The 72,089-nt window shown below is 33.6% G+C and overlaps 1 protein-coding gene across 2 annotated transcripts; it reads right to left on the bottom strand.

Moving 5' to 3' along the window:
- Positions 1-14,933: 14,933 nt before the first annotated feature.
- Positions 14,934-48,621, bottom strand: DSC2 (desmocollin 2). 2 transcript variants are annotated; one of them, XM_012541362.3, is made up of 17 exons: positions 48,120-48,621; positions 42,272-42,356; positions 37,580-37,779; positions 37,187-37,306; positions 34,475-34,630; positions 33,475-33,619; positions 32,241-32,407; positions 28,087-28,221; positions 27,135-27,320; positions 24,912-25,171; positions 24,629-24,771; positions 23,282-23,509; positions 21,043-21,279; positions 20,346-20,470; positions 17,131-17,427; positions 16,504-16,549; positions 16,282-16,420 (listed from the first exon to the last, which is right to left on the bottom strand). In XM_012541362.3, the coding sequence occupies exons 1-16, from the start codon at positions 48,186-48,188 to the stop codon at positions 16,514-16,516; spliced, it is 2,589 nt and encodes an 862-aa protein (XP_012396816.1). In that variant the 5' UTR covers positions 48,189-48,621; the 3' UTR covers positions 16,282-16,420; positions 16,504-16,513. The 2 variants fall into 2 exon arrangements, with proteins under 2 accessions (XP_012396815.1, XP_012396816.1); XM_012541361.3 differs by lacking the exon at positions 16,504-16,549 and having other exon boundaries at positions 14,934-16,420.
- Between the last annotated feature and the right edge of the window lie 23,468 nt (positions 48,622-72,089).

Here is a 72,089-nt window from a genome sequence, read left to right as displayed (position 1 = left end):
GAGGATGATTTTTAATTTTTTCTAATCTCCCGTTTAGATCTATCTTATGTTTACGTAAAATTATTTTATTTTGACAATATTTTTCATTAAGAGTTAAAATTCAAGTTATTCTAATAACTAATTAGTCTTTCCAGTCAGGTAACTCAATTTCTTATTATTCAATGAGCATTTGTTTATTAAATGCTTTGGTATACCCAAAGAGATACTAAAAAAGGGAAAGGGACCTGTATGTGCCAAAATGTTTGTGGCAGCCCTGTTTGTAGTGGCCAGAAGCTGGAAAATGAATGGATGCCCATCAATTGGAGAATGGTTGAATAAATTGTGGTATATGAATGTTATGGAATGTTATTGTTCTGTAAGAAATGACCAACAGGACGAATACAGAGAGGATTGGCGAGACTTGCATGAACTGATGGTGAGCGAAATGAGCAGAACCAGGAAATCATTCTATACCTCAACAGCGATACTGTATGAGGATGTATTCTGATGGAAGTGGATTTCTTCAACAAAGACAAGATCCAACGAGTTTCAATTGATCAAGGATGGACAGAAGCAGCTACACCCAAAGAAAGAACACTAGGAAATGAATGTAAACTGCTTGCATTTTTGTTCTTCTTCCCAGGTTATTTATACCTTCTAAATCCAATTCTCCTTGAGCAACAAGAAAACTGTTCGGTTCTGTACACATATATTATATCCAAGATCCACTGCAATCTATTTAACATGTATAGGACTGCTTGCCATCTTTGGGGAGAGGGCAGAGGGAGGGAGGGGAAAAATCGGAACAGAAGTGAGTGCAAGGGATAATGTTGTAAAAAACTACCCTGGCATAGGTTCTGTCAATAAAAAGTTATTTAAAAAATAATAATAAAATAAATGCTTTGGTATATGCAAAGAATTATGCTAGTTATTTAGGATATAGAGAAAAATGGAAATAGCCTCTGCCCTCAATAAGCTTGCATTCTATTAAGGAACACATCATGTGTGTGTGTGTGAGTATGTATATATATATATATATATATATATATGTGTGTGTGTGTGTGTGTGTGTGTGTATGTGTGTATACACACACATATATATGTTTATTAGACCCTTTGAATTCCCCCAACTCATGTTCCTAATCTGACATCTTTAGAGAATTACTACCTCAGATATACTAATGTTCTTCTCTTTAGGTCTGTACTCCTAAAACCATAATTCAAAAGTCTCCACCATAATTTTTTACCCTTAAGAATAATCCAGGGCAGCTAGGTGATGCAGTGGTTAGAACACCAGCCCTGAAGTCAGGAAGACCTGAGTTCTAATCTGGTCTCAGACACTTAACACTTCCTAGTTGTATGACCCTGGCAAGTCACTTAACCGCAATTACCTCAGCAAAATAAATAAATAAACAAATAAATAAATGAACAGATAAACAGATAAATAAATGAATGAATGAATGAATAAAATGGGCCAAGAATAATGCAGTAGATATAATTCACTGAGGAATTAACTAGTATCTTAGAAAGAATATTAATAATTAATATATTCTCCATAAATCTCTCCTACAAATATACACATTAGTAAAAATAATAGACACAAATAATTAGGGGTCACACACATAAGGAAAATAACTGACTAAGGTTGCTTACATCCTTCAGATTTTCAGTGCTCATCATGTCTTCTTGTGATGTTCTTGTGCCAGTTCTCATGGGACATAGCATCTCTGCTAGTTAACTTGCTCCACTGGGCCCTTTGGACTTGGATGTCCTCTTGATTGTCTCCAGTTTTAGTCTCATTAATGTATAATATTCTATACTCTCAGAAGAGCTAGATTCTATACCCTAATATCAGCCAGAACTTCCCCATATCTGTTTCTCTAAAATCTTAAATTTAAGGCCTACCATCTTTTAAGAATTCTGGACTTTAGTGCCAGAATCTCTCTTTTCTCATCTATGCTCAATTTAATTCTATAACTACACTTCTGCTCTCCTGGATAAAACCATGTGTTTTTGCTGCAAGACTCAGTGCTTGTTGGGGAAAGAAAAGAAATTCTCTATTCTCTTTGCTGCCTTACAACAGATAGATACAACAAGCCTTTCTTCAGACTTGCCTTACATTTCAAATGACACCAGAAACATGATTGATCTTCACTAGTCATTACCAGTCTAAGGCTTTATAATGTTACCAGATTGTTTGTGCTCAATTGTTAAGTTTTTAAAGGAATTCTTTATAGTGCATTATTGGATTATTTAAGAAAACTCTTAAACACTTTCTTTACATTCTTCCCTGAGTTAAATATTTGCTCTCAATTGGAATGCTTTTGACCCATTTGTCCATATGCTCAGTAATGAATAGAGCATGATTAAGAATTGTCACTTTGATTGTCTCTTCAAGAATCTCATTCTTAAAGGTGTCAGCAAACCCCCTATCAACAGGAATTTGTTAAGTGCTTACTTTGTTTCAGATACTATGCTGAGCATTGGGGATACAAAAAAAAAAAAAAGAGAGAGAGAGAGAGAGAGAGAGAGAGAGAGAGAGAGAGAGAGAGAGAGAGAGAGAGAGAGAGAGAGAATTCCTGACTTAAAGTAGTATACATTCTAATGAGGGAAGGTAACAAATACAAATAGCTAAACTATTTTAGCTAAAACTGGAAGAGAGCAGGATTGGGGAGGTACTTACACAGAGAATGAAGGATTGCTGGCCTGGGCCCTTCCTTAAAATGGAAGTTCTGGGAAGAATTCACCAATGGAAGAAGAGACCACAGGAGCAGAAGGAGATTCATTAAGGTTTTTGTGTTGTTCGAGATTTAACACAGCTAGTGAGACTAGAAAAAGTACACATCCCAAAATTTGTGGTTATAGATATTCAACAATTAAACATTATATTTCAAAATTCTCACATTAATTTTGGTTCATGTAAAGTCCATTGCCAATCCAAAGACAATAAAAAAATGAAAAGAAATAAGAAGAACCATGATTCCCATTCCAAAGGGAAATTCTAATCTAAAATGAGCTTACAAAATATGTATGGGTTCTTCCAACCTGGATTAGGGACCTGAGATCAGTTGAAAAACTTTATTGTCCTAAGTGAAAAGTGCTCTGGGAATCCTTTTAGCAAATGGTAACCCATACATTTCTCCAAGTTATGCCCTATGTTCTAATATAAATTTCTCCAGTCCCTAAAAAACACAGGACATTCTAAATGGAGATTTGAACTCATCTTTTGCTAGAACAAGCAACTTTATTTAAAAAGAAAAATTATCATGAAATTGAAATCATTACCACTCATATGAAAGAGTGTTCCAAATCATTATTAATCAGAGAAATGCAAATTAAGACAACTCTGAGATACCACTACACACCTGTCAGATTGGCTAAGATGACAGGAAAAAATAATGATGATTGTTGGAGGGGATGCGAGAAAACTGGGACACTGATACATTGTTGGTGGAGCTGTGAACAAATCCAACCATTCTGGAGAGCAATCTGGAATTATGCCCAAAAAGTTATCAAACTGTGCATACCCTTTGATCCAGCAGTGTTTCTACTGGGCTTATACCCCAAAGAGATACTAAAGAAGGGAAAGGGACCTGTATGTGCCAGAATGTTTGTGGTATCCCTGTTTGTAGTGGCTAGAAACTGGAAAATGAATGGATGCCCATCAATTGGAGAATGGTTGGGTAAATTGTGGTATATGAATGTTATGGAATATTATTGTTCTGTAAGAAATGACCAGCAAGATGAATACAGAGAAGCTTGGAGAGAATTACATGAACTGATGCTAAGTGAAATGAGCAGAACCAAGAGATCATTATATACGTCAACAACAATACTGTATGAAGATGTAATCTGATGGAAGTGGATTTCTTTGACAAAGAGACCTAATTCAGTTTCAATTGATCAATGATGGACAGAAGCAGCTACACCCAAAGAAAAAACACTGGGAAATGAATGTAAACTGTTTGCATTTTTGTTTTTCTTCCCGCGTTATTTCTACCTTCTGAATCCAATTCTCCCTGTGCAACAAGAAAACTGTTTGGATCTGCACACATACATTGTATCTAGGATATACTAGGACATATTCAACATATATAGGACTGCTTGCCAGCTAGGGGACGGGGTGAAGGGTGGGAGGGAAAAATCGGAACAGAAGCGAGTGCAAGGGATAATGTTGTAAAAAAAAATTACCCTGGCATGGATTCTGTGAATAAAAAGTTACTATAATAATAAAAAAATAATAATAAATAAAAAAAATAAAAATAAAAATTATCAAAAAATTACCCATGCACATATCTTGTAAATAAAAAGCTATACTAATATTAAAAAAAGAAATAATCAGCAGGATTATTTCAGAAAGAGCTGTAGAGACATACATGAAATGATGCTAATGAAGTGAATAGAACCAAGAGAACATTGTACACAGCAACAAGATTATATGATGATAAATTTTGATGGACATGGTTCTTTTCAACAATGAAGTGATTCTGATGAGGGCAAGGTTAAAGGGCCTGGGGCTCGCAGAGAAAGGTCTGCTCAGATAGATTAAAGGAGGTGTTTTGCACTTCGAAGTGCCTGCTCAACAATGAGGGGTATCTGTTCAATAACCCTGATCTATAAACTATGTTGAACATCTGCCATTGTATCTTTTGTCCTGTGAAGTCGAGTCACTGTTTAATGTCAAAATGTGCCAGTAAGGGTGAACAAGAATGCTTATAAGTCTGCCCTTACTTCAGTTGAGCACAGAACTATGCCAGAATCCTACTGGAGGTCCATCCCGGCTACGCAGACCACCATCTAGGCTGGTAACAAATTTATTTCTAAATTATGAATTACTATGGCCATCTTGAATTTTATTGCCTGGGCTATTTCAGCAGGAATGGGTTAGAGTTTCCTTGTTCTCCAAGGCCTGAGTTTGCAACAAAGGAAACTCACTAAACTCAAAGGCTGTGATAAAAAATGCTTTTATTGTTAAAGAGACATCAAGAGAAATTCTTCCTTGGCAGGCAATATAATTCTCAAGAGAGAAGTGATTTGCAAAGAGACATTTTCTGAAGACTTATTTTGTACAGGAGTCTAAGACATTCTGTTTACAAGACTATTTGAGTTTGTATATGAAAGGAGACATTTTCTGAAGACTCATCTTCCTGTCTCCAGAGGATGTAAGACCATTTGAGTTTGTATAACTTTTTGTTGGTGATTTTACATAACTTTACAAGGCTGTCTTAGGTCAGAGTTTTACTCTCATCACTTCCAGTCAATTCACTTATTATGGAGATAGCCATCTGCACCCAGAGAGAGGACTGTGGGGACTCAATGTAGATCACAACATGGTATTTTCAATTTTTTGTTGTTGTTGTTTGATTGCTTTTTGTTTTCTTTCTCATTTTTTTCTTGATCTGATTTTTTTGTGCAGCATGATAATTGTGGAAATATGTATAGAAGAATTGCACAATTTTAACATATATTGGATTACTTGCTGTCTAGGGGAGAGGGTCAGAAAAGAGAAGGAGAAAACATTTGGAATACAGGTTTTGCTAGAGTGATTGTTGAAAGCTATTTTTGCATATATTTTGAAAATAAAAAACTATTATTTAAAAAAGAAAAAAAGAAAAGCTATCAAAAGTGATTTTTTTAAAAAAAGTAATATAAAAGTAAAAAATTTTCCTCTTTGATCAGGAACCCCAAACCAAGAGCTCCATCCACCCTCCAGCACATACTCAAAGCCAGCATAGTCCCTGCCCCACTGCATCTGCATTTACCAGGTGTTGGTTCCTTCTTGCTCAGGGCAGCATCTCAGCAGCACAACCAGAGGGATTAGGGAAAGTCTCCCTAATACTGATACAGTGAACCTGGTAGACCAAGAAGAAAATTTATTTTGAATATATTTGCTAGACAAAGGATAATTCATTCTAAGATATGTATGGGTAGTTAATGTTCACAAACTTGATTATGTTAAAAATACAGCACATTTTAGAAAATAAGTGGATCTGGGTTCTCCCAAAGTATAACAAGACCATCTAAATTTGTTGGTTAGATTTAAAGATATTTTATTGAGGATTTGCACTTAACTATTAGGATAGAATACATTTTCATTGAAGTATGAAGAAGTAAATGCCATTATTTTGTAATGTTCTGGCTAACTTTCTGGAGTGTCTTTAGACCAGCCTTGATCTCATCAGAAAAATCATTACTAGAATAGTCAGGGATAAAGTCCAAAGTCTTTATTGTCTCCTTTAGTGTCCCAGTTGGTGTCAGCAGTCTCAGTCAGTCAGCCGGTAGGTCAGCAGTCTGCACATCCAAATATAATGTCCTGCTTTCTAGAGCCCCCAAATTGGGGTGACAAAATGGACCGTTACTTTCTAGAACCCTCTACTGGGGTGATTAAAATATAGTGTCCAGACTAGCTCTTTGGAAGATCTTGGGATCAGCCCGAGTCCTTAGTCTTAATGGAGAAGTGATGAAGGCAGGAGAGCCACCATGGGGCTGGTCAAGTCTTCTCTTGTCCTCCGTGGCTGAGTTTGTCCCCAGTTTATATACTCTATTACAATTAAATCAATTTATCATACTGAGTATGAGCCAATCATTACATCACTAGGTAACCATTATTTTTTGTAAGATTAAATCAATCACATTAAGCTAGAGAACTATTAATCACCATGCTAAATTAGATAACCATTGTCTTATCAATTCCACTGAGTTAACATATTGTTGTAAGAATACTTGCCTCAAGTATATTTTCTCCAGAGTTCTGGGCCATTACATTATTTCATATAATTCAAGAACATCCAAACAAATAAAAAGGTAATTTTTGTTTGAACAGTATTCCAGGGCCTCTAAAATGGCATAGCGTCGAATATCAGCTGATTGACATACAATCATTTGAGTAAACTTCATGCTGCTTGTCACTGGTAAACTAGAGTATTTGCTCAGCTTACACACTCTTGACCTAAGAGACAATTTGACCTACTGTGAAGATATTGTTCCTGATTATAGCAAGAGACCATTTCCCAAATGCTCAAGGAGAGTCAGTCAACTTTGAGCTAAAATCAACTCTAAAGATGCAGAGGCAAATCATTTAGTTCCAGGGCCTTTTTAAATTCTTCTTGTCTTCATAATGTTTTTATTCATACCATTCCTTCTCATCTCTCATTTCCTTACATTGTCTCCTTTAATGATTTCATTAGCACCCATTAGTTCAATTGCAATTTTTGTAAATATGATATATAGGAAATCTATTACTACATTGAGCTTTTTCCTCCACTAATCCAAAGTTGTGAGGAGGAACATTGGATGATTCCAAATTGGCTCTCCTATGAAGAATTGAAAATGACTATAGTGGGTATAAACAGTTGGAATACATTATCAGGTTATATAAAGTTTTATAAAGGAGAAGCAGAATAAAAGATGTCATCAATGAAGTGCATAAAGGAATTTTCCTTAACTTCCAGTCATTCTTCTTAACTTAATCCTGTTATCAACTGTCAGCTGACTATTTCCACCAAAAGTCCTATTTGTATCTTATATTCAATATATTCAAAATACAACTCATCGTTTTCCTTGTCCTTCTCAAACTTCTCTGTTTCTGTCAAGAGCTATGCCATCTTCCAAGATACCCAGATTCATAAATTTAGAGTCATCTTTGACTTCTCACCTATTAGAAGGTATATTCTATGAACACAGAGGCTATTTCTTTTCTTCATTTGTCCCTCTTTTTATCCCCAGTGCTTAGCATCATTCTTAGTACACAGTAGGCATTTAATAAATGCTTGTCAACTGATTGACTTCCCTCTCCCTCACCCTTTCCTCATGTCTGATCAGTTGTCATATTTATCAATTAAAATTCTAAGTCTTTTATATCTGGGAATGTTCTGAAACCACTTGAAATTGTCTCAGAATATATTGTTGAATTTTCAGTGTGAACATTTATATCTCTAAAATAAGTAAATGACTTGTTTTGTTTTGTTTTATTTATTGTTAAAACTTAAGAAAATGATGCACACAATGTGAATGACTCAGATTAAACTTAAAAGTGGGTCAGTAGTTCATTTTGTTTGTGTTTGGAGAGATGATTGTTAAACATTTACCATCATATCCCTGTTTTATATGTGCTTTTCTTTTCATTCATATGCTCAACACCTTAATTTAGTTCTTTTTCACCTCTTCCTTCTCATCAGCTCTACTTGGACTAATTTTCCAATCCAACCTTCATCTTAACACACAGTTCTAACCAAGTCACTTTCCTGCTAAAAGCTTTTAGTATCTCCTTACTGACTCTGGAACTGGGATGAACTCTTTTGTTTGTATTAAAGCTCTTTTATTTTCAAAACATATACATAGATAATTTTTCTACATTGATCCTTACAAAACCTTGTATTCCAAATTTCCCTCTCTTCCTTCCACCTCTTCCCCAGATGACAAGTAATCCAATATATGTTAAACATGTTTTAAAAATATGTTAAATCTAATACATGTACATATATTTATACAATTATCATGCTTCACAAGAAAAATTAGATCAAATAATATTTCATAACATTCATATATCATAATTTATTTTCCAACTGATAAGACATCTACTCAATTTCCAGTTTCTTGCCACTACAAAAAGGCCTGCCACAAACATTTTTGTGCATGTGGACCCCTTTCCCTACTTCAAGATCTCTTTGGGATATAAGTCCAGTAGAAACACTGCTGGATCAAAGGGTATGCACAGTTTGATAGCCCTTTGAGCATAGTTCCAAATTGCTCTCCAGAATGGTTGGATCAGTTCACAACTCCACCAATAATGTATTAGTGTCCCAGTTTTTCCACATCCCCTTCAACATTCATCATTATCTTTTCCTATCATCTTAACCAATCTGAGAGGTGTGTAGTGGTTTCTCAGAGTTGTTTTAATCTACATTTCTCTAATCAATAGTGATTTAGAGCACTTTTTCATATGACTAGAGATGGTTTCAATTTTTTCATGTGAAAATTTCTGTTCATATCCTTTGACCATTCATCAATTGGAGAATGGCTTGAATTCTTATAAATTTGAGTCAATTTTCTCTGTATTTTAGAAAGGAGTCCTTTATCAGAACCCTGGAATGTAAATTTTTTTTCCCATTTTATTGCTTCCCCTTTAATCTTGTCTGCATTGGGTTTGTTTGTACAAAACCTTTTTTAACTTAATATAACCAAAATTATCTATTCTATGTTCAATAATGTACTCCATTTCTTCTTTGACCACAAATTCCCTCCTTCTCCATAGATCTGAGATGTAAACTATCCTTTGTTCTTCTAATTTGCTTATAATATCACTCTTTATGTCTAAATCATGAACCCATTTTGAGCTTACCTTGGCATACAGTGTTAAGTGTGGGTCAATACCTAGTTTCTGCCAATACTAGTTTCCAATTTTCCCAGCAGTTTTTGTTAAATAGTGAATTCTTATCCCAAAAGTTTGTGTCCTTGGGTTTATCAAACACGAGATTACCATAGTCATTTAATATTTCATCCTGTGAATCTAATCTATTCCGTTTTTTTTGGCTACTCTATTTCTTAGCTAGTACCAAATGGCTTTGATGACTATTGCTTTATAATATAATTTTAGGTCTGGCATAGCTAGACCATCTTCATTTGTATTTTTTCATTAATCTTGAAATTCTTGACCTTTTGTTCTTCTAGATGAACTTTGGTATTATTTTTCTAGATCTGTAAAACTCTTGGGATTTTGGTATGGCATTGAATAAGTAGATTAATTTAGGCAGTATTGTCATTTTCATTATATTAACTTTGCCTGCCGATGAGCATTTGATATTTTCCAGTTGATTTAGATCTGACTTCATTTGCATGGAAAGTGTCTTGTAATTGTGTTCATATAGTTCCTGACTTTGCCTTGGCAGATAGAGTCACAAATATTTTATGTTATCTACAGTTATTTTAAAAGAAATTTCTCTTCATATGTGTTGTTACTGGACTTTGTTGGTAATATATAAAAATACTGATGATTTATGTGGATTTATTTTGTATCCTGCAACTTTTCTAAAGTTGTGCATCATTTCTAGTAGTTTTTTAGTTGATTCTCTAAGATTCTCTAAGTATATTGTCATATCATCTGCAAAGAGTGATAATTTGGTTTCCTCATTACCTATTCTAATTCCTTTAATCTCTTTTTCTTCTCTTATTGCCAAAGCTAGCATTGCTTTGCTATGCTATGCTATTTCAATACAATATTGAATAGTAACAGTGATAGTGGGCAATCTTGTTTCACCCCTGATCTTATTGGGAATGGTTGTAATTTGTCCCCATTACATATGATGTTTGCTGATGGTCTTAAATAGATACTACTGATCATTTTAAAGAAAACTCCATTTACTCTTATACTCTCTGTTGTTTTTAATAGGAATGTGTGTTGAATTTTGTTAAATGTTTTTTCCACATCTATTGAGATAATCATATGATTTTTGGTAGTTTGATTATTAATAGCATAATATTAATTATGCTAATGGTTTTCCTAATATTAAACCAGTTCTGCATTCCTTGTATAAATCTTAATTGGTCATGATGTATTATCCTGGGGATGATTTGCTGTAATCTTTTTGCTATTATTTAATTTAAGATTTTTGCATCAATATTCATTAGGGAAGTTGGCCTATAATTTTCTATTTTCACCCTACCTGGTTTAGATATCAGCACCATATCTGTGTCATAAAAGGAATTTGGTAGGGCTCCTTCTTTCCTTATTTTTTCAAATAGTTTGCATAGTATTTGAATTAATCAGTTTTTAAATGTTTGGTAGAATTCACATGTAAGTCCATCTGACCCTGGAGATTTTTTCTTAGGGAGCTGATTAATAGCTTGTTCAATTTCTTTTTCTAAATGGGATTACTTAAGTAATTTATTTCCTCTTCTGTTAATCTCAGCAGAGTTGAACTTTTAAGTCTTTTATTTATGACTCCCTACTCTCTAACTCCTGCACATCTTATCTCAAATGATTCCTTTTCATAACCTCCACTTTCTAACCAAACAGCCCTTCCAGAAAGGTAATGATTAAAAAAAAAAATCCATCTTCACAAAGGCCTCTCACTCACTTTTTCTTCTCAGAATCCTTTTTTTTTTTTTTTTTTTTCAGGTATCATAAGACACCATTCTTTGTATCCCCAGCATTTAATACAGTACCTAGCACATAAAACTTCCCATCTTAATATGTTCTTGGTTAACCCTCATAGCTGGAATGCCCTCTTCCTCAGAGATGATCTCAGAGTGAAATCAGAATTTCTAATATATTTCAAGAATCAGTTTACATGAATTTTTTTCTAAAATCCAATGAGGGACTTTATTATTCTCTGTACCTTCATTACCTTGTATCTATTTTATGTAAAGTTCTGTGTATGGCAGTGTTGTCTCCTCAACACTAGCTTTGTGATGCTGGGCAAGTTTCTTAACTTCTGTCTGACTCGGTTTCCCCAATTGTAAAATAGAAATAATAATAGTACCTGCCTCCCAGAGGATCAAATGAAATCATATTTGGAAAGTACTTAACACAGTGACTGATACATAGTAGGCATTTAATAAATGCTTATTTCTTTCCCCCATAGAAAATAAGCTCTTCAACAAGAATTGGGCTCTGTTTTGTTTGTCCAACATCTAGCACAGAATCTGGCACATAATAGGTACTATTTTTTGTTGGTTGACTGACTGATAGAATTTCATATCCAGGTAGTGGAGGTTGGAGATATTATACTCCTTTGTTTGCCTCACCTCTCTATTCTATTTAATAGAGTTTCAGTAGTTGGAATTACAATGGCTTTCGCGATTCCTTCTGAATTTCTTTTAAGTAAAGATGGGGCTATGTTAGTGCCATATCCACTTAAGAAATAATAAGATTAGCAAGGGTCAAATTATAACAAATTAACTACAAGTTCTACTCTCTCCAGCACCCCCACTACCAGGTACACTGAATTCAATTAAATAAACACATTTGAAAAATAAAATATTTTGTATAATATTATATACAATACAATTATATGATAATTATATAAAATAATAATTTATATAATAGTTTTATATGAACTGATCCTCCATAAAGTGATCCATGTGGTCCATGGAAGCTATACTTTCCCGTAATTCCTTGCTCTGATGGAGCTAGGGAAGCTGCTGTTTTGGAATCTTAGCTCTAAGAGACTATAAAACATCTCTTTGAGGCCTAATGTAGCTCCTCCTTTTAATCCAACGGGAAGGTTAGCCTTTGCAAGGTAAGGAGTAGGCAATTTGGCTGGCTAGAAAGACTGTCAGTCTATAAGGGTTTGGCTGAGCAGTAAGGGTAGGAGGATGGAATCTCATACACAAGTTATACTGGGCATGAAATCCTAGGATAGCTTCTACCTACCCAGCAGAAGACTGTGGGTGGAGAGAATTCTAGGTATCCTCAAAAGCCAGAGATCCTGTCTCCAACTACTTACTGAAGCAAGAATCTGCTTACTTCAAAGTAGCAAATGTATCTCACAATGCAGTGCATCAGCTGTTGTGGCTATACAGATTGACTCTGCCATTGTCAGCTACAAGCAATCTGTTTAGAGACTCGTCTCCCATAAAATAAGCATTCTCCCATTTAGTTGTAGTGTCTTTATGTCTTCTATGATTTCCCTATATATCCAAGGTTCAGGACTTAACTTTCATTGTGAGTCGGCTGGGGAAGGGTGTGGGACTAATGGGTAAAATGTTGGACTTGGAGTCATCAAAACTTGATTCAGAATCCTACCCTAGACACTAACTTGTATGACTCTGACCTCCATCAGCTTCAGTTTCCTCATCTGTAAAATGGGAATAATACTATTTCAGTGTTGTCTGAGGATCACATAAGATAAAATATATAAATATAATGTTTGCAAACTTTAGAGCCCTATATAACTGCTAGCTATTGCATATATATATATATATATATATATATATATATATATATACTGAGAAGTTAGATGCAATGACCTCTCTAGCTCTAAATATATGAGTCTCTGATCCTATAATGTGATTATAATTCATTAACTATTATTAGCATTCATTCCTTCTAGGTGTATGTCAATTTATTGGTCTTTGAACAAAGAAGATACATTAAAGGTAGCAACGTTCAAATTCATTAATCCTGATGGCACATTGGAAAGCTGGGTGATATAGTGGATAGAGCACTGGGCAAGCCATTTAATTATGTTTGCCTTAGTTTCCTCAGCTCTAAAATGAACTGGAAAAGGAAATGGCAATGTCTTTGCAAAGGAAACCCCAAATAGTCACAAAGAGTTAGCCACAACTGAAAAACAACTGAACAATAACTAACAGCCCATTAGCTCCATGGATAACTATTCTCCCACAAGTTTACATCCAGGTAAATAAAATTGAGTTCAATAAATATTTAATAATTTTTAAATTACATATTTATTTATATAAAATTTTACATAGCTGATTATAAATTCACCCAGTTCACCTGGCTAAGTGGCACAGTGGATAGAGCAATGAACTTGGAATCAGAGACCTGTATTTAAATCTGCTTCAGTTTTCAAAAAATTAAGGAAAATAATAGTACCTATTCCCCCAAGGATATTGTAAAGGCAAAATAATATTTGTAAAGCATTTTGTAAAGCTTAAAGTACTATATGAATCCTTGTAATTATTAGTTATTATATCATTATTTACATAGTGATTTGGCTAGCATATAGACATTTTGTTACGGATGATGACAAACTTTCCCTTTCAATAAATATCAGCCAATGTATTTTCCTGGGTTTTCAGTCTTTTTCCTGGTAAGTAATATTAAAGAAATATTATCCTACAGGATAATACTTACCTTCTTACTTCTTAAGTTAAAAGACATACATCTAACCAATCTAATAGCAATGCCAAATGTTATAAACAAAGGATGCCAGGGTAGAGTTCTGTTTTACTCTGTTTAGATTTAGAATTCAATCTGTCACGAGACTTTTTTGTCTGCTCCTATTTTAGCAGAAATATTATGGTAGAGAATTTGATGAAGCATTCTTAACCTGAGATTTATGCCAAGATCATTTAATACTACAGGATTTAGAGCTGGAGGGCCTTCCTTAGATAACATCTAGTTCAGCTCTGTATAAAAGATTGATTGGAAGCAATCTCAGAGGAAAAGCATTAGCCTAAAATTCAAGTAGGTAGCCATCTTTTTATTTCTCACAAAAATAAACATTAGGAACAACTTTTAAATGATCAATATGATTAACAGATATACAACTTTAGAATTTAACAATAATTATTAAAGATCTTAATTGTGATTTTATACAAGTACTCCAAAATCAGCATTTTCAAAACTGGACACCTATTTTCCCAAAATTGTCATTTTTGACTTTTCCACACACACCTTTTATTAACAATAACTTACAAGGTCTTCTTAATTCCATCTCATTATCTCTTGCTTCTATTGTCTGTGCATTTAATAAAGCTACCTTAATTCAGACCTCATCATGTTACCTAATCAAAAGGTCCTGCTAACTAGAATTCTTTGTTACAGTCTATCTTTCACACAGTTGCCAAAATATCCTATTCCATTTCTATCCAAAAATCTGATTGTCACACCAATTAAAAATAAAACCTATAGTGACTACCCATTGCCTCTATATTAAAATAGTTTCCTTTGTTTTCCACTTAAGGCTACCCACACTGATTTCCATCTATCTTTCCAGCATTGTATCACATTTCTTTTCCTCCACACCCACCATGTTCACAACAAACAGGCTGTTCTCTGACCTTGATCTGTCTCCATGACCTTGATCTTCTCCATGCATTTGCATAAGACATCTCTATCCCTGAAATTACTCCATACTCATTTCCCTCTATTGAAATTCTTCAAGGTTCAGTTCAGGTAAACCTTTACCATGATTCTTCAATAAACATAACTGAAAGTTATCAAATTTTCTTAGAACACTTTATTTTTTATCTTTCTTCTGTTGCTGTCACATTCTAAGAATCTGAATACATGGAATTACTCTTATAGTGAATTTCATTTTTCATCTTCATTATTTAGTTCAATGTTTTCCACAAGGTAAGTATTTAATAAATTGCTGAATTGAATTTTAAACTCTATATATCCACACATATTATTTTTCTCCCAGTTAAAAAAAATTAAGTTGGTTCTACTGAAAGCATGGAGTACATTTTATTTCTATAGTTTTAATGGAAAAATTAAAGACTAAAAGACATAGTAAAACAGTCACCAAACACATTTGATACAATTATAATAACATATTTCCAAAAAATCAAGAAGACATATCTTTACATACAACAAAAGCAGTCCATAGAGCAAAGGGGATCAGTGTTGGGGGAAGATTTTTATAAGTTTTGAATTCCTCTAGCCCATATTATAGGTATTTTAGGCTAAATATTTTAAATAAAGAATATAACATTTATGATATGAAGATTATATCAAAGAAAAACACTGCAAAAACAAACTTTCAAAGATATGCAAATACTTTTGAAAATATATTTGAAATCTACATTTCCATGGCAGTCAAAAGATGAAATGTAGATCCAGTGCCGATTTTTTTTTTTAATACAGTAAATCATCAGAAACCTGGACTCCATTAAATCGTAATGAGTGATAATTTAAATGAAATCTTGCACTGCTCACAATGCATTTACTAAACAAACTGTTATTAAGACTACAGAAGACTATTTAAAATAATGGGGAAAAAACTTTTTAAGCATCCTCACAATTACCAATGCTGAATATGTCTGATAAACTAAGAGACTAAAATAATGGTTAAAAGTAGAGCCTCTAAAAAGAGCTTTACTAAACTTTTTAAGTTTAAGTGCTTGATAATAGTAAAACTGTAGTGTTTTTAAAATGGGGCTTATTACAGACTTACTAATTCAGAATGTTTATCCATGAACTAACAAAATATAATCATATTTATAATACCTCTAAGGCAATCCTACAAATAGCCAAGTGCCTTTACTATTCACTAGTAAAGAATGTCAAGTTCATTCATTTTATTATCTTTCCATCTCCTCAAAGGAAGACAGGTAATTTTTTGTTTTAAGTGTGAACATAGGTAAAATTTCATGCTTAATATAAGATGTGGAACTGCATTTTGGCAAAACAGCTTTTTCTCAAATAAAGAATAAAAACCTATGTAATATGTTGCATTCAAGTTTTAAAATATCCCAGCTTTAAATTCTCCAAATAACAAAAACACAAAACCACAACTCCACTCCAAGTCCCAGTACTGAATTGTTAGAGATATCTATCTCTTCATACATGCTTCTGCTAGAGTCCTAAATTTGGGTTCCAAGTGGTCTAAAAATTCAAGCCCTTCTTCTTCATGGCGCTCACTGCAACACCCTACAGAACCAGCCGCAGAGCCTCTTCCTTCATAGTTATATGTAAGGACATAGTCTTGAGCATGGGTCTGATCTTCATTCTGATTGCACATTTGTACCTTCTGCAGAGGAAAAAATGAACAACACATTATTATTTTTTTAAGACACCTAAACTTACTAACATAAAATTATTTCTTTGATTTACCTTTCATTGTTTAATTTTTAATCAGAGTGTGTCCTCTAATGGATTCCTACATACAAAAAATGCACGTGATTGGTCTATATATCATAATTATACTATAAAATCAATTTTAGTATGCTTTTAATTATCGGAAAGGAGACATTATATATACATGCACAGATAAAAATTTTCTTATTCAATAATAACTGACTTGTATAATATTTTAAGGTTTTCAAATAACTTTACATTTATTATCTCTTCTATGTTTCTTTAAGAAATCATAACAAAGGGAAATAATAATTAATTCATCTTGAGGCAGGATATGTGCTCAGATATTTTTAATAAAGTTAAGTTACTAAACAGACTAAATACTATATTTATCACGCTTGATTTCAAACTCTGGTTCCCCAAACTCTACAAACTGAGATAATTTACCAAAAAAAAATTACAAATAGCTGTTAAGGACATAAATGGAATAAGTAAATTAACATATCTGGTTTTTTTTCCTCCAAGATATAACCAAGCCCAAAATTCAAGTGAGGAAATATAACATTCCTGTGAATAAAGCTAATTATTTTAAGGAAGATATAGGCTAATTTCCTATTATTACATCAAAAACAACTTTATCTTTAAAAATTAAGGAAGACTTACTTCACCAAGACGGGGTTGAGTAAAATTCTGCCATTCAGAATAAGTGTATCTACAGTTGTCCATCTCAACTTGCCCACCCCTACAAGAATCCAGGGTGTGGTGTCCTCCTCTACATGAATCCAGGGTATGGTGTCCTCCTCTACATGAATCCAGGGTATGGTGTCCTCCTCCTTGACAGGATTCTAAAGTCTGATGCCCTCCTTTCATCATTTCAAAGCTTTCTTGACCATTTTTTACTCCTGATACTAGTGTGCAACCAGTGTTCACATTCTGTGTGGTCAATCCATTTGTACAATACTGAAGGAAAATAAAAGAGTTTGGATTGAGGGTTAGGAAGAAAGTAAATAAGTACATATAGAAAAAACTCACATTTAATGTTTATTTTTTCTAGTTTGAATATGCTTAAATTTCCAGAAATAATTTCATTTCTAGAATCACTGTCTGAAAAAAAAATAAGATCAGTAAAACAAGATATATAGTTTGATTCAGCTCACATTTGTTAAGTTTTTACTTGGTATAAGAATTGGTTTGGTCAAGAATAGATGCCATCTTGTCTTGATCCATGATGCCCCAAGTCTGAAAGGCATTTAAAAACAGATGCCTTCTTGCATATTTCCCTCTTTGGAGGGGATTAAAAACCAATATTCACTGGAAAGATATTACTTTTCTTGAAATCCTTAGAGTAAATTCTCTAGTCTCCCTTGATATTTCCAGTTCTTACCCCTCAAAGTTAATTAAACTATCTTTGCACAAATTTATCTTGCTGTACCTGAAATCTTATCACATAATGTTGCAGCACACATAGAAGCATTCCTCACCATTTCTCATAAATGCCTTGTAAAGATTTGTTTTTTAGATTTCTTTCATAACCTATTTCATTTTCCCTTTTATTACAAAGTTTTCCGCAACTATTTTCCCTGTGAACCTTTGGAGGACAAGACCAGTTTCATTATTTTTATTAATGAAAATATATTCATTATTTTTATTATTTTGCAATGCCTACTGGGGAGTTCTTACATAGAACATGTATTTGTTGAATTTGACTAATTCTTCTTATTGTCAACTTAAAAATAAAAACACAAACCCAAATAGGAGCAAGGATTCTGTAAAACCCCAAATTTAAAGATATATAGTCTGGGAACTGAGAAAGTTCAAAATCAACTAGTGTTTGTAATGGACTAACTACTGGCCAAGGAGTCAATAAAGAATGAATGAATAAAATGAATTTAAAAAGCAGGAACTAAGTACTAATTGCATGCAAAGAACTGTATAAGCACCAAGGCTATAAATAGAAAAGCAAGACAGTCCCTACTTTTGAGCTTTGGATCAAGTCTTGCCTCTGACACATGCCATCTGTTGATTCAGACAAGTTATGTAACCTCTCGGTGCTACAGGCAACTTTTAAGATTAACACAGACCAGATGTTAATCTGTATCAATGAGAGGAATTTCCACATCTAGCGTGCCTCACTGATGACATCATAGTTCTATATTAAAGTACTAATAACAATTTTATACAATTGGATAACCAAAACTTAACATGCTCAGGCATCTTTTTTTTCTCCCACTCATTAAAATATAGCTAATAATTGAAAGGAAGGAGGGCATAATAGAGCATTAGACTTGGAATAAGCAAATTTGGATATGAAATTAGCTTGTGGCACTTGTTAGCTGAGTGACTAAGTGCATGCTAAAGCCACTCAGTTTTCTTATCTACAAAATTATAATAATATCTAAAGTACCTAACAAGTATTTTGTAAACTTTTAATTGCCATATAAAAGCCATTTGTTATTATTGTTAAAATCACATAGAAACCAAAATAAGATAGTAGATTAATTTTACTGCATATCTATTTGTTGTCCTCTGTCCATTATCAACTACAAATGCTCTGAAAAATCATTGTTGGGCCTCATACTGAGTTCTTTAGTGATTTTCCTCCCTTCAAATTTGTATTGCTTTACAAAGTGATTTTGTCCACTATCCTCCCTCTTCTAAGTGTTTTGCAAATGAGCTTATATTCTTTATCAGTATTGCCCCTAACTGTCCTTTTTCTTTCTGTTTGATAAAGAAATCAGCTATTTGCTGTCTGAAGTGACTATTTCCTTCCTTTTCATTGAGATGATTGGTTTGAATTTGTAAAATTCTAAAAAAATAATATAATCACTATCTTACTTTTATGGTTTACCATTTCCCCAAGACTACAGCTAAATAAAACAGGTAATGTTGGAGGTGCTATAATTATATTAATTATTTTCTCATATTTATCTCTTTTTCCAACTTGACATTACCTTTGCTAGTCAATGACTTGAATAGACATAGAAAACTTACTCTGAAATAAACCCTACCCCAGTAACTAGCTGCTGCCAAAGATAAGCTGTTTCAGGAGGATGGGCAATGAAAATTGAGTAGGTAGACTTGTTCAATTATCATTTTGCATCTGTTTTTCTACCAAGAAAAATAGTCTTTGGATAGAATAAGGACAACAAAAATGGCTAAAGGATAAGATAACCAAAATGACCAAGGAGATAGAAAAGAGTATATCTTCCTAACCATGTGTTCAGGTCATCTGATCTAGAAAAGAAAAAAATGGTATGATTTTCAAAAAAGGGAAGTAGCTTGTGATTTCATTTCTAGGCAAAATTATGGGAAATATAATTAGAGATATAATTAGTGAATATCTAATATACTTAGATTATTTTGAGATTTAAAAAAATATCAATTAGATATATTTGAAACTAGTTGTATGAGGGAATGAAAGAGAAGTCACTAATGGTTGATGAAAACTGGGAAAGAGTTCTACAATGGGATATTCCCATATCTGTCCTGAGGCTTGTGCTATTTAAAATTTTTATCAATGATGAATAAAAGAACAAAGCTGAGAGAAATAATTAATATAATGGATAACAGAATCAGGATTCAAAAAGTTTTGACAGACTAGCAATTTTGGGCCAAAGTATTAATAGAGATGAATGTAAAATTTCACACTTGGTACAATGAATCAAATTCAAAAGTACAAACAATTTCTGGGGTTACACAGTTGTAAATTTTTTTCTTTAAAAAAATGGAGTTCTAAATGGATTGAAAGCTCTGTAAATTAGCTAAGACTCAATTTGATCTTAGACCCTATTAAGAGAAGTATGAGATCAAGGAATAAAGAAGTAAAGCAACAAGCCTTTTGTGGCTAAATATTTGTTCTTAAAATATATGTCACTTACCACTCTGTCATCTCCAGGGGCTTCAGTGTTTGAAACAATAAGATTCTGCTGAGCCAAATCATCAGGGAAAGGTTTTTTTGCAGGGGAAGAACCAGCAGCTCCACAAACTAATGTAAATAAAATACCTATGAGGAGAAAAGAACCAATTGAGTAATTTATATTAAAATATTATGTATAGAATTGCATGGATAGATATATACGGAATTAATTTCTATTTGACTACTTGGGTAACCTGAGATTACTCGTTTGCTTATGCAATAGGACACACAGAAAACAACGTGCTAAAGCATACCTTCTCTAATGGAACAAAATTTTACTTGATTCAAATTAGCTTAATTTTAAAAACCCAGAATTTTTCTCATAGTATTCAGATTAATTTTGGGAGAGAATTTTTTTGCATATAAATAAAAGCATTCTTTCAGGAAAAAGATCTTGAAAATTTCTCAAAGAATTGCTTATGTAAACAAATTCAAATGATAACATTATTTTGCCCTGAAGGACAAATAACCCTTTTCTCAGACTAAAGCCAGGATATATACTGTTCACACTTTTAATTATATACTCAGGAATTGGTTGGCTACAGAACTATATGTAATTGCTGTACTGCACATACTCCTTAATTAAATATAATGCTAATTTTCAGAATAACAATTATTTTAGGGATATTTTACATATTTAGAGTAAATCAAACACTTACAAGACAGTAATGCTGCACCCAGTATCATGGCAAGGATGGCCCATTTTCCAAGTCTTACATCATTTGCACCTTGCATTAGAACTGCACGAGTTGTACATTCACTTGGAACAACACAATCACATAAATTAACACTCAATACATTGGTTTTAGACAGGCCAAATCTATCTCTAACTTCAATAGGTATATCATATACCCCAAATCCTGGATCATTGCGGAAGGTTATGCGTGTAGCAGTATCTGAAAGAAAATAAAGGGCAGTATTTCTTATAAAACATGCAGGTAAACATCTGTACCTCTCTCAAGAATTTTCATCAATTGCACTAATTACAACCCAAATAATAGGAAGTCAAATATAAATGTTAATATACCAAAAGTAGATAAAAGGATTAAAGACTGAATCACAGAATTTCAAAGTCTGAAGGGACCTTATCATCCTGCAAGTACAATCTATGCTTGAAAAAAACAATTCTGTCCACAACATATCTAACAAGTGGTGGCAAGCATTTGCTGAGAACCTCTAAGGAACAACTATCTTCAGAGACAGCAATCTCCAAAGGTATTGATAACTCCCTTTTTCTTATATCAAACCTATACTTCTTTTCTGTAACTTCCATCCTATACTTTTCATTCTATTGTCAAAAAGAATAAACCTAAAAACTTGTCTCTAAAATGTTTAAAAACAGCCATAATACCTCCCAAGTTTTTTCTTCTTCATTTTAATCCAAAGTTCTTTTAGAAGCTAAACATACATTAGAAATTTCAGAAGCTGCACTAATCTACCTATTATCATTATCATAGTCAATAGTAATAATAGTAATAGCACTTATACAGTTCTTTAAAGTTTGTAAAGCACTATATATATATATAAACTCACTTGATATTTACAACCCTGCAAAGTAGGCATCGTTATTGGAGCCATTTTACATATGTGGAAGTCAAGGCAAACATAAAATGATTTCCTCAGGTTTACCCAGCTAGTAAATATGTGAGGCAAAATTTAAACTCAGATCTAGTTGACTGCACCATCCACCACATCACTTAGCTAGTCTTGATAAAAGAAGAAATAAGAGATCAGTGAACATATATTACCAGGGCATCCAGTCATAAAATATTTAAATTTTCTGATTTATTCAACAAACAATTATTAAGCACTGATTATATGAATGACAGTCCAGTAGAGAACCAGCTTCAGGGTCCAAAAAACCTGGTGTTCAAGTGTGCCTTCTGAGTAACTTAATACCTCAGTGCTCAATAAGACTTTAGTTACAGAACAGTTACATGATTAGAGGGAGTTTTCTCCCTAAAAGTACCCCTAAAAACAATAAAGTGATATACCATACCATAAAAAGGGGGAAATAACACAAAGACAAAAATAGCCTTAACCTTCAGTAGCTGCTACTGGGTGAATTAATCAAAAACATATCTAAATAAATTCAAGGTAATCTAAGGTGAAGAAGGCATTAACAACTGAGGGAGCAAAAGAAGGTTTCACTTAGGATGTAACCATCTAGAGTGAGGCCTGATAAAGACTCCAAGAAAAGGATGTGAGGGGGGAAAGAACATTCTAAACATAAAGGACAGTCTGTAAAGAGAAAAAAGCAAGCAGGTCAATTTGGCTAGAATAGAGAACAAATGAAAGGAAATAATCTAAAGTAAACTGGAGAGGTAGAGCAGAGTTAGAAAATGAAGAATTTGAAAAGATGGGTAGGTTATATTTTATTATACAAATAATAGGAAATAATAGAATAAAAAATGACTTAGTTAGACCTAGGTTTATTTTGTTTGGACCAGGATGATTCAAGGGAAGTGAATGAAATCCTCAGGGATTCTTGAACCAGGCAAAGGACAGTACCTATACAACAGCAAGTGAAACTGTTGCCTAATCCACAATATAAATGTTATGATTATCTTGTTCTCGTACTGGAAACAAGAAACTAAAATGGACAATGATAGCAAGATTTAGGTGCAGCTAAGTGGTGAAGTGAGCTGGACCTGGATTTAGGAAAACAATTTCAAATCCAGCTTCAAACAACTTAAAAGCTGTGCTATTTAACATACTGACGTCAACTTTCTCATCTGTAAAACTGATATATTTACACCTCCCAGGGATTTTTTTTTTTCAGACTAAAACGAGATAATACTTGTAAAGAGCTTTGGAAATCTTAAAGCATTACATTAATGTTATTTTGATTATTTTCCATGCAATAAAGTCCTTTTAAAAGAATTTATGGATACATACCATTAATTTTGCTCAGCCTCCACATTCCATCATTAACCCGTGAAGAACTGCTTGGCAAGGTGAATTCAAAGGGTGGGCCATTGATAGGCTCATCAGGATCTACAGCAACAATTTCTGCTGAGCCCATTTGCGTTTTGCAGATTATTACTGATTTTTGGGATATGACTGGACCATTATCATTTACATCATCAACAATAATCCTCAAGATACCAGTACATGTTCTGCCATCTAGAACACAAAAATAAGAGTAGTAATAATAATTTTGTAGCAGCTGGCATTAAGTACCTTAAGGTTTACAAGAATATTCCTATATTGTCTCATCTAACTAAAATGTAATATACCTTTTAGGACTTGGGTGGAAACAAGAGTTTACAGACTAGATGGCATTTGAACTAAATTTGGATGGATGGCTAGCCAAGGCTAGAGATTAGTTAAACACATAGTCCACAAGCAACATATGGACTAGACTGCCCAAGTGCTGCTCAAACCAAATAAAAATATAATTGGAAAACATCTAATAGAATAATTAAAAATACAACAAAATCGATAACATTACAGACACACAGCCCACAGGGTTATAGAATAATGACCTCGATTCTATTTGAGTTTGAGGTACACTAAAACAAGGTATGCAGTTTGATTCAGTTGAAAAATTGAAAAAAAGGGAGGGGAAAGAGCTTAATGCCCAGCTAAGTAGTCTGAATTTACCATACAAATAAAAAGTAACCTGACCAAAGTCATGTTTTAGGAAGATTAATCTAGCAGTAGGGTACAAGATGGACTGAATGGTAGAAGAAAATTTAAACAAGTCATTTCAATCTGCAGTTTCTTCCTCTGTTAAATTCATTAAATTCTTTTAGTTTTCTCCTAGCTCTAAATATATGATCTCTGGTATCACTTTCGGTTCCCATTTTATGATCTAAGATTGTTTCCATATCCTTTCAGCTTATTATTAGTAGACTAGCAATGACAAGAAGCTTGCTACCCCATTCCCCACCCTCCATTCTGATCAAACATCCAAGTCTTTTTGTAACTTATCTTCATATTGAAGACAGTCACTAATACAGGAATCAAAAGTTTGATGTTTTAATAATTTCAAGTAGCAAGACTTTTAAGACACTATTTCTTTCAAAATATAGTACAAGATTTATTAATAATAAACATTAAATCAGAAGCATACATAAATCAGTAACATGTTATAGCAATCTCTTTCTTTTACCCTGGGCAGGGAATTGGGGAGAAGGGAAGGAAGCAGGTCATTGAAGAAGCACTATTTATAATATGTTCCAGTTTCTGTTGTTCTTTTTTTCTAGACTTTTTTTTAGGAAAAAAAATTAGCATTCTTACCTCTGTCTGCTGCTCGTACTGTAATATTATATGAGCCATGTCTGAAGGTATTTGACTCTCTATCTAAACTTCTAAGAACTTTGATCGAACCTGATGTTTCATCAATTGTGAACAATCCTTTTGCATCATTTAATGTTTGATACCTGTTAATAAGGAATTAAATTCAGGTCTTCTAAAATGTCAAAAATATTACAAAGAGTAATTATGATATGAAAATTTAGCAATTCTTCAATTTAATAAATATAATAAATGTATAATTGTTTCAATATGCTCTCATTAGTACCTGATGCCACTATTGCTTCTAGTTTCTGGATCATAGGCTTTATAACCATTGAACTGTGTCCCCAGTACTGCATTTTCTTTCACATGAACAGTCTGCATTTGAGGAGTACATTCAGGCCCTTCATCTTGGTCTTTAACATTAACGGTAACTGTAGTTGTGCTCATGCCTGTTGTCTTTGAACCACCAGACCCAAAAAATGCAGCCTGATTTGTTACACCAATTTGCAGGACTACTTGGCGTGTTTCCTCATAATTCAGTCCCTGCAAAATCAAAAGCATTAAATCAGAGTAAATTCTATGCAAGTTCAGTTGCTATTTGTCAATGTTGATTTTATAAAGAGTTTATATGATGAAGTGATTTTTGAGCTACATAAATACCATTATTATATTCTTCCAAGTTTTCTTTTTCACATTAAGGGAATAAAGAGTACTAATATCAAAGAATAAGAAATATTCTCTCTTCCTTTTTTCCCCTCTCCTATTTCAATCAAATATTTTCAATTTCACCACTCCATTAAACATGCAAAATATGGTTGAATGTATTGGACTACCCGCCATCTAGGGGAGAGGGTAAGGGAAAGGAGGGGAAATTTTGGAACATAAGGTTTTGCAAGGGTCAATGTTGAAAAATTACTCATGCATATGTTTTGTAAATAAAAAGCTTTAATTAAAAATAGATTTAATTTCCGTTAATTGGTCTTTAATTTGTTCTTTTTATTTTGATTTAGATAATTTTTTTTAAATAAAATTTACCAATATTTTTAAAAAAATAAACAACAAATATAATTGAAAGTTCAATTTAGTATCTTGGCCCTCATGCTCAACTAGTGGTGAGAACAACCCATAGTTTCTGACCATAATTAGTTTTCAGGAAGCAAATCTACATGGCTTTATCATAGATATAGAAGTAGAAAGAACTTTTTAGATATTACCTAATCCAAACTCTAGACTTTACAGGTAAGAAAACTAAGGTCCTCAAAACATTATGCCTTGTTCTAAATCATAAATGTGGGAATAAGTAGCAAAGCTGACACTTAAGCCTAAGACCCTTGACTTCATTCAATGCTTTTGTCTACTCAGTATATCCCTAGACTCCACAGGAATACATGCCCTAGGAGAAAAGACAAATATCGGATATTCTCTTCACTGAGGTTGAGAATCAAAGATTCTCATCTACAAATGTATATCCTAATATGATCCTATAAAAAGCAGACCACAACCTTTCGACTCTAAGCTCTCATAGTTTATGAATAACAGGCTCATGGAATCATTTCTGAGATAAAGAGGTGACAGAGAACTTTCCTTAACATGTGGATATCAGTCCAGGTCAATTTTCATTAGGTTATGGGAAAATCCACCTTCTCATCTAGCACAAATCATCCTGAATCATGGAAAGAAACTATGTTCCATTTCATTTTGAAAAGCTACTTAATACTTATGTTTTAGAAAAGCTTTTTTGTATGTTAGAAGTTGTAATGTTGCTGAAATGGTGAGAAATTACCTCCCTCTTCACATAAAACAAATCAAAAAATCAGATCTCATTCCCCTAACTCAAGCCAAAAAATCCCTCATTGTAATCAAAGCACATCTGATGTATTGTGTTTCCTTCTGGATGTAATAGTTTAAGCAGGATATTGACAAACTAGGTAGAATAAATCCTAGTGAGGATTGCCAGTGTGACAAAAGGACTCTAAACCATGTCACTTGAAAAAATGATGATAAAAACTGAGGAATTTTAGATTAAAGAAAAAAGTTGAGGGAGACATGATAGTTTTTTTCAATTATGAAAGGCTATCATGTGGAAGAAGGATCAACCATATAGTTCTCGAGATTACAGTAAGGACTAATAAGTATAAATTATAAGGCACTGTATTTGTCATAACTAGTTTTTTAAACTTTCATAAAATCAAAATCATTCAAAAATGGAATAATGTGGTTTATAAAGTACTGAACTCCCCATTTTTTGAAATATTCAAGCAATGGCTAAATGAACCTTTTTCAGAGTTCTAGGCAAGAAAACTACTTCTTGAGAGTTTGAATGTCATATTTGTAGCATTTCATTCTAAGATTGAAATTCTATGAGTCAAACACAATAATTTAATTCCTTATATGAACATTTTACTTCTATAGTTATCAAAATGAATCTTTAGTTGACACAATTTTTTGATTTTGCTTTTTTTTTCTACTTCTCAAACTGAATTCTTAATTTTTTAAACCTTCTTACCTTAACGACACAAAGAATTCCTTCATTAGTTTTGGGATCTGTCACAATGTGGAAATTCCCATTTTCATTACCCCTTAAAATGGTATAATTAGCACTCCAATTTGGAGTGTTAATCAAATCTTTATCTTCTACAGCTAATCGAAGTATTTCCACGTTGCTTTTGTTTTCCTCTACTTCTGTAACATACTGGGGGGAAAAACACATTGTTCTTATTAAATATTGCTGTAGAAAGACATTAACCACATAAAAGAAGTGAAAGTTATTTTCATTTTCCTAATTCCTAAATCAATGTCAATGTGTGTGTATGTGTGTGTGTGTGTGTGTGTGTGTGTGTGTGTGTAAACATGTGAGGAGGTAGTTGTCTGTGGGTATGTGTCTGTCTATGCCACATAAAATATGAATTCAAATTGTGGTTATCCCCGAGTTACAGGCAAGGAGCTTTGCTAGGCTAGTCTTATGCATTAGTATAGATAGGAACATGGAGATATATGGTTTCAAGGAGTAAAGTTAACATTTTACCAAAAGCTGTCTCTCTTCCTAGCTACCATATTTAACACACAGTTCCTGGGACACCTAATATCTGATTAAGAGTAATTTTTCCCCAGATTTTTGCTTCGTGGTAAACATAACTGAACTAAAAATAATACTAGATGGGAAGGGCAATAAAAGAAGTAGGGAAGATACATAAAGACAACATAAAAGAAAAATTTCCCAAGGACTAGCTCTGTTTGAAAATGAATTTATGTTAAATTATGATGGAGAAATCACTCCACTGGTAATAATAAAAGACAACTTAACTCTTATTAAGTACTACCTAAGTTTGTGAATATTTTCCTAAGTATTAAATCTTGTATTACATTAGACAGTATGACTCAAGTTAGGACATAGGAGCATTTAACACTGGCATTAAATGTTTGCTTGTGAGTTACATTTGACAAAGATATGCCCTTACAGAGGTTCTTGTAAAAATTGGCAAGTTGTCATTCACATCTCCAACTGAAATGATGCAAGTTGACTTAGTAAACTTGCCAAAATATTGACCATCCATATCTTGTACTTTTAGTGTCAATTTGTATTTGTCCACAACCTGAAAAAAAAGTAAATTATCATTATTAGGGTATAAGAATCAGCCTATATACATTAAACATCCATTTTTTTCCAATACATGATTAAGTATCATTATAATTCAAACTTGAATTTCTATAATGCTTTTTAGTTTTCCTAAAAGGTTCAAACACTGTCTCATTTGCTTCTCCTAATATATCTATGATGTAAATGATGCAGGAATTTTTATGCCTTTGAAATTTTTTCCAGGTAATTTCTCTATTACTAATTATGGTGCCACTATACTCACCATTACTTACCTGTAAGGCTCACATTCAATTTGGTATCTTTATCCTCCCGTTGAATCAAATTCAAGTTCTTTTGTTTCTACCTCCAAGACATTTCTTGGATCGCTCCACATCTTTCCACTTCCTTTGAAACCATGTTATACCTTTATTCCTTTTTTCATCATAGCAAAATAATATCCTAACTGATTTTCTATAAATCTAAACTCTGTCCTTTCCAAATTATTCACCATTCTGTTAGACAAATAATTTCCTAATGCTCCTGCTGTAATCCAGTGTCTCCCTTACTCAAAAAAAAAAAAAAAAAAAAAAAAAAAAAAAAAAGGTGGTGACTTTTTTGCTTATGAATAAAATATTAACTCTTGCATTTCTCATTCAACGTATTCTAAAGCCTAAATCTATCTTCTCAGAAATGTAGGAAGAATGGATATGAAAGTCACAAGTAATCAGGATGCTTTCACATTACCAGAATGGCCAAAAGTAGGGAAAGCAAGTAGTAGCTAACTGGGTTAATACTTGGCCAGGATAAATAGAGCAGCTAGATAATGGGAAAGAGATGACATATCTTAGAGCAATTGGGCTAAAATATGGTTATAGGGAAGAGTGTAGAAGGAATAACTATGGCAGGGAGAATGAAGGTAGAACAATGTAGTTGTGGTACCCATGGCTTTTCTCCCTTTGAATTTTCACTATGCAAAGTGGTAGACCCTAGTTTTTATTCAGTGTCATAGAGTTCATACTATTCCAGTGCTTTTACATATCTCTGAATTGGAGGAGTCAGTCAATAAATATCTATTAAGTACCTACAATGTGCCACGTATTGTGAAAAGCACTGGGAGCAAGCAATGATGAAAGTCATGTTTAGATCAAGCCCAGAACTGTACAACTGAGTTATACCAGATAGACTTACTCACATTTTCCCATTCCTAGATAAGGATATTTAGTGTGCAAACTTTCTGAATAGTATCTCCAGGTAAAATGAGCTATTCACTTTTTCACCTTCTCATTCTATCCTTTTCAGTTTCCATGCTTTTACTTATACCATCCTCCACGTCTCTTCCTCAAGCTATCCTATTTGAAATTTCTCTTATCGTTTATGGCAAAACTCAGGTACTACATCTTCCCTAACCTTTCCCGCCAAATGAAAGTGATCTTTCCTTCCTCAGATTTTTCATAGCATGTTGTCTGTTCCTTTCCTCCACACTAAACACATTCTGTTATATAAAATTTGTTAGAATCCTAATGTTAACTCAAAGGAATTGATAGAAACAGTGCTTAAGTTAACACCTTTGAGAGTTCACACATTAGCTCACACAGTAGTTCACATGTTTGGGAGATTTCAGGGTTCATTATGAGATATCCACATTCACACCTCCCATAATCCAACTCTCAGAGGAGGAGTCAACCTTTGAGTTTACACCTCAAAGAGCATAAAAATAGCTGAGCTCAGTCAGGAGGGTTGAGTTGAAAAGATTGAGAGGGGAGCGTCAGTTGGAGATTGAGAAGCCACAAGTCAGAGTTGAGCTAGAGGCAAAAGCTGGAAGAGCCAAAAGACAAACTGCAAGAGCTCTTGGAACCAAGGAGGGAGAGAGAGAGGCCTCTAAGAAAGCTACCAGGCCCAAGGAAAGAGGTAAGACTTGGAAGGAGAAAATAAACGTTTGGACTTTATCAGCTGGCTGCATTTGAAGTGATTATTACTTTGAACTGAAACTAAGGCTGCCTCCAGAAAACCTCCCCAAGAAACCTGCTCCCACAGAACGATCATATATTATATAAAAGAAGAGAACACCACAAAATTTATTTGTATATATCTTCTGCTAACTATTAAACTGTAAGCACCTTAAAATAGGGCATGTATCTTAATTTATATTTGATTCTTCAGTGAATTACACAGTACTTAATAGATGTTTGTTGAATTTGACTTCCCATTTTACAGATTAAGAAACTGACTTTCTGAGAATTAATGCTTTTCTCAAGATCATAGTAAAAACACTGTCCTAATAAGACTCTTCATTATACAGTGAAACAGGTCTCAGATCTCCAAACTACTTCAATAGAGAAAATGGCCATTTATATTCTGTTTCTTCTACTTTACTATGAATTATCTGCTTTATCTAGTTAAAAATAATTTTGTAAAAAGCAATTTGGTTTGGGAAAAATAATATAGAAAAAGAAGTCAAGATACCTTTATCCTAATTAGACCTATGTTATACCATAAAGACATCCATCCTTCTTAAACCTGCTTTTTTATTTGTAAAATCTGGGTTTTAAAGTTTGGATCATGTTATTTATAAGATTACCATCTTCATAAGATGAGAACATGTTTGGGAAAACAGACTCCCCAATAATTTTCTGCCTAAAATGTCTTTCCCCCCTACAACCTCTCCTTTCCTTTATTCAATTTAATCTTGTAATTCCAAATCTTCTATAAAGATCAACTAGAATTGTGTTAGCATTTTCTTCCTGATCGCTATCCTTACTAAAACTCATGCAACTCTTATATAGAAACTCTTTTCCTCACCACCCTATCTAAACACATATTTGAAAAAGATATGAGCTATTTATTTTTCTAGAATCTGAAGCCTCAAATCTAAAGTATTTACAGAATGGGATATGTTACTTATAGGCATATGCATTGGCTAAGTAGACTAAAGTAAATTAGATTTATTGGAAAGTGAAAAACTTAAGACAAAAAAAGGAAGATAAATTGTGAGTGCTCTAATATTATTATTACTTTTTTTTTTTTGCTAAGGCAATTGGGGTTGAGTTGCCTAGGGTCACACAGCTAGGACGTGTAAAGTGTCTGAGATCACATTTGAACTCAGGTCCTTCCGACTTCAGGGCTGGTACTCTATCCACTATGCCACCTAGCTGCCCTGCTAATACTGTCTTAATAGATATTCAGGCATGGAAGAATGCCAGGGATTAAGGGAAGACAGAGTATAATAAAGGGAAAAAAAGTGAGAGCTAAAGGGTAGGAAATGAGTGCCAAGTTTGTTTGTTTATTTGTATCATATTCAACATGTCATGAAACTAATTTCACTTCTGCTGAATGAGAGGCAGTATTGTATAGTAGATGGAGTATTGGGCTTGATAGGATGACCTAGATTCATATCCTACTTCACAAATAAGCTGTGTTACCCTGGGGCAAATCATTTAACCTTTCAGTTCCTCATTTTCTTCATCTGTAAAATGAAACATTGAACTCAAAGACCTCTAAGTTTCCTTCTGGTTAAAAATCTATGACTTATCCTGACTGCTTTTCTAGTTGAGATTTTTCTAATGCAATTAGAAGAATCTTTTCAATGTAAAGACATCTATGATTTTAAAATACATATTAGTAATAAAGTGAGATTTGCCTCAATGACTTTTTTTTAAATATATCTTTTTCATAGAGCAAAGAATACAAACAATCTATAAAATATAAAACCTGTGAATCATATGAAGCAAATATCTCTTTGTATTCTTATATTTTAGTTAGTTTTCCTTGACTTTCAGTAAAATGATGTTTCTTGAATTTGTCATTATATATATATATATATTAAAATAAATGATCCAAAAAAATCTAAACTTAAAAAATGCTCTTAATATCATAAAATGGATTCACTACTTGAGTTCACAAATTCTGCTAATAATTTTTTTAAAATTTTAGTGCAACCAAAACTTTGAATTACTGAAATATTCCATATTTAAGACCAAACAAGTTGTTTTTGAATGCCTGTCCTTTAAGTACTTAGTCTTGTAACATTCAAGTTACCTCTCTGTCACACCGAGATGATGTTGTGGTGATCACACCTGTGACTGGGTGTATAGAAAATAATGTAGGTGATGGTGGTTGCTGCTCTATAATAGTATACTTCAAACGGGTATGCATTGTGTCAGGTTCATCAGCATCTGTAGCACAGACCTGACCCACTGTTGTACCTACAAATTGAAAAGACATCTTTAATACACATATATTTTACATGTTTCCATGGCGCAATGGAAAGAATACTGAACCTCAGAGACAGCTAGATGGCAAAGTGAACTGAGTACTGTCTCTGAAGACAGGAAAACCTCAAATTTAGCTTCTGACACTACCTATGTGACCTTGCATAAGTCAAACTTTGTCTGCTTCAGTTCCCTCATATGTAAAATGTAGATAACACCTATCTCTCAGGGTTGTTGTAAGGATAAGAGGAAAATACTTGTGAAGTATTTTGCTTTACAATGAGTTGTATAAATGTTAGCTGTTGTTTAAAAAATGTTAATAGTTGTTATAGACCAGTGTTGTGAATACCATCCCTGACACATTACCTGTTTCATATTATGTGAACTATGCAATTTCTAAAAGCCTCAGTTTCCTCACTGCCAATTTTTACTTCAAATCCTACTATTCTCATTGATAATTATCAAAATAATCTTCTACCTGTTATCCTTTCTTTCTTTTTTTCCTTTGATCCAGGAGGTCATTAAAAATAGTTTTTCTATTTTATTTATTTATTATTAAGGCCAGATTTTAACTCAGATCCTCCTGACTTCAGGGCTGGTGTTCTACGAAATCTTTCTTGCTGACTTTTCCAAAGCATCCTAAAACCTGGGTTCTACCTTCCTTCTCCAACCTTATTTTCCATGAAATCTTTTACTGTGAAATGAAAGTATTAAATTAATTAAATAAAATTAAATAATTAAATTTTAATATAACAATTCTATATTCATTCATATCTTTATGACTTTGTCATATTATTTTCTTTTATTGGAATGTCTTTACCCCAAGGACTTCCTTTCAAAAAGTCTGGCAAATGCCCAATCTTTGCTCACTGATCTTACCACAATTCATTAGTCAAACATTTTGGTTAATCAAAGAGCCCTTTCTTGGGTCTCATATCTCAGAATCACCACTGTACAAGATACCTATTTTCTCCTAATTGTATTTCCTTATATTTACCATAATATAGGTCATTGAAAATCATTCCATTTTAATGTGATCTGTTGTTAAAAGATGTACTTACCAGCTCCAGAGTTTTCAAGAACTTCAAATTGATAAGGATTTTCAGTGAAAATTGGGTAGTTGTCATTTTCATCTTCAACTCTGATCTCAAGGGGTAATGGCATGTCTACAGAATAACCATCTGGAGTTGATGCGTAGGCAATTAACTATTTAAGGAAAGAAAAAAAGGAAAATTAAACCATATGTTTAAATCATTAAGGTAAAATATTAACAAAGCCTAATGATTCTAGTTTTAGAAATTATAACTATCACAGGCAAAGAGAACCACTTCATTTAAATATATTTGTTTTTAGAATGGTGAAATATACTTTTATATTCAGCACACATTTATTTAGCATTTGTAATATATATGAGACAAATTATGAAACTATATCATTGAGCATAAAAAATGGCTAGAATCTAAAATTGGGAAAACAAATTGTATTGCATGCTTTGTTTTGGTTAAGAGAAAAAAAGAAAAGAGAAAAGAAATACATTCAAGAAATTTGAATGTAAAATAAGAGTCTATTTTTAATTTTTAAAAATCTATGAAAAATGAGAGATGATGCAATGGTAAAAATCAAATTAAAAATATAGTTGAAAGAAAATTAGTGATTCTGCAAAACGTTGAATAAATTAGAACATGTTTGAGTATTTTAAAGGTATTTTCCAAATGGCCATGACAAAAGCATAACTGGATCTCTCCATTAGAATAATTTGGATAAGTAGCTGGGTCAGGGGGGAGGGGGTTAATTCCTTCAGATCACAACTATATTTTATAAAGATTGAAAGAAGAGGAAGAGAAAGCTGAAAGATCCCAAAAGTGGTTAATCCACCCTTTGTTTGAAGTTCTCCAATGACATAGGTCACATTACATTACAAGGTAGCCCATTCTATTTCTGGATGACTTAAAGGATGGAAACTTTTTCTTTTTATCAACCCAAAGGAAAAAGAAGACATGACTTGATCAGTAAAATAGAAATATTGAAATTACACATGAAATTAATAATTTTGACATGTACCCCATAAGATGAACATTTCTCACGATCTACAGGGCGAGTAACAAATAGTTTTCCTGAATCTCGCTCAATGTAAAACAAATTTAAAGGTTCTTGATCAACTCCAGGCCCTCTTATTGAATAATAGACTGTATAATTCTGTGCTGAATCAGACTGGACCTATAAAAAATGAAAATCAAGATACAATGAAAAATGACTAAGCATATTTTTGATCAATATATATCTTCTGAATTATTACATTATACTTGGTGAAAAAAGGAATATAATAAAAAAAGTGCCTGTAATAATTTCTAAGATAGTATGAATATAATACAGTGAGAACATAAAGGTAATATTGAAGATTAACAAAAATAATAATAGGTTCTTTAAATGATAAAACTGAAAGATGACCAGGTTACCAAATAAGAAAAAATATGAGTTGGAGAGTAACATTTCAGTTTATCTAGAATGTTGGTAAAATTAAGATTCTTGATATCTGTAGTTAATGTCTAATAAAATTTTTTTTTGAAAATTTTAAATGGAAAAATTCTATAATGTATTATACACTTTCCTTCCATTAATGATTCTATGAAAACATGACATCAAATGAAAAACTGCTAATGTGAGCCAGTTGTATCCACAAGAAAATATTATAAATGGGATAACAAGTAAATATATATTATATTGTATATTATATACCACTATTTGTCTCTATGTATGTGTTGTATCTATAGCTATATCCACTTATATGTGTACAAGTTATTTCCCTCTCACAAAATGTAAACTCCCTGAAGGTTGAGACAGTTTCATTTTTTTATTTTCTATCTCTAGCATCTAATTCAGGACTTGGAACATAACAGTTGTTTAATAAATGTTTATGACGTCAGGTATTTTTCACATTAGAACAAGATAAAAAGTCTTACCGTGGCAGCAGAATGATGATATATCATGAAATCTCTTTTGTAATATTTCATATTCTCAATGTCATTCATCCAAAGACTGCTAATATGACTTAATTTTATTTCAATAAAATACTTTAAACATTTCCAGAAATTAACTCTGATTATGAAAGAGGGGTGAGAGGAGAATTCTACAACTTTCTAACAATGAGTGCCTCTTCAAATAACTGTATGCTGCTAAGATGATGTTTCATTCAATGAAAACACCTAAAATATTATAGAAAAAAATCAGGGGAGAGGAAAGGAAAACCTTTTTCCATTTAGGTAAGTATGTAGTACCTTAGAAACCTGTAGGATGATTACATTTTCACTTCATTAAAGGTTTTATTTTATAGGAACCCATACATAGCATTAAGACATGTAATGGCAGTCAATCTGTCTTTAATCTTTTTGAACCTGGAGGCATTTAATTTATTGGCACCATCAAGGGCAGGTATCATCAAAATGGACTAGTTTCGGCAACACTATAAAATGTTTCTAAACATAGGGTATCCCCTGACCAAAGTTCTATAAAAGAGCTGCAAATCCTTTCTGACTATTTAGGTTCCACAGACTACATGGGATCACACTTTAAAACACAAGAAAATTTATTTTCAAAATGTCTACCAGATGCAAAGAACTAGGTTGGATATTAAGACATAAAGACAAAAATGAAAGTCTCTTCTCTCAAGAAATATATGTACCTTCCAATATTTCCAAATTACAGATATGTAATATATGTACTTTCCAACATCATGTCTGACATTCTGTATTTGCCTTTCAAAAAGTACATATACTCAAACCTAAACTCATTTACTTTAAAAAATCTTTTGCTTTTACAACTGGCATTTATTCAAAGTTAGCAACACTTTTTGATTGGAGAATTCCCATATCAAAACTGTACTCTACTTTAGGAATATGTACTAATTTAGTAATATCACAATAGCCATGCTAATTTAGTAACATGGCAACAGCCATACTAAGTTTGTGTATATGTATAAATGTGTTCATTAATACATAATATGTATACATAAACTATGTGAATTTATTTCATGTGAATATGGTTATACATGTATGCATAAATATATATTATATATGTGTGTAAACATAGTATATCATGTCTTAGCTTGCTAGTGTTCTAGTAGACATGCCCACAAATGAAAACATCATACCTTACCACATTACTACTTAAATGTCATAATGATTTTAATTTACTAAACCAAGTAGGATTTTACATAAGAGTTTTTGCTTAAACTTTGCATAATTTTTATATCTCTCTTTACACACATCTTCATTCCCTTCCCATTCATTCTATTTCTCCATCTTGTTCTCTTACACTAGGATCTCCTTAATTTCTACCCCACTTTTTTTCCCTAATGTGTTCTCTTCTTTTAAAATTTGTTTTCTACTTTTTTTTCTGTTAAGATACAGGATTTCAGTTTTTATATTTACTGCCAGTCAATATCAGCCCTCCCTTTCTCTAGTAGACAAAGTACATACAATTTAAATTTTGTATTTTATTATTCTTGACATTGTACATTCTCTGAGGACTTCTTTGTGGACTTCTGGGTGTCACTTTTATACTATAACGTTTCAGATACCAGGCAATTATTACTTCATGAAAGGTGGCAAAAATTTTGCCAAAAAGAAAATCTGAAAATACATATTTCATGGATACATAAATACATATGTTCAGAAACACATACCACATATTATAAAGATTGAACCTGTGATTGAAAAATCAGTGTACAAGTTGAAAAATATGAAGAATAGTGAAATTCATCAAAAATATAATTACCTGTTGAAGGTACATGGGAAAAGGACCTAAAGAGTTCTCTGGTAATGAACAAGGGATTGGTGCCCATCTCCTCTTGGCACGCTTAAGGACAGTTTCTTTCAAATGTCTTTTCTTCAGTACCTGGATTTAGAAAACAGAGACAATACATATATAAAATCAATGGCTAGTTTTCTAAACATGAAACTCTCCATAAACAACTTGTTTCATAAGAACCAAGAATGAGATGGAAGGATAGATAGGGGGAGGAGGAATAAGATAACAACAAATTTAAAAATCTGGCCAAAAGTCATCATCATTCAAGGGTCAACAATAGGTATAATTCACCGATAAAGAGACAACATAATGATAAAAAAGAAATAACAAATTTTTAGAAAATATTGATATATTCTGTACCTTCTTTTGATATTCTAGTAAGACAACTATATTCTTCAGTTCTCTTTTCTGTGTGTTGGAAAGTTGAATAGTAAAATTTCTCTTCTCTGGAGATAACACAATAGTATTGGTTGTATACACTGAGCCATCTTTGAAAATTTTGAAGTGAGGATCATTTGAATGGATTATGTTTGCAGATGGAAGGCACTCATCTAGATTAACTACAAGAGAGACAGTCACAACAATTTGTAAGAAGCAAAAAAGGCAAAATACATTCTTACAAGAAATTATGTGGTTTTTAAATATAATGAGTTATTTGAAGAACATTTTCCTTCATAAAAAAATATGAAAACTAAATTTAAGTTATATAGTTCTCTTTTCACAAAGCACCTAAAGAATGGATCTCTCTATCCTTTATTCTTTTTGATCCTGATAGAATTTGTGTTGACTAGCACTTTTGTTTTGAGCACTTCAGCTCATTTTGTATTTTTCCTCTAGCAATATTATTCTTATATATTTCCTTGGTATTTTTAGACCCATCCTTAGTTTCATGATTCTTCTGCCATCTTTTGCTCTCCATCGCTAGATTTAGTGACTGAGCCTGCAACATTTTTAGTAAAAGGGACTCCCTGAAAAAGAAATTTTCTTGGCCATTGCAGGTTGGTATCCTTTTTAGAGGCATAGAATTAGAAAGCTGCTCAGAGCACTAGTAGGGATATGTGAATGATAATAATAATGACTATGACAATGATGAATGTCACTTTCCCCAAGGTTTCTTTTATTAAACTGCTAACAATAAAATAAGATGGTTGTTTTTTTCAGTTCAGAAATCAGCATAAAACATCCACTGGAAAGCAAGCTTTCAGGGAAACAAGTTAAAATTTTATCAAATTCTCTGTTATTAGTGGAATGAGAATTCTGATGTCAAATCAAAGAGCTAAAATTCTCCACTAATGCTTCAAAGAACCCTTCATCTCAACAGTATGGGTGCTCCTTCAATCATTACAAGTAAAAAGCCTTTCTATCCAATGTTAATATTTTCCCTATATTTCTATAAATTCTTCATTTAGGAAAAATTCAAAACCTTCTTCAAATTCTTTTAAATATTTACACACTTGGGCTATCTTATTAACCCTCACTTTCACTATATGTTTGGACCACATTCAACATAAATTTCACAATCCTGCTCAGTGCCCACCTTCATTCACAATGAAGTCATGCACATCAAGGTAAGTTCTGATATTGTGAAAAGTAATGTGAGATTCTTCATAGAAACTACCTGCCTCTCCATTATTTTCAATAGCTGTTGGTTATAATTATCTTCATAGTGGTCTGCTTATTATGTATGGATACCCTGAAGTAATATGACCAAGTGTCACATGAAATAATTCTGTTGTTGCCTATTAGCAAACACTGACTCTTTCATCCAAATATATTTACTTTCCCCACTGTGTTCATCCATACAACTCCAATTTACTTATGCTTTTCTGGTTTTCTATATAGTGGCATATTTTATTTATTTATTTATATTTTCAAGTTGTTATTTAGTTCTATCATTTGAATAATAACTCATAGATCACATAATAGATATCCTACATTTACAGTACTAACAGTTAAATTAATGCCAGTACCAACTCTAATAACTATGATTTTTAGTATTCTCTGCTCCACCATCTAATTACTGTGACACTTTAACTGTAAATATAGAAGAGATTTGAGACCAATTTGTGTTTTTATTACTTTCAATGGTTATTATGGACAGAAAGTTCATCTATATGTTATATTAGTGATTAGTCTCTCTACATTAAGCTAAAAAATCTTGATGCTTGGACACCTGTTTACCCCCAGGACTATACCTAAAGTTCCACTTCAGATTGGATTCTGCTAACACAATCTTTGAGGAAACAAATCAAAACCTCCACATCATAGTGTGGTATTTGGGTGGGACATTTGTTGATGTCTCACTTTACTTTTCTGCTTTTTTAATCTAAACTATTATTTAATTTATGTAATAGACTCTCTGGTGAGCAATTTCCTCTATCAATGCAGATAAGTACCTATTGTATCATAAGGAGTTGTCTGTTACACTAAGAAATCAATTGTTTGTCCAGGGTCATAGACTGTATGTGCCAAAAGAGGGACCTGGATCAAGGTCTTACTGGCTCTAAGATCAATTATTCACTTTACCATAATTCCTTGTCTCCCCATAACCACCACCTCCACCACTTCAACATCAAAATGCTAAATAATTGGATATAATCTTCAATTGTATGTTATATGAATAATCGTTAATAGCAATTCTGATTTTTGAAGGCAATTTTTAAAAGATAATGGAATTAATTCATTTAAGATAGCTTCTAATTTATTCTTATGCTTAATTTCAAAAATTGGCTGATTCAAAATTAGCCCTTACCATTAGGAGAGAAACTAAACCTGCTTTGTCTTGGTTCTTATGTAAAAATATAGACCTACTTGAAAGAGCTGGGGATAGAAGGGAGAAGAAAGGATTTTGCCTCTCCACTCTGTTCTAAACTCATGTGTGCAGGCTGGATTCAGTTCTGAGGAATCCTACAGTCTCCTGTAATACATATGAGACTTAAATGCATATCTGGATATCTGGGGGAGGGAGATTCCAGAGAGTTCATAAAACACACCTAAAATCTCTTCAGTGAACCCCTGCAATGTATAGGTCAAGCTAAGTGGATGTCTGAACTCAAATCTCACTAAGACAAGTAAATTGGCTTAAAGAGGGGAAAAACTATAAAAAGCTCCAAAGAGATATGGGATTCTCCAAAAGAAGTTTAGAGGTTATTCACTAGGGATTTCTATTATAGTAGGAAGGTATTATATTAAGGTCCTGCAGCTGATAAGGATTTCAAAAAATAACTGACTGTCCTCATGTCTAGCTTTTCTATTTATATATCCAGTGATGATAAAGCACAGTGCTTTGCAAATAGAAAGAACTTAATATGTTTAAATTTTATTTGTGTCACAATAAGACAAAAAAAAAATGGGTGAACTCCTACAGTATAGTCTAGTGAACTGTTGGGTACCACTCTTCTTTGGAATAGAAAAAATGAACTGAATAGCCTTTTAATGAAGTGATTTTTCCCATAGGACAACATACTTAAACTCAGATTATCTTTACAATGCCATAAAACCATATCTATAACCAACATAAGTAAAAAGATAGAGATACTAAGCCCAGTACATGTAGTACCAGTCTCTAAGTCCAGAAGACCAGAAAACAAGACTCATTTATGACTAAACCAGTCATGTGACCTTCTGGATGAGTTCTTAATCTCTCACCATCCTTGACAACTAAGAATATATTATAAAACAATTGCTTATCTTTATTTGTAAAGGAAGTTTCCAAATTGAGTTTCCTATACTGATAAAAATCACGTCAGAATTAAATCCTATCTTTCCCCTCAAAAAAAAAAAAAAAATCCTCACACTTACATGAACTGATGCTAAGTGAAATGAGCAGAACTAGGAGATCATTATACACTTCAACAACAATACCATATGAGGATCAATTCTGATGAAAGTAGCTATCTTCAGCAGTGAGAAGATTTGAATCAGCTCCAATTGATCAGTGAGGAACAGAACCAGCTACACCCAGTGAAAGAACACTGGGAAATGAGTGTGGACCACAACATAGCATTTGCACTCTTTCTGTTGTTGTTTACTTGCATTTTTTTCTTCCCAGGTTATTTTTACCTTCTTTCTAAATCCAATTTTTCTTGTGCAACAAGATAACTGTATAAATATGTATACATATATTATATTTAACATATACTTTAACATGTTTAACATGTATGGGACTGCCTGCCATCGAGGTGAGGGAGTGGAGGGAAGGAGGGGAAAAGTTGGAACAGAAGTGTTTGCAAAGGTCAATGTGGAAAAATTACCCATGAATATATTTTGTCAATAAAAAGCTATGATGATAATAAAAAAAAAATCCTCACAGTGCATAACCCTTGAGTTATAAAATACTCCTTCTAGCAATATGGCAAGATAGATTATACAAATAATAATATCACACATTTTACAGATGAGGAAACTAAGGTTCTGAAATTTTAAGTGACTTGTCCAAAGTTACATGACTAGTAAAAACCTGAACCAGGACTCAAACTCAGTCCTTCTGACACCTAAATCCAGTGAAGCCTTACATGAAAAACATCTAGCAAATTGTATAAAGTATAATTTGAACTTGTGGTCACTTACCTAAATCATATGTGTATTTTAGATACTTTCCCATGCCAATCAAAAGTTTTAAAAATAATGTTTTCATCTTTAAAATAAATGTGGAAAGCCAAAGTCATTTTTCTAGATCTCATTTACAAGGAAATATTTTACTACTAAAATTCCAATTTTATTAAAAATTCAAAATTATGCTTTTCCTCTGTCCTTCATTACCCTCCCCATATCTAAAGGCTTATGGTTCTTTTAAAATAGTTAAGGAGTAGAGGGAAAAGAGCTAAATCTAGGAAACCTAAAATGTCTAAGAGTACTCACCACCCTAAAAATTAATCCTTAAACTATGAAACACATTTTATGAAAATTATATTTATTTAAATCTGCTTCAAACTGATTCCCATGGCTAACTCCAAAAATCTATCATATCACAGTTCCCCTGCTTTCTTTCATAACTGAAGAAAATATATCAAATTATGATTCAGGAAAAAAAATTTTCCTTTTTTTTCTTACCTCTACCAACAAAAGTCTCAGCTTCTAGTTTAGAAGGAACAGTAAGTATCACTCTTTTGCAGGCTTCACAAGAAAAACTCAAGACCTGAAAGAAAATCAAAATTAACTATTGTTTGCAAATATCCAAGGCAAGGTCTTTCATTGTTGTTCAGTTGTGTCTGATAATTTATGACCCCACTGAAAATTTTTGGCAAAATACTGCAGTGATTGATTAGTCATTTTCTTTGCTACCTCATTTTATAAATGAGGATCTGAGGCAAACTGGGTTAAGTGACTTGTTCAAGGTCACATAGCTAATAAGTGCCTGAGGCCAGACTTGAACTCAGGAAGATGAGTCTTCCTGACCAGGTCCAGCACTCCACTTCACCATCTAGCTACCCAATTCAATCACTTGAGCAAACCAACATGGAAGGATAATATTTGGGAGGGATATATCTGGAAAAGAATATGGCATAGGAAGACCTAAACTCTGGTCCCCTCTCCTACTTAGTAGCCATTTGATCTTTCTATATTCTCATTTGTAGAATTGTTTACTCTACATACCCCAAAGTATTATGGCGAAAATCATGAAAGCATGTTCAAAAATGTAAAATGTTATACAAGTATATGGTAAAATGTGGTACATGTTTAAATACAGAATGAATATGGAAGGATAAAAATCCATACAATAGTACTTTATTTATAATTTGATTCCTTCCATGGTTAATTAAAGAAAAAAAAAATTACTGCATGTGACCCTGAAAGAAATAATGTGCCATGGATGGCAGGGAATACTATCATAGTTTAGTGGCTACATACCACCAGATGCAGACATGCAATATTACTTTTAACCTCTCAATCTGCATGAGCTTCCTTAATAATCAGATCTAATATGCACAATACAGACATGAGACAAAGTAAATAAGCTCCAAATATTTTGAAAGTTGAACTTTTTAAAAAACTTTTTTTTAGTTTTATGACAGCAACAAGGTCAGGGATGGCTTACCACCCTGTGTTTACAACCCCAACTGCTAGCATTGTACCTCCCTCCAAGATGACATTTAATAAACTTGCTGGATTGCATTAGATTGGATCACACAAGCAGTGTGATATATAGTGGAACAGGAATCAGAAGAACTAGAATTAAGTTCTAATTCACTGAATGACTCGGGTGAATTATTGTACCTCTCTGGAACTTAGTTTCCTCAAATATATAATAAGAGAATATACAGTTCTTCTAGTTCTAAATAAAGTTATTGCTTCTATTTCTTAGTCAGGAACATCTATCTTAATGCTGAATCTAGACTCATGATTTCATTGTTATACAGAATGCTCCCTAGTAAAAAGAACTCCTTCCACTAATGAAGATCAAGATTAGAGCATCACAAAGGCAGTATATAGCAAAATCTGGCATTGAACACAAAGTTAATCTGACTGGGGAGGCCGGCTCTCTTATCTACAGTATCAAGTTGCTACTTAGTGTTTAGCAAAGAAATTTTTAAAATTTTATAAGATTCATAAACATAAATCAATAATTCAGAAAATTGATTCAAAATGGCTTTTCAACAAAGTCAAATGACTTCTTCTAAATGCTCACAAATCAAAACTACAATGTATATTATTATCAGCTTTAACTGTTTTACATTGTTACCTCTAAAGTTTATATAGCATCCCCATTAATGTATATGCAAGATTGTTGTTGTTCTTCAGTTGTGTCCAACTCTTCATAAACCCATTTGGAATTTTCTTAGCAAAGATATGAAAATGGTTTGCCATTTCCTCTTACAGGCATGGAATTGAGTCAAATAGAGTTAAGTGACTTGCACAGAGTCACATAGCTACTGCTTAAGCCACATTTGAACTCAGAAAGATGAGTCTTTTTGAGTTCAGACTTGGTATTCTATTTTGCTACATATAGGGTCCCATTTTGCTATCTTTAAACTCCTATGAATATAGACCTAGCAATGAGATTGCTGGGGCTCAAATATTTCATGGATGTTAAGAACAGAAAAAAGGGACATTTATAAAATCCCTATGTAAGAGCTCAGCAAAGTACAAATCTATAGATTTTTTTTTTTTTACAAAAGTAACAGTCTTAATTGACTTATCATAATTTAGCCATTTATCTCTCAATTTAAATTATGTAAAGCATTTCTACCTCTCAGTTCACAAGGCAAAGTTAACTGAAAAAGCAAAGTATAACAATTGTTTGGGCATCATTCATTATGCATACTTATAAATGGAGGGACTTTATAACTGTATAAATGTGCAATATTGTAGTCAGAACTTTGGATGCTTACATATTCTTTGAAGGATACAAATATTTTAGGGAAAGTGGAACACACTTTTATATAAGTTCACATTTATATAAGTTTACAGTTATAAAACTGGAGGCTATTAGATAGCAAGTAGATAGAGGATCAGACCTAGATACAGGAAGACAAATTCAAATCTGGCATCAGACTTTTAATAGCTAGGGGACAAGTTATTTCGTTTAATCTTAATCCTCTAGAGAAGGAAATGGCAAACCACTCCAATATTTTTGCAAAAAACAAATAAAAACAACAACCAAGAACTTGGTCACACTAGTCTAAGGGATCAAGAAGAATCATACAACTGAATGACAATAGTTTCTTCAGCCATAAAAAGGAAAGGTCTTTACAATGATCTCTTACTTTAAAAGTATCCTATGAAAGGTAGCTAAGTTTCTCAAGCATTTTAAGCTCTTTGGGAAAGGTACCATATAATCAGCAATTAATGTTATTTTCTAAATTTAAGAATTAAGTTCTCTTCAGAGCCAATCTGGGTATAACGGAAAGAGAAGTTGATTTGGACTCAAGGAAGCAAAGAAATCATCTTATACCTCAAGTACTTCAAGGAAGTCCTATAATCTGTCTGGGCCTCAGTTTCTGTAAAATGTAGGAGTTGGACTAGATAACCTCCAAGAACCTTCCTAGTTTTAAAATGTTATGATTCTAATCATATTGATTTGGATGTAATATAATTTTGTAAAAGCAATTTTTAAGAAGAGCAATAACTGAGGATAACTTTAAAGAATATTGGTAGGTTGGGGGTTTTTGATTTGGGGGGGGCAATGTTTTAGTTTTGCTTATGAATTTTTTTGTCAATAATTTTTTTTCATTTTGCCTTGAGATTTTTGGGGAGGGTTAAGCCTTGACAGAAAAACTCTGAGTAAAAGGAGGAACACAAGATCTCTACTTCAAAAAATCAAGGTGGAAAATGGGGTGTGGTTTTTCTTTGCTATTCATAATACTCTTCCAAAAACAAATTGTCATAGCTCAACTCATCCTTGTCAAAACCGCAAAACTCAAGGATTAGAAGGAGAGTAAGGTATGTGGGAAGAATTTAGGGATGAAGGACAACTGATCACACTGAGCCAGGGGTCCTCAAACTTTTTAAATAAGGGGCCAGTTCAGTGTCTCAAAAACTGTTGGAGGGCTGGACTATAGTAAAAAAAAAAAAAACAAAAAACTTTTGTTTTATGGGCCTTTAAATAAATAAACTTCATAGCCCTGGGTGAGAGGGATAATCATCCTCAGCTGCTGCATCTGGCCCACAGACCGTAGTTTGAGGACTCCTAGTCTATTCAAATAGTTCACACCAATAGTCAACTTTTGAATGTTCAATAAGTGATTAAGTCAGTGATTATATCTGTGCTTTAGGAAAGCCAGGATTCATACTAGAAGCCGCCAAAAGAATTCTATCCAGATTTCTCTAGCAAGAAGTAATAGATATACCTTAGGCTTGGCTCACAATGTACTTTAAAAATTGCATATGACTTCCTCCATATATCTGGAGCTTTGATTCTCTTTCCCCAAACTATTTTCTTTATGTTCTTATTTACATCCCTTTCTTATTTATCCATTCAGTAGAATGTAATATTCTTTTTAATCATAAAGATTTTTCTTTGTATCACCATTGCCTTGCATAATCCCTACTGTATGGAGGACACAATGCATATTGGTTGAATTGAGATTAAATTTGAACCCAAAGTTTATGAAATATTGATTTTAATTCTTATATATGCATGAAAAGCCCACAATGTTCACTTACAATTAAATTATTCTCCCTTTGTCAAGTATAACATAATAAACATAATACAATGCTAAAGCACTATTTTCAACCATGGATATACTTCTAATCTTATGTAATGTATAAGTGACATAGAATTTAAGACAACAGTTTGACAAATATTCCATATTGTACTGTGACATTTTTCTCAATATATTTTAAAAAATTAAGATCTGACAACATTTCTGCACTCATAATAACCACTCTAAGGTGTACAAGTTGAGAATTAATACAAATTCTGCTGCAAAGATGAAATATATGATGCCTACAAATGAAGGAAAATTATTTATTAAGGAAAATTATTTATTATTTAACCAGCTGTCCCCCAACTATTCTAGAGCTACACTAACAAGTTAACAAGTCAGGCAAAATATTCTTATTTATTCGGGATTCAAAAAATGGTGATATGGTCACTTTGTAAAGTCCTAAGTAGGTAGTATATACTTGTGTGTGTGTGTGTGTGTGTGTGTGTGTGTGTGTATTTAAAAGGTAGAGAAGCAGTTGTGTAGAGTGGCTATTCTCATGCCTACTCCCCACTTTATTCCTTCAATAATTGACTCTTTTCCAAAATTATCCCCAAGCCTTTTCAGATGCCCTAAATTTCTCAGTCATTTGCTGCTCTTTTCAGAATGTCCAAAACCTACAGACAAACCCCAAGTCCTGAATACAGATCTATTCAGCTCTACAGATAAAATCACATGTCAGTTCCTTAAGGCCCTGTGAATGCTCCTGGATTCACTCCTCTTTCAGAATCTTTGACCTCAAAACTTGAAACTCCACCAGAAAAAGCATTTCCTGATACTAAATCTAAGAGGCTGTCAAACTCCAGACCTTTCTACTGAGTTTTTCCTCTTCTCATTTGTCCTCTATTCCCTATTAATTTTACTAGTAAGTGTCCTTCCTTTTCCTCCAGGCTCTCTAAATCACCTTCAGCTCACTCCAGCATCTGCCAGCCCTTTTCCAAAACAGCACACTTGTGGAAGTTCAAGGGAAGAGATGAGAGGCAAACACTTCCAAGAGGAATTCTAAAATCCGAAGACACCCCCTCTGTCGCCCCCCACTTTTCTTTTACCTGGGGTCTGGCTGTGACCCCGAGGGAAAATCTCCCAGTATCTCTGCTGCACCATCAGAAATCAGTGCAACTGCTGTGATTCCAGCCGAACACCTCAAGCAGTCCCGGCACCCCAGTCTTGCCCCCAGACTCAAGGGCCGGTTTAGTACCAAAGCAATACAATAGAGGAAGTCAAGCTGCAAAGAACCGTGCGATTTAGCATGGCAGATGAATCACAACTCTCTCCAGTGTCAGAGTTCCCGGGTTTGACCCTAGGCGAGTCATTTAACTTGTTTCTTAAAAAAAAAAAAAAAAAAAAAAAAAAAAAAAAAAAAAAAAAAAAAAGGAAAGAAAGAAAGAAAAAGGGCAACTACACTATTTTTAAAGTCCCTTTCAGCACATAGGCTCCCGCAGGCGCTAATACACACTCTATACCTGGAGGCCACAAATTGGGAAACAGATGCTTTTATCTCCAAGTATTTAAACTGATTAAAATCTACTCTAACCACACAAAGTTCTCCAGATCCAGAAAACAGGTTCTAATTCCTCTTTTTCTGGCACACCTCTCCTCCGATCTTCTCCAAGTCTTGTTCTTTCAATCTTCCCTAATTCCTTTGCGAAGTCTCGACTCCAGTACAACAGAGCCCTAGCAGGACTTTCCCGCTGAGTTTTTGTGATCCTTGTTCCCACATTCCCCGAAGCCCGGTGACCTGCAGGCAAACTCACCTGGAGGGTCAGTAGGAGTAGCCCGCAGCCGGCAATAAACCGGGATTGTCCCGGCCCCTCTGCGGCCATGGGGGCAGGATCCAGGGACAAAGGGGACTCGGGAGGCGGAAAGGATATGCTGGAGAGGGCAAGCAGGTGGAGATAATTAGAGAGGGCTGTAGCAGCCCGTAGCTGAGGGTGAGAGCCTGGTTTGGCGCAATCTAGCAGCTGCTACTGCTGCTGCCGCCACGGCTACTGCCCAGGTAAGAGTGAACCCAGCGAGGAAGAAGTGGCAGTTGCTGTTGGAGGAGGAGCACCAGGGGTGTAGCTTTTCTTCCTTGTTTCTCTTAAACTACCCAGCCTCTTCGGCCTTTCTGCCTAAGGGGCTTTTCTCTCCGACCCAGGGGTGGGGCCCTTAAGCTTCTGAAAGACAAAGACAAAGAGTAGTCCCTCCTTTACATTTTCTCAACTTTTCCTGACTCGGAGAAAGCCACTGGTGGGCATTGCCTTTTGCTGTCTCTTCCTTTCCCTTTAAAAAAAAAAAAAAAAAAAAAAAAAAAAGATATTTTTTTAAACCGGCCACTTTTTTTTCTTAGAAGGAGCAAGGAAGTACTATCTTCTTCCCCCTCCCTCCCCCAACTTGTTCCCTGGTTAAGGTTTATTAAAACGTCCTGCCCCAAGAAGAGGTACCAACTTGTAGAAAAGACTCATTCGTTTCTGTTTAGGTGGCAAAGGAGTGTAAGCGGGGCGGTCACTAAGGCTGGCTAGCTGCCTCACCATCTTCCGGTGTTTCACCTTTTACTTTACAGTCCCCTTCCCTCTTCCTCCTTTCAGTGTTTAACTCTTTAGCCTTTAAATTCACCCAGGTGTGCCTTGGTTTTTGGGTTCTGTGATAAAAGGTTGTGAACTAACTATTCGATTCTGGTGTTTCCTGCTAAGATCCTATCTTCTCATTTTGTGCTTCCGGGTGCAATTCTTGCTCTTGGAACTTGAAGGCTAAAAAAGGACATCAGAGATTTCTGCAATTCACAAATAAATGTTCAGAATCAGAAAGGACACGAGAATCGAGTCCAAACAAACTTTTCATTTTATCAACTAAGACAGAGAAACGATGAAATAATTTACCCAAGGTGACACAGATAAATAGTAAAGCTAACATTAGAATTGATTAGTTCTAATTCCATGATTAGTTTTTTTTTAATAGAAAATAAAATTTTGTTCATTTAGAAACAAATAAACAAGTGTTTGGAGTACCAAGAAGAAAGTTAAACCAACTCCAGCACTCTAGGAGCACCCTGAGGACTATGCTGTTGTTTATTTTTGTCGTTGTATCTCCGATTTTTTGTTTGTTTTTGTTTTTTGGGTTTTTGTACTTAGGGCAGTGTTTTGCAAATAACGTTGAAAAGTGATAAATTTAAATCTGAGAGGCACCTAGTTCAGCCCCTCCATTTTACAGAAGCCTAGGGCGATTGTATTGCTAACTGTAACCCGTAATAAAGGGGGTGGGAGGAAGGGGAAGAATTTTAACTTGGGGCTCCCTGAATCCAAAGCTAAGGCTCTTTCCTTTTAATTTGATTTAAATTGATCAAATTGATTTTTTAAAGCTTCATCATTATCATCTATTTAATTCAATCCTTATTTTGCGGTGGAGGAAACTAGAATCCAGAGAAATGGAACAACTTTAATTTAGTTGCCAAGCCCCAGATAGAACCCAAAATAATACTCGTCTATCGTATAATAAACCCGATAAACATCTTACCGTGTGATCTTATTTCCTTGGAAGTCAAGTGTCCCATGTTAGAGTTATGATCAGTTATGGTCAATCACAATTAACCTGAGAACTGAATGTTTTCCATGGAGAGTTCTTTTTCTCTATTCCTCCCAAATCCAATGATTAAAAGAGAAAGAACATTGCAGTATCAGATTGTCACTTGAAAAATGAAGAATGGAAGAAGCAGTGTGGTTTACAAAGGGGAATGGGGAAAGAAGTCAAACTGATTTTCAGGTCCTGAAAAAAGGAGTGATTAGGCTTTTTACCTTTTCTACTCTGTTGTGATTGGAGTGGCATAAGCCATGCTACTTGTAAATATAATTTGCAATTACATTTTGTTTGTCTTGACTCTAACTTGAGGGTAGAAGAAAGCTATTTGAAAAAAAAATTGTGGCCAACATTTGGAAACATTTCATTTAGCACAGAAATTGACATATTCTTGACCAAAATCCATTAGCAATGTTTGTTGTAGATGAGTCTGTCCAACTCTTCTTAACTGCATTTGGGGTTTTCTTGGCAAAAAATATTGAAGTGGTTTTCTATTTTCTTCTTCAGTTCTTCTTTATAGACGGAGAACTGAGGAAAACAAGGTTAGGTTACTTGCCCAAAGTCACAAATTAAGTATCTAAAACCATATTTGAACTCAGAAAGAAGAGTATTCCTAATTCTATGCATGGCACTCTATGTATTGTACCATCTAACTGTCCTGTGAGCAATGAGAATATTAAACTTCAAAGTTAAAATAACTTTGTTAGTATGTCATTCATTTCATGTTAAAGTCTCATAGTCTGTTTTCTTGGCATATTTCATCAGCTAGAATCAATACTTTGCTTGTAAATAATTATACTACTAGGCATTAATGTAAGGCATAGCTTGACAATCTTCCCAATCCTTTCCTTTTAAGTTTTTTTTTTTTTTTTTTTTTTTTTTTTTAATGACTGGGAAGCTAAAATCTTGCTCTCCTGGGCACACCCCATCTGGGTAATAATGACATCATTACCTTAAGTGATTGTTCAACAGAAACACAGAGCAAGTTTTCTACCAGCAAACTCTGGAAACCTATTCAGAATGTTGTCATAATTCTCTGACAATAGGACACTTGCAAACTCTTGCTAACTCTCCAATGCCTCAAAGATGTATCATGGTTTTTTTCTTCTTATTCCAGAAAAGGGTGGAGAGAAATTTCCAAAGACTTTGTCTTAGGTATATATTCACACTTTTTAAGCCGAGTTAATGAAGGCCTTTTATTGCTGTTATTGTTGTGTCTCCTGCTCTATTCCCTGAAATCAAGTAGATTTTTTTAAAGACCAGAATATAAAACAAATTCATTTAATCTGTTGTGGTTTTAATATATTATACAATAAAAGTAGGTGGCTATATGAAAACATATTGAATCAAAAATAATCATATAGGTTGCTGTTTGTTAATTTACAAAGCAAAATTATTTTAAGTTTGTAAAGCACTTTTCATACAATTGTCTCATTGCCTCCATTCTAATTCATCTACCAAAGTGATTTTTCTAAAAAGCAGGTCTGAGCACATCATCTCCCTTCTTAATAATCTCCAATGGCTTCCTATTGTCTCTTGGATAAAATATAAACTCCACTAGTTGACATTTAAAACTCTTCATAACTTGGCCTTGAACCACCTTTCCAGTCTTATTACAAATACTTCTTACATTCAATGGCCCAGTCCAACTATTCACATTATTCCTTCTACAGGAAATCCCATCACCCATTTCTGTACTTTTGCCCTGCGTGGCTCCCATCTATAGAATACACTCCTGTCTCATTTCTACCTCTTAGAATCTCTAGACTCTCTCTCATGAAATCTTTCCTGATTTCTGTAGTTACTAGTATCTTCCTCACCAAAGTTATCTAGCATTTATTTTGTTTATACTATACTGACCAACTTCTCCTGGACTTACTCTCTTCTCTGAGTATTCATGACACTGTCCTATATTGATTGTTCTACTTATTTAAATGATCCTTTTCAGTCTCCTTCACTGGTTCTTCTTCTCCAAGCTCCCATTATCTTTTTCTAAGGCTCTGACATAAGTCATCTATTCTTTTTCTATATTCTCTCACTTGGTAACATCATCAGCTCCATGAATTTAATCATCTTCTATGCAAATAGTTCCCAAATCTATATATCTAGCCTTGTCTCATGCTTTAATATACATCTTCAACTCCCTATTAGATTCTTAAAACTGAAATGGCATGTGGGAATCTCAAAATCATCCTTTCCCAAGTTGAACTCATTTTCTTTGCCCCAGAATACATTCCTTTTCTAAAGGTACAATCAAGCTTCCTGATTCTCAGGTATACAACCTCAGTGCTTATCATAGAATCTTAGATTTAGGATTGGAGAGAATAAGGAAGGCTACTTAGTCCATTCTCTTCATTTGACAAATGAGAAAACTGAGGTACAAAGAGTTCATTTGACTTGCTCAGACATAAAGTGCTTGGAGAGTTTGAAGTCTTGACTCTAGGTCCTGCTTTGTACCCATAATTGCCTCTTTATTCTAGACTCCATTCTCCCTCACCTTACATATCCAATCAATTTCTAAAACTTACTGCTTCTATCCCTACATCCCTGCCATCTGATTTCTCTCTCACTTATACCCTAAATTAGTATCATCTCTCTCTTGGATTATTGCAGTGGAATCCCTAAACCCATTCCCCTCACTAATTCATTTAGATACAATTTCCAGTGATTTTCCCCCTTATTTTATATTATACTTCTCACACTCCACAGTCCTGCCAAAGTGGCAGGACATTTTTAATGTTCCTAATGCACTTGACCTATCTACTATCTCCTTGTCCATATATTAATTGTCCTTTATATCTGAAATTAATCAATAAATATTGATTAGGTACCTTCTCTGGGATTGTGCTAAGTGCTGGGAATGCAAAAAGAGGCAAAAGATAGTCCCTGCTCTCAAGGAACTCATGATCTCAAGGTGTAAACAAATAAACATATACAAAAAAGTTATATACAGGATAAATAGGAAATAATTAACAGAAGGAAGACATTAGATTTAAGAGGACTTGGGAGAAACCTTTCTATAAAAGATAGGATTTTTTATAGAACCTGAAGCCAAGGAAACCCAGTAGTTAGAGATGGGAGGAAAAGAAGTCCAGAGTTGGGGGGAGGAGCGCTTTAGAAAATGCCTGGAATTAAGAAGTAGAATAGATTATTATTAGATTAAAGAGTACATTCTCTGGAGTAAAGTAAGAAGACAGGAAAGGTAGGATTTGGACTAGGTTATGAAAGGCTTTGAATGTTAAATAGAGAATTTTGTTTTTTAACTTGGAGGCAATAGAGAACCATTGGAGTTTAAAGCTTTGGGACAGATAAAAGATATTTGACCCTTTGCCACCTTTCCTCAGAGAACACAGAGTGCCCAGCAAGAGATAGTGTGCAAGTTCAGTCTGAGGAAGGTTTGGCTCCTCTTCTCACTCAAGGAGACTGCTGTCTTTTATTCCTCATTTTCTTCAAAAAAAAAAATATTCTGGAGTACCAATTTTTACATGAAACTACTTGTTCCACACTCCTCTCCCCACCCCAGAAGCCAATGCCCTTCATGCATAATATTTACATGCATGTATTTTGCAAAAACTTATTTACAGACTTCTCCAGAATGTTCCTACAGAAATGTTTCATTTTTGCCTTTGTATCCCTAGTGATTAGAACAGTATCTGACACTTCCTAGGTGCTTAATAAATGTCTGTAGGTTGATTGCTTGATTTAAACCTCTCAACAACCCTGAAAGATAGATTACTGAAGGCCTTAATATTCCCATTTCAGAAATGAATAAAATAATCATTATTTTAAAGTCAGTGAGTGGATTCCTTTTTTTTAAAGTTCCCTTTGAGAGGAATGTGGAGTAGTGATTAAGGAATTGTACTAGAAATTAGGAAAATTTGTCTTCAAATTCCACTTCAAACACTTTCTAATTATATGACCTTAGACAAGTACCTTAACTTCCTAAGTTCCCAGTCTCCTCATCTGTAAAATAAAGTATTGGACTCAGTAATTTCTAAGATTCTTTCCAGTTCTAAATCTATGATTTTTTGAGTATACTAAATTACCCCAAATCACCTTGATTTATGTAAAAGTGACATATATCTCATACAATTTTTAAAATAAGAATATATCAATATTTTTAGTCAGGTTGCCCTTTGAAAGATTTGTTAATAAGTAAACTATGTAACTTAAAGTTTCCAACTTATAAATCTGACAATTCCAAAGCTTTCTAGTCTTCATTAGACAGTTTTTTTTCCTACTTCCACTTGGTTTTCATTTTGCTTCCATATTGTTTTTGGCAAGTACAAAAAAGTACCAGATTATATCTTGAAACTATGCCTAATTATTTTTATTGCTTTTATGGATTTCAGATTAAGGCATCTTTGCCAAACACTAATTACTATATATTTATAAATTAGTCTACTACATTCTTTAGTGGCAAGAGGGTAGAAATAACCATTTAACAGGAGAAGAGGGAGAAGAACAATAATAATAACTAATATTTACATGGTACTTAATTAGATTTTTCCCTCTTCCAATAATCTTGTGAAGCACATAGTATTTTTTTTTAATTTTAACAATAATCTGGAAATGCCCTACTATTATGGTATTAAAATGGCAGCTCATTAAGAGGTACCCCCTCTGCTTTCAGTTTTTAATATATTTCTCAGCTGCCTCTACCCTTCCCCTCCCCCCCACATTAGACTGTGAGTCTTTTGATGATAGGAACCATCTTATGCCTTTCTCCATATTCCCAGAACTTAGTACAGTATCTGACACATAATAGGCACTTAATAAATGTTTACATTTGTTCTTTCCAAATGTTTAGTAATATTCTATTAGATTTATGTTACCACAATTTTTTGGCCATTCTCCAGTCAATGAAAATCCCTTGTCAGATACATGATTTTAAAGTTTTCTTGGCAAAGATACTGGAGTAACTTACTATTTCCTTCTCCAGCTCATTTTACAGATGAGGAACTGAGGCAAATAGGATTGTGACGTGCCTAATCACATAGTAAGTGTCTAAGGCCAGATTTGAATTCAGGAAAATGACTTCATGCTTTGTGCTCCATCCACTGTATTACCTGTGGGGAACCCCCCCTTCTATTTTTAGCCTTCTTTAGATAATAAGCCTGGAGATCTCTGGGACTTAAATGTCTCATGAATGTTTTAGTCACCTTTTAGCATAGTTCCAAAGTAGAACAATGATATCTATCAAAAATAACAAAATCTTCAGGTAGAAGACCTAAATCTTTGAAGAGGGGTAGGAGGAAAATAAAGTCATTTTGACTAAAAACTGACTAATAGTAAAAGCAGATGAAAAACCCTGAGATGAAGTGATTATATTGGAAATTCCTATAGATGACAGTATTATAAGAATCCAGAAGAAAATTTTCAACATTCACCCTTGTAACACCTTGTGTTCCAAATTTTTCTTCCTGACTTTCCTCACCCCCTCTCCTGGATGACAAGAATTCCAATATATATTAAACATATGCAATTCTTCTATACATATTTTCACAATTATCATGATGCACAAGAAAAATCAGATCAAAAAGAAAAAAATGAGAAAGAAAACAAAAAATAACAAACAACAAAAAAAGTGAAAATACGATGTTGTGATCCACATTCAATCCCCATAGTTCTCTCTCTCTCTGAGTACAAATGACTCCAATACAAATTTATTGGAATTGGCCTGAATTACCTTCCTGTTGAAAAGGGCAAAGTCCATCAGAATTGATTATCACATAATCTTGCTGTTGCTCTATGCAATGTTCTCTTGGTTCTGCTCACTTCACTCAGGATCAGTTCATGTAAGTCTCCAGGTCTCTCTGAAATCATCCTGCTGATGGTTTTTTTTAATAGAACAATAATATTCCAAAACATTCATATACCATAACTTGTTCAGCCATTCCCCAGCTAATGGGTATCTACTCAGTTTCAGTTCCTCACCATTACAAAAAGGGCTGCTACAAATATTTTTGCACCTGTGGGTCCTTTTCCCTTTTTTGTGATCTCTTTGGGATACAAACCCAGTAGAGACACTACTGGGTCAGAGGATCAAAGGCACAGTTTGATAGCCCTTTGGGCATAGTCAGGAGTTGGTTCTTGAACTGTTTTTAAAGAAAATCAGGAATTCTAAGGATTATAGGTTTGGAGAGAAACATTCCAAACTATCCCTTTCTATCCTTCCAATCAATGAACAGAAAAGTATATTTATTAATGGTAGTGGATTTGAAAACAATATATTTAGCATGATAAACTTAGAACTGCATGGGTACTTAAAACCCATATAATCCAATCCCCTCACTTTAGAAATAGGGAAAATGAGGTCAAAGAGGCTATAGATGCCCAAAGTAACAGGTAGCAGGTAGCAGGTAGCAAAGTTGGGATTTGAACACAAGTCCTTTGATTCCAATTCCAGTAGCCTTTCTACAATTCTGTAATAAACATGCCCTTATTTTAATATAACAAAATATTCAATAATATGAGATAATCAAAGGATAAAATTTCTGGAGTTATACAAATTGTTTCAGTAATGAATAAAGCAGAAGAAATACAAAAAGATGAAAGTGATTAGATGATTAAAGTGTTTTCAAAGACACAGAATGAGAGGAAGAAATAATTAGACAAATTACAAAGTAGCATTCAAGGATTTAAAATGGAAAATGAGAGAATAAATGGAGTTGAACAAATATTAGGGAATGACAAAAATAAAACTGAATAACAACCCCAGGATTTAAGAGAACTAAAACATCATCTAATGAATATGCAGGACAAAATAACACACCTGAAAGAGAAAGCAAGGCATACAGATGCATTAACTGAAATCTCAATTAACTTAATTAACTCTGGACAAGCGTACTTGAAACAAAGTATAAACTCAGTGGAATTGATGAGATATTGTTCTCTAGTCCACATGTATACTTAGTACTTAGCATGGTGATATAATGATTCTCTAAGTTCACACATAAACAGTATGCTGATATAATTACAATAAGGTATATAAAGGATATATAAGGAATAAAAAGGACTAGAAGATAGACATTCTATCTTTGACCAGCCTTTTGGTGGCTTTCATGCCTCCTGCACTAAGATCAAGTGTGGGTCAGAATAAAGAATCTAGACTCTATTCTTAACCATTCTCGTGGTGTCTATCTTGCTGAGACCAAGGTCTGTCCGAAGGACCTCCAGAAAGCTTGCCCGAACATTACATGTATATTCATTTGATTAGCTTTTCCTTTTTCTTCCTTTTCTTATACTGTTTCCATTATATTCTTCCCTTAAACTTCTGAGTTTGTTTTGCTTATGATTATTCTTTTATATATATTTACCCTTTCTCTAAGCCTGCTCTACTTCTTATATTCTTTCCTATTTCCTTTCTGAATTTAATGAATTTTTATCCTGAAATTTAAAGGATGAGGTCTCAGAAGGTAAATGTGCATATTTTAGCTCTTCCTGTATCTGACTCAGGTGAAAGTGTAGTTCATGGGATATTCATATCCTCCATTTTTATTATGACTAACACTACTCATGAAAAGTACTTCTATTATGTAACAATGGCTTCCTTTCCTTTCTTCCTCTTTTTTTTCCCCCTCTAATATATTCCCATGTCTTTTACATTTTAGTCTTCTCTAATGACCATTAAAACAGAACAAGTCATCCCACATGTACATATATATATTTTTTTCCAATGAGACAAATGTTTCATTGTTCCTTTTGGTGATAGTATTTCTGTGATTCTCTTGATAATTGAATTTCCATTTTAAAATGTCTACTAAGTTCTATTTTTTTATTTAAAATGCTTATTTCATTCTGCTATTACATTAAGGATCTGGCTTTTTTCCTAGTATGATTTTACTTAATTCTTCTGAATTGTTTATCCTTAGTTAACTTTTATCTCTTAACTTTTGGAATATTATATTCTAAGCTCTCTTTATAATATCAGTTGATAAATATTGTATAATCTTTATTATAAGTATTTAATATAGACATGCCTTCATTTTGGCTCTTTTTTTTGTTTGCCCTGAAATATATATTGGATTGGAATATATATTGAATATAATTGTACAAGTAGTTTTCATTTTCCGTTTTCTTTCCAGAAGTGACTGATAAAATTTTTTCTTTCCACTTTGCCTCCTGGCTATAAAAGGTATGCACAATTTTCATATTTCAATTTCCTGAATTATGGTAACCAGACTTTGTTTGCTGAACATAATTTTTATATTGGTAATTTTTATATTTTTTTCTCTTTAAAATATTTCCTAAGTTGATTGCTTCTGATATATTTCTTAGATTTCTTTCTGTCTTTCAATCTTTTGGTTTTGTTTTGGTATTTTTTGTTGTCTTCTTGAGTTGTTTTCTGTCTATTGTTCTAGTTCTATTCTAATACTCAACTATCAATTGAGATTTTCTATAATCTATTTTAAAGTGTCAGTTTTTTTTTCTGTCCATCTTTATTCCATAGATTTTCTATCCTGAATCTTTTATTTTATTTCTTCTAAGTACTCTAATAATTCCTGTGAAAAGCATATTATTTTTCTTTACTTGGTCTTGTTGTGGGATAACTATCTTCTTTAAGATTTACTCCCTGAAAGGGACCTATATGGGCCAAAATGTTTGTGGCAGCCCTGTTTGTAGTGGCTAGAAACTGGAAAATGAATGGATGCCCATCAATTGGAGAATGGTTGGGTAAATTATAGTATATGAATGTTATGGAATATTATTGTTCTGTAAGAAATGACCAGCAAGATGAATACAGAGAGGCTTGGAGAGACTTACATGAACTGATGCTAAGTGAAATGAGCAGAATCAGATCATTATATACTTCAACAACAATACTATATGAAGATGTATTCTGATGGAAGTGGATTTCTTTGACAAAGAGACCTAATTCAGTTTCAATTGATCAATGATGGATGGAAGCAGTTACACCCAAAGAAAGAACACTGGGAAATGAATGTAAACTGTTTGCATTTTTGTTTTTCTTCCTGAGTTATTTTTACCTTCTGAATCCAATTCTCCCTGTGCAAAAAGAAAACTGGTTCTGCACACATATATTGTATCTAGGATATACTGTGACATATTCAACATCTATAGAACTGCTTGCCATCTAGGGGAGGGGGTGGAGGGAGAGAGGGGAAAAATCGGGAACAGAGGTGAATGCAAGGGATGATGTGAAAAAGTACCCTGGCATGGGTTCTGTCAATAAAAAGTTATTATAATAAATAAAAATAAATATAAAAAAAGATTTACTCCCTGAACATCTTTCAAATCAAGTGATTTTTTCATGATATTTGGAGTTTTCCTTGGTCTGCTCATCAAGGAACCTGACCTTGGGTCAAGCTCTGTGACTAAATGGTGTGGGCCTGCCTGACCTGCTTGTTCCTAAGTATGGTATGCCAAATTAGTTCCTGCCTTCAAGTGACACTAAGACTTCTCTGCCACTGGGCTTTTCCTAGGGGATCCTACCTGTTACAGAACTCTGGGATCTTTATCACTGTAGGTTCTGCCTAGGGTCCTCTCCCTCCAATTCTTCCTTTGCTGAGTTTCTATCACAGATTTTAGGGATAGTTTATTTTTTTTCTTTTTAGTAATATTTTATTTTTCTCCCTCTCTCACACTCCCCTCCCCAAGACAGCTAGCAATCTGATACAGGTTAAATATGTTCATTTCTTTTAAATGTATTTCCATATTGTCATGTTGTACAAGAAAAATTAGAGCAAAGGGGGAAAAAACACAAGAAAGAAAAATAAACAAACAAGTTGAAAATACTATGCTTTGATCCACATTCAGTCTCCATAGTACTCTCTTTGGATGAAGATAGTATTTTCCATCTCAAATCTATTGGAATTGCCTTGGATCACTGCATTGTTGAGAAGAGCCAAGTCTATTACAGTTGACCATCTTTCGGGATAGTTTATAATGAATTTTATTCAGAAGCTTTTTCCTACCCTTAAGCTAAGGACAATGGTGGCATGCTAGACCCTACCTAGAACATTATAAACTGTTCTCTCTTCTAGGCTAAGCTGAGGTCAGGCTTGGAGCAGCTTCAAGTGTTATTTAGCTCAAGTCAGTTGTTTGCTATTCCTGTCTGGAAAGCCAGAGTTCTTGAGCTGAAATTAGTGGGTATCAGGGCAGAGTGGAACTTTCTGGCTTTAAAAGCCACTTAAATTCTTCCCTCTGCTCTTCCCTCTCTATTATATACCTTGTCTAATCCAATATTTCTGCAGAACTCTAAGATTTTGTATTGATTTTCCCGGTTGGGTGGGAGAGGCTAAAAGTGATTCTATCTCTTATTGGTGTGGAAGGAGTACATTTCAAATCTCTGTGGTGTGTTTTCAAGAAATCTCTGATCTTCTATATCCTAGCCTGCTGCCATCTTCTCATTACTGCAGTCTTTCTTTTTTCCCCATTATATTATTTGTGGCAATTGTATAAATTATTGTCCTAATTTTGCTTACTTTACTCAGCATTTATTCACATAAGTTTTATCCAGTTTCTTCAGATCATTCATATTCATATTTTCTTGTAGTGAAATATCATACTATATGCACTTACCACAATTTACTCAGCAGTTCCCAATAAATCAGTACTCACTTCTAATTTTTTGCTACCACAAAAATTACTTCTCTAAATATTTTCACAAATAGGAATCTTTCCTTCTTCAAATATTTTGATCTCTTCAGCATATATGCCTAGTTATGGGGGCCTAGGGGAAGAGATTTGTTTGGTGATTTTTCTAGTATAGTTCTAAAAAGCTTTTCTAAATGGTTTGACCAATACATACCTCTATCAACAGAGTATATATTAGCACCCCCAACATATATTATTATCATATTTTGTTATTTTGCAGTCAAACAGGTATAAAATGAAACCTGAGGATTGTTTTAATTTATCTTTCTCTCTCTTCTTCAGAACTTTAAAGTGGCAAATACATAAGACCTTGCACAAAAGCATCTGAATTATGATATACCAAGGTATGTAATTGTCAAACTAAAAATGATAACTACAGAAAAATTCCCCAAGTATTATAAAGAAATAAATATTTTGCTTTCTAGTGCTTTCAGTTCAAAGGCAGCAAAGAAAAATGTTAAAGCTAAAAAATATCTACAGAAGACTTTTTAAAAATAGCATTTCCACCCTTCTCTTTCTCCTCCCTTACCTCATCCCACTTGCACCTACCCTGTAAACATAAGTATGGTTTGAAAACAAAATAATTTGCTTTAAAAACAAAACTTGTAAGAATTTATTGAAAAAAATTCACAATTAAGAAAATCATTACAATGAGCTAATAAAGATCTCCAAGGATCAGCAAATTGTAATAGAAGGAAAAATTGGAAATCTTTTGTATAATCACATAGTAATTTGATATGATCAACTTTTAAAAAACTAAATGAATTGAAACATTTCATTGCCTTGTTTAAAATTTAGTTGGGTGCTGATACACATAAAGATGATGATGGAAAGTATAATGGGGATCTTATACTTGTATAAATACCATGAGTTTGCTAAGATAGTATCTCTACATGGAACTTTTCTATTGCTGGTTCCAGTTAACTAACCTCCCACTAAGAAGGAGGTTGTTTGACTGTGAAGAATTTTTAAAAGCTTATTATCTTTATCTACACTCTTTGTTTCATTTGCTTTTTTGGGATCTTTGCAATTCCTTTACTTGTATCTTCCAGTAAAGGGAACATAGTCACTATTCTTGGGATTTTTGAAAGACTAAGCTCCCCAAAATGAGAGGAAAACAGTCAATGGAGGATTTAAACATATGGCAGAGTAAACACACACACACACACACACAACTCAGAGAACTCAAAGGGGAAAATATAGCAGGCCTGGTCTTGTAAAAAGTGGACCAGAGTCAATCATATTATATAACAATTTAAAAAATACATGTTAAGCACAGTAACAACACACAATTCCACAAATAGATAAAGAACAGTCATTTCATGATAAATTATAAATGAAACTATTATAATGATATCTTAAATCTAATATAAGGGAAGTTTCTGTTTCTACCAGATAATTTCTTCTTATAACAGTATGTTTCCTCTTTACATGAGCACTGAAAGGAAAACAAGTGGATGAATTATCCATGCTCATGTGCTTCCCAGACATGAGATTTGGTATAGTCCCTTTCACTGTGAAATCAGCATATGGGGTCAAGTGTTTCTTATTATTTCTAATTTGGGCAATCACCCCCAGATCTCTTTCCTACATCACAGACCCAAGTATTCTGCTTACATCTCTGGGTAGCACTTCCTACATTCCCGGATTCCTCCTTCAGACAATTAAGTTTCAGACAGCTAGCCATTTGAGTTTGGGCAAGTCACTTAACTTCTTTGTTCTTCAATCTTTTCATCTGTAAAATGGAAATAATAATTACACTTAACCATGGTTTTTGTGAGGACAAAATGAGATGTTTATAAAACACTTTAGAAACTTTAAAGCATTGTATAAATACCAGCTAATATTATTATTGGCTATAGAAAATAAAGGACTACAATTTAGAAAGTTGACTGCTGGCTGAGCCTACAGGAGAGCTCAAAAATGGCTCAATTTAAGTATATGAAGACATCCCTCAAGAAGATTATTTCTATTCCAATATACCTTGAAAAGGATGGTTATTTAGTATATCTAAGACTTAAGTTTTTGAAATCCTCAGGTATCCCTTCTGAGATCAGGGCTATTCCTTAGGATGTTACAGGAGATATATACAGAGGGATTGATCAAACTAGAATAAGGTTTCACATAAAAAAAAAATAGATCCAAAAAAATAACCACATTGAAAGGAAGAAAAGAATTACAGAAAAAGCAAATGCTTTTGTATTTGAGGAATAAACTGCAAGGAATTCTACTGTCCAAAGAAAAGAAGCAAACAAAAAAAAAGAAAAGAAAAAGGAAGAAAAAAAGACAATTTAATAAAGGAGAGACATTGTCTCACCAACATTTACTCCATCTCTTAGTACAAATGGCAGCAACTTCTCAGATTTCCTGAATCCAGAATCAAAACTCTGCAAATGGTGCAAGAAGACTAATGGGCTAGATACTTTGGGAGAAGGGGTCAGTCTTTGATCTAGAGCTGATTTCATTAGTGTAAAGATCTTCTATTTCTGTGTAAACTCCCTCTAACTCTGTAGATCATCAAATCAGAGATATCATCACTATCTGTCAAGGGTGGGATTTGAACTTGCATTTTCCTAACTCCTAGTTAGACTCTTTAATCACAATTCCATGCCATCTCTCAGCATACTAATATAACAGGGGTCTTCACTTGTACTTCAAAATATGCATTTTTAATAATTACATTTCAATATCATTAATTTTCTTGGTAGTCCATTGCCTTTTATTTTATGTATTTGAAATAATTCTGGGCAGGGGTCTATGAGTTTTGTCAAACTGAAAAAGAGAAAAAAGGAACTTCTGATTTAGAGGGGTCATCTGAGTTTTGAGCACCAGAGAATTTGACCTTTTCCCCAATTCTTCTATCTATCAGAGCAAAGTGCTATAATAGCCACCATGAATGTGTAAGCATTCCTTTTGATTAATGTTAGGTAAGTGACCAACAATACCGTTCATTGCCTCAATATGTCACCTCTTGCCTGGACTATTGTAATACCATTCTAATTAATCTACTGAACCAACAATTGGTATTAGTGACTTACCTGATCCCATTCTATAAGATTACAAGTCCAAAAAGTCCCAGGTTCATTCTACTGGTCATAGAGTATGACTCAGAAGTGCTGGAGAAGGATTAAGTTCTTTAAAGTTCTTAGAGAAAGGGTCAATCTTCTATCTCTCAGCACTACCTTTCTGAAGGTAGTCATGAAGAGTCATTATTTCTAAAGAGCATTTTAATGTGGATTTATCCAATCAAAATTTGTTGTCCAGCTCCCACCCTACCAGGAAAATGCTTCTTCTTTATTGATCTTGGTATATTTTGCTGAGCCCTATTCCTGTGCTCTTGATATAATGGGAGTGTCTCTCCATAGAAATGGGGACATCATTTGTCAATAAAACAATAAAAATAATAAAATAATACATAATAAAATCCATATATAATAAAACATTTACCACTCCCCCATAAGCCCAGAACTTTTCTAGATTCAGTCAGATACCTCATGCTCCATGAGTGTTCATAGGCATTAATAGTTGATTTGTTTAGTCTCTCCTGGCTACTTTTCCTTCAAGCAGGTAACTGAGTATAGATATAAAAGTCAGAATTATAACTGATGTTTAACTCACTTATTCACTAAGAGTAGTCATCATAGGAAAATTTAGGAATATGGGACCTGAGATCTTTGAGAACATGGGGATAGATCTAAGATCTAAAGCCTACTGGAATTCCTGAAGGCTGATTTTTTTTTTCTTTTTTGGTGTTTTATCCCTGTCAGGGACCTCACACTGTTTCTCATTGAATTTAATTGTTTTTCTAAGCAGGGGTAGATGGAAGAACATCTCTTGAAGAGATGTTCTATTTACTTTCTTGCCTCTTTAATGCCCCTCTAATCTTCAACCTAAAGCCTATTGGTTCAAGTTTTCAGTGGGTAAAGTGGACATGTTATATCTTCTTTTAGTCTTTTTAACTACAATGGCCTTGTTCGTAGCAGATCCACTTTGCTGGCATTTTTTTGACTTCTGTTCATCATTTCTCTTTCACTTCTTATAAGTAGTCTAAGCCTTGCTACTCTGTACAGTCCTCAAAAAACAAGAAAGGCCTTCTACTTACCTAGAATAAGGATAAGCTATACTAGAGAAAAGAAGAAGATTTTTTTTTTAATGGGATCATTGACTAGGGTGGATGGAATGAAAACTGATGACAGAAAGTAATAATACTCAATTCTAATTTTGTTTCTGCTTTCTGTCCCAGGGAGTATGAGCTTTGGAATGAAAAAGAACATATTATGACTAATAAGGATTGAGTATGTAAGTGGATAATTAAGGAGAATAATGAGAAAAACTAAGTGAGTAATATGGTGAGTAAGTAAGGAGCAGATACATAAGTAAATAAGGAGATAGTAAGAGCTCCTACCTGGAGTATTTCCATTGCCTGAATCAATTGAACTACATATATCCTTACATACTAACCTCTCAATTGTAATAACCAAGTCCCTCACAGGGATGTTTGAAAGGTGGAAGTGATAGAGATAGAGAGGAAAAACAGCAGAGCTGGAGAAAGGCAAATATTATGCTAATTTTCTAAAAGAAAGAAAGATAATGGAGTTTTAAAACCATAGGTCAATGAGCTTGACTTTCATTCCTAGTAAAATTCTAGAACATAGTAAAACAAAAGTGAGTGAACATCTAGGAAAGGAAGATATGATCACAAAGAGCTGGGATAACTTCAGTAAGATTAATCACATTTTCTTTTCTAGTAAATCAAAGAAATATTGTAGAATTAGGTTGTCTATGTTTTAATAAAATATTTGTCTTCTTTTTTACCTGTCAAGTTTGTCTTTATTTTTTTTTTCCAGAGGCACTTGGGGTTAAGTGACTTGCCCAGGGTCATACAGCTAGGAAGTATTTAGTGTCTGAAGCCAGATTTGACTTCAGGTCCTCTTGACCTCAGGTCTGGTGCTCTACCCACTGTGCCACCCAGCTGCCCCTTATTTTTTAATTTAAAAAACATTCAATGTTTTATTTCCCCAGTTACATGTAAAAATATTTTTTGATATTTGTTTTTAAAACTTTGAGTTCCAGATTTTGTCTCTTCCTCTGACCCCTCACCCTGGCCTCACACATTGAGAATGCGGGCAATTCAGTATAAGTTACATATGTCATGCAAAACCTTTTCATAATATTCATGTTGTGAAATAAAATATGTTGTAATAGAAAAACAAAGATAAGTCCTCAAGAAAACTAGAGAAAGTGAAAAGGTATGATTCAGTCTGCATTCAGACACTATCAGTTCTTTCTCTGGATAAAAATAACATTTTTCATTATATAACCTTTAAAATTGTCTTGGATCATTGTATTGCTAAGAATAGCTCCATTTATAATTAATCACCATACAATATTGCTGTTACTGTATATAATATTTTCATGGTTCCTCTCCTTTCACTTTGCATCAGCTCATGCAAGTTTTTATAGATTTTTCTGAGAGCATCCTGCTTATCATTTCTTAATGTTCATCTTCCTAATTTCCAATTCTTGGCCCCCAGAGAAGAGCTGCTATAAATACTTTTTTGTACATATAGGCCTTTTTCTTTTTTGTATTTTATCTCTTTTGGAAAATAGACATAGTAGTGGTATTGCTAAGACATGCATGATTTTTATAACTCTTTGGGCATAATTCCTAATTGCTCTAAAGAATAGTCAAATCAGTTCACAACTCCACCAACAGAACATTAATGTCTCATTTTCCCCACCTCACCTCCAATATTTGTCATTTTCCTTTTCTGTCTTATTATTCAATCTGATAAGTGGTAGTAGTTCAAAATTGTTTTAATTTGTATTTCTCCAATCAACAGTGAGTTAGAGCATTTTTCCATATATCTAGGATTACTTCATCTGAAAACTTCATGCCTTTTATCATTTGTCAATTGAAAAATGGCTTATTTTTATAAATTTGTCTAATCTCTCTATGTTTGAAAAATGAGGCCTTTTTCAAAGAAACTTGCTTCAATTTTTTTTCACAATTACTTTTGCTAACTCTATTTATTTTATTTTATTTTATTATCTCTCTCCTTTCATCCTGTCCTTCCTCAAAAGTGTTGCTTCTGACTACTACTCCCCCAATCTGCACTTCCTTTTATCACAACACCCCTCCATCTATACACCTCCTTTCCCTTTCCCTCTCTGTTATATATCCTGTAGACAGATTTCTATAGAAAATTGAGTGTGTATGTTAAAAACTCTTTGAGTCAATTCTAATGAAAGTAAATTTCACCCACTCCCTTGTACCTCTTTTCCTTTCCCTCCACTATAAAAGCTTTTTTTTTGCTTCTTTTATATGTGATAATTTACTCCTTCCTACCTCTTCATTTTATTTTTTCCCAGCACATTCCTGTCTTACCCCTTCATTTTATTTTTTAGGTATCATCCCTTCACATTCAACTAACACCTGTGTCTTCTGTCTACATGTACTCCTTCTAAATGCCCCAATAATGAGAAAGTTCTTATGAGCTACAAATATCATCTTCCCAAGCAGTAATGTAAACAGTTTAATCTTAAGTCTCTTATGATTTCCCTTTCCTATTCACCTTTTATGCTTCTCTAGAATCTTGTATCTGAAAGTCAAATTTTCTATTCAGCACTGATCTTTTCATCAAAAATGCTTGAAAGTCCTTTATTTCATTGAATTTCCACTTTTTCCTGAAGGATTTTACTCAGTTTTGCTGGGTAGATGATTCTTGGTTGTAATCTTAGCTCCTTTGCCCCCCAGAACATTATATTCCAAGCCCTCTGATCATTTAACACAGAAGCTGCTAAAACCTTTGTTATCCTGACTGGAGCTCCACAGTACTTAAATTGTTTCTTTCTAGCTGCTCGCAATATTTTGTGCTTGACCTTGGAGCTCTAGAACTTGACTATAATATTCCTGTGAGTTTTCTTTTGTGGATCTTTTTAGAAAGGTGATCAGTAGATTCTTTCAATTTCTATTTTGCCCTCTGATTCTAGGATCTCAGGGCAATTTTCCTTTTCAATTTCTCTTCAATTTCAATTTCTTCTCTATGTAGGCTCTTTATTTTTTGATCATGGATTTCAAATATTCAGATAATTTATCTTTCCTAGATCTATTTTCTAGGTCAGTTGCTTTTCCAATGAGATATTTCACATTGTCTTCTATCTTTTCATTCTTTTGGTTTTGTTTTATAGTTTCTTGATATTTCATAAAGTCATTAGCTTATATTTGCTAAATTCTAACTTTTCAGGAAATTATTTTCTAGATAATGATGAATGTTGGAGAGGATGTGGGAAACTGGGATGCTAATATATTCTTGGTAGAGTTGTGAACTGATCCAACATTCTGGAGAGCAATTTGGAGCTATGCCCAAAGGGCTATCAAACTGTGCATACCTTTTGATCCAGCAGTATCTCTATTAGGTCTGTATCCCAAAGAGATCATAAAAAAGAGAAAAGGACCTATTGGTGCAAAAATGTTTGTAGCCGCCCTTTTTGTAATGACAAGAAACTGGAAACTGAATTGCTGGCCATCAGTTGGAGAATGACTAAACAAGTTATGGTATATGAATGTTATGGAATATTATTGTTCTATAACAAATGATCAACAAGATGATTTCAGAGAGATCTGGAGAGACTTACATGAACTAATGCTAAGTGAAATGAGTAAAACCAGAAGAACATTGTACACAACAACAGCAAGATTATACAATGATCAATTCAACAGAATCTTTTTTCTATTTTTTGCTCATTTTCCCAGCCTATTACTTGAGTTTTAACTCTTTTTTAAAGTAGGTCTCTGCTTCCAAGGTGGAGAGTGGCCTGTTTCAGGTTTCAGGGGGTTTGTGCAGTTGTTTTCAGAGATACTTTTAGGGACTTATAAATTTTTAGTTCTTTCAAAGTGATATGATTTAAGGATAAATGTGTTTATTGCTCTCCTGGCCTGTGCTCTGATCTGTGAGAAACCACAACACTCTCTTCTAACCTGAAAATATGAAGAGGATCCCTGCTCCACTGTGGCTGCAAGCTCTGGAGGGTTAGCTAGCAATTCCTTTTTCTGGGACTGCTAACTAGAACTATGACCTGATCTGAGTATGATCAAAACAACAGAGTCCTATCTCAGTGTTCATAAAGGGACCCCTAGAATCTCCTTCTGACCCCTTGTTTTGCTCTCTCACCATCTGTGGGAGAGAGCTCTGGAAGCAGCCATTGCCAGTATTAATTCAGGCTACCCCAGGATCCACTGCTGATATGTCAGGGTCAGCGTTCTGCTCTGCCTCTGCTAGACTGTACTCCTTTTTCATTCTGGCATGACAGAATTTTTATTGCTTATCTTCCAAGTTGTCTTGGATCAGAAACTTATTTCACTTCACCTTTTTGTGGGTTCTGCTGCTCTAGAATTTGTTTAGAGTCATTATTTAAGGGTATTCAGAGGGTTTAGGGAAAGAGCACAGGCAAGTCCCTGCCTTTATTTTATCCCCTTGGCTCCACCTTCTATTTGACAGTCTTTCATGGTATTCTTGTTGGGAAAAAATGAAGAGAAATACATTAGACAATAGTATAATTGGACTGATATAAAACTAGTTAAATGGCTAGATCCAAGGAATAGTCACTAATAGTCACTATCAGATTTTGAGATCTATGTTGTTTAACATTTTCAATCATTTAATTAAAGTCAGAGATCATAGATCTTTCAAATTTACAGATAACACCAATCTGCTAACATACATGATGATAAATTCAGAATCTTAATAAAAATCATGGCAAACTAGAACATTGAGTTAAATCATAGAAAATGTAACTCAATAGTTATAATTATATGTAAGTACAAATTTGGTCTCAGAAATAAAAGTTGCTTTGTGGTTGTCATTTGTCCTTTACGACATGACAACATGGGAAGTGATATCATGACATGCAAGTAAATTGGATTTAAATGAGGGAGAACTGTGCAGGTTTATCCGCCTCATTTTCCTCCAGTGCCATCTAGATCTAGTGGCCAGATATAGATCTGCAAACAAAAGGTGAAAGAAGCATGAGTAAATAACAATTTGTCTGGAAATATTTTGGTATTTTAGTGGACTACAATTCAATCTGATTAAACAATGTAGTATGGTATCCAAGAAAGCTAATGAAGTTTTAGGCTGTTTTAAGGGAGTCATAGAATCCAAGAATCATCAGGTAATTTATAATAACAATGATAATAATTATAACTAGCATTTGTATAGTACTTTGATATTTGCAAATTATAAATATTTTAATTCATCTTCATAACAAACCTGAGAGATAAATATTATTATCATCATTATTTTACAGAGGAGGAAACTGAGGCAGGCAGAAATTAAGAGAGTTGTCCAGCTAACAAATAACTGAGGTACGATTTTAACTCTTCTTGACTCCAGGTTCAGAGTTCTTTTTACTGCCTGATATGGCTGAATAATAATGATAAATAAATTTTACTGTGCCCTGCCCTGCTCAGATTGCATCTTGAAAGTTTAGTTTGAGACATTTCACTTTAGAAAGGACATCAATAAAGCAGGCATCTAGGTAACAAAAGGAATAGAATGAGTGTTTCATCTGGAATCAGGAAGAACTGGGTTCAAATTCTGCTTTAAAAATATGCTAACTGAGTGACCTTGACTAAGCCAAGTAATCTTTTCCTGTTTCTCAGTTTTCTCATCTGTAAGATGTTGCTAATAAGAACATCTAACTTTCAGGGTTTATTTAAGAATAAAAAAATAATATTCATAAGGTACTTTGGAAATCTTAAAGTGCTATGTAAGTGTTTGATATTTTTATTATAAGGTAAAGACTAGACTAGAAAAAGATAACTAGGGATAATGAAAAATTCTGAGTTCATGCTAAGTGAGAATTGATTGGAGCATCTGAGGATGGAAAAGGAAAGGCAGAGAGAACATGATAAATTTCTTCAATTAGTTAAAGCTCTGTCATATGGGAAAGGTCCTATATTGGTTCTGTCAAGAGCAAAGAACTAGAAGCAGTTGGTAGAATTTAGAGAAGAGATGATTGAAACCTAATGAGGGAAAGCTGCCTAAGAGAGATGGGCAACAGTGCAGTGGAATTGGGCTGATGCAGATTCTGCTCCTTTACTGAAGTTAATAGGATCCTTGGTATTCATTAAATCCTCTCCTAACCTGAAAGAATTTCTTTTAGAATACATCAGACATGTGGTCATCCAAGATTCTGAATTTATCATCAAGTATGTTAGCAGATTTGTGTGATCTGTACATTTAAAAGGTCTATGATTTCTGACTTTATCTAATTAAATGATTGAAAATGTTAAACAACATAAATCCCAGAATCTGACAGTAACTATTCCTTGGATCCAACCATTAACTGGTTTCATATCAATAGAATTGTACTATTGTCTAGTATATTTCTCTTCATTTTTTTTCCCAAGAACACCAAGAAAGACTTTGTCAAATAAAAGGTGGAACCAAGAGGACAGAAAAAAGGCAGAGACTTGTACATGCTTTCTCCCCAAACCCTCCAAATGCCTTTAAATAATTCCTAAAATTGTAGAGTATCAGAATCCACAAAAAGAGGAAATGAAATAAGTTTCTGGTCCAAGACAACTTGGAAGATGAGCAGGAAAAGTCTGTCATGCTAGAATGAGAGAGGAGCACAGTCTAGCAAAGGCAGAGCAGAGCCCTGACTCCAGCATATCAGGAGTGAATCCTTGGGGACCCTTGAATCAGCACTAGCAGTAACTGTTTCCAAATCTCTCTCCCACAGATGGTGAGGGAGTAAAACAAGTGATCAGAAGGAGATTCTAAGGATCTTTTTAGGAGCACTGAGATAGGATTCTGTTGCTTTAGCTTGATGACATGGTGACTCAAGCCCTAAAGCTGGAGTCAAGAAAACTTGAATCTAAACCTCATCTCAGGTGTTTAATGAGTATGACTTTGGACAAGACACTTAAAACTTTATAGCCTCAGTTTTCTCACTTGTAGAATTGTAATGATAATAGCATCTGCTTCCAAAATCCAGTGAATTAACATATATAAAGTAATTTGCAAAATTTTCACAACTACATAAATACTTGCTATCATTATTATCAATCCAAGATTTTGCCATTCTCATATTCTGTGGTCTCTAATGTTTCCTAAGTTCCTAAAAAGTATTTCTTTTATTTGAGTATAGGTAGATTAGAACCCCAATAGTAAAGGCAACATAATGTTGAAATCATGCCCCAATCATGCTTGATGTTCACATCCCAGTTATTTTTTAGTATTCCAGGTCAGAGAAGCCAAAGATAATGAATATCCTTTAATATTTTTGAGTGTGTATGATAAAATGCTCTGTAATCAAAATGCCATCAAAATGTCCTACCATATATAGTATACAATGTTATAGTCTTAAGAAGCACTCATGTTTTCCTTTGATAGTAATAAGTCATATTTATATGATTTTTTTAGGGTTTGCAGGTATTTTCTGTTTTAAAATAATTTATTTAAAACTTAAATAGAAAATAGAAAAATAAAAAAAATGCCATGTGCAAAGTAGAACATGAGACAATTCAAAATATAAAGCCATAA

This window comes from Sarcophilus harrisii, chromosome 1, assembly GCF_902635505.1.
Source record: "Sarcophilus harrisii chromosome 1, mSarHar1.11, whole genome shotgun sequence".
In the NCBI taxonomy this organism is placed as follows: Eukaryota; Metazoa; Chordata; class Mammalia; order Dasyuromorphia; family Dasyuridae; genus Sarcophilus; species Sarcophilus harrisii.
The sequence above is the reverse complement of the archived record's forward strand: the minus strand, read 5'-3'. Positions and strand labels throughout refer to the sequence as shown.

Excerpts from the sequence above, each read along its gene's own strand:
- DSC2 (XM_012541361.3), bottom strand. The coding sequence starts at position 48,188 with ATGGCCGCAGAGGGGCCGGGACAATCCCGGTTTATTGCCGGCTGCGGG. Across the intron at positions 37,780-42,271 it reads TGAGACTTTTGTTGGTAGAG|TTAATCTAGATGAGTGCCTT; the intron begins GTAAGAAAAAAA and ends TCTCTCTTGTAG. Across the intron at positions 24,772-24,911 it reads AGAAGCAATAGTGGCATCAG|GTATCAAACATTAAATGATG; the intron begins GTACTAATGAGA and ends CCTTATTAACAG.